This window comes from Glossina fuscipes, unplaced genomic scaffold, assembly GCF_014805625.2.
Source record: "Glossina fuscipes isolate IAEA_lab_2018 unplaced genomic scaffold, Yale_Gfus_2 2, whole genome shotgun sequence".
Lineage (NCBI taxonomy): Eukaryota > Metazoa > Arthropoda > Insecta > Diptera > Glossinidae > Glossina > Glossina fuscipes.
This window is the reverse complement of record NW_023998416.1, coordinates 14,395,311-14,467,399: the sequence shown is the minus strand read 5'-3', so window position 1 is coordinate 14,467,399 and position 72,089 is coordinate 14,395,311. Positions and strand designations below refer to the sequence as shown.

The 72,089-nt window shown below is 32.2% G+C and overlaps 1 protein-coding gene across 4 annotated transcripts; it reads left to right on the top strand.

The window, feature by feature from the left end:
- Nucleotides 1–13,957: 13,957 nt before the first annotated feature.
- On the top strand, nt 13,958–69,626 carry LOC119632796 (dual oxidase maturation factor 1). 4 transcript variants are annotated; one of them, XM_038025904.1, is made up of 8 exons: nt 16,811–17,235; nt 31,599–31,846; nt 40,924–41,132; nt 45,579–45,636; nt 46,444–46,578; nt 67,658–68,089; nt 68,162–68,651; nt 68,715–69,626. In XM_038025904.1, exons 3-8 carry the CDS (start codon nt 40,968–40,970, stop codon nt 68,761–68,763), a joined length of 1,329 nt encoding a protein of 442 aa, XP_037881832.1. In that variant the 5' UTR covers nt 16,811–17,235; nt 31,599–31,846; nt 40,924–40,967; the 3' UTR covers nt 68,764–69,626. The 4 variants fall into 4 exon arrangements, with proteins under 4 accessions (XP_037881834.1, XP_037881832.1, XP_037881831.1 ...); XM_038025906.1 differs by lacking the exons at nt 16,811–17,235; nt 31,599–31,846 and adding an exon at nt 13,958–14,233; XM_038025903.1 differs by lacking the exon at nt 31,599–31,846.
- Nucleotides 69,627–72,089: the final 2,463 nt, after the last annotated feature.

The window sequence follows — 72,089 nt, the reverse complement described above, 5'->3', positions numbered from 1 at the left end:
TTTGTTCTCCTGCTCATGAGAAACGCTTTTTCGCTTCTAATTGTATAGCAACAAGGCAAATTTTACTATAGAAAACAGAATTGGTTTGAACATACTTGCGTATGTTTGGCTGAAAGTAAGATAATCTCAGCAGGAGTGAATTTACGACATGCTTCCAGGTTAACTTGCTATTAAAATTAATACCATTCCAAGAACCTGTTAGAAGCATTTTTATGTGCAATAAAACTCGCGTAGACAAGCAAATATAGTGCGTTGGGTTTACAACAATATAAGAGAAGAAAAGCTGAAGACATTGCACGTATCTCAACGTCATCTATATATAGGATTAAGATTTGGGTTTGGCGTATGTAGCCGATCGAGCCTTTTAATTGACTGTAGTACTTTTATCCATTAAAAGTACGACCAAAGTCGCCCCCTATCCTTAACTATTGCTATTGCTATTAAAAACCCCCGGAGTTTTAAACACAACCGCACAAGCTTGACACATCTTTGTACGGCAAGGGATTTAGGGTAAAAAAAAAACAGTTAAACCCAAAACTAGACCTATTTCTGCTTTTACTAAAAGATTGAGACACAAAAGATGCAAAAAAGTGCAATGAATTAGCTTATAAGAATTACGTATAGATAAGAGATAATGCGACATTAATAGCTATCATCTGATAAGTTAATAGAGATCGTAAAGCTATCGTACTAGTAATAATAAATATGTATAACACGAAACTAATTTAGAAGAACAAAAGTTTGTGTTCTCTCATCAAATGAAGGAGAATTTTTCTTCTTCGATTCCAATAAAAGATAGATCGGACTTATGTTGTTTGTTCCCTTTCTGGTGTTGAACACTATGCGCGAATATGTTGAATAATTGTTTTTAAGTTGAGGAAAATTGCTGAACCAATGAAAATTACATTGTATGGCTAATTGTACGGTTAAGGCAGCTAAACACGTAAACGAGTTTGCTTTTATCATTAACTCGGCTTAAGATCGAACACCAACCAAGAAAGAACCATCGTTCAGACTATAAACAATTTCAAATGCATAGTTGAATGGGAAACGGGAAATTGCCAAAAATGAAAGTGAGTTGGAATGTAAATGCAGATAATTGAATGAAAATGTCAATTGCTTATGTTAATGTATCCTTTCTACATCCGCGGCAATGAAGAAGTAAAGAAAACCCCATCATAGCGAGAAGAATAATTGTCGTCGTCGTTAAATGTTATCATTGAATATGCTTTGCTCTTTCTATTGTTTTCTTTTTTTTTTTTTGTTCATATTGTAATAAACTATACAATGTAAATTAATATTTTTAAGATATTTGTAATTTATGATTTAATATTGAAATGGAGTTCAAGGCACAAGGCCTAATAACATTCATAATCAGTGAAGCGTTAGTTTTAGGCAAACACTCTGGCAGACTTGTTTACTTACTTACTTAACAGGTTAGTCACTTTTGATATATATTCACAATGCAGTTTTTACTTGCATACATACACACACACACACACACACACATATATATATATATATATATATATCCAGAAAAATTACAAGTTGATTGTTTTCCTTTGTGCATTTTTACGCTGTTGTTAATAAGGCGCGAATATATTTAAAAAAAAAAAATGTCTAATATATATATATATATATACCATAATGTGTATGTGTAGGTGAAAATAATCAATATTTTCATGTTAGACTTTAATATTAGTTTGCTGTTTAAACACTGGGCGGTTTGTATGACTTTTTCTTTTATTTCAAGTAAAATAATACGAAAACCAAGGACTTAACGCTTGAGTTATTTTGGTAACTGTTAACCTCGTATACAAGGTATAGAAAAAAGAGTAGCTTAGCATGAAGTTTCATTTACTTTTGTCTAATAATATTTTGAATATGATTTTCTTACGAAAAACGTCAATAAAATAAAATTCAATTAAACTTTAATATTAATGATTAAATAATCCGTTTTTTTTATAAATAAAAAAAGTGTAATTTCGAATATTTAGAAATCTTAAAATCAAATTTCTTCTAAAATATCAAATAATTTTCATATTTAAGCAATTATAGCATTCTATGGCTTAGGAACATTCATAAAAAATTTCGTATAAGACATTTCATTATCCAGCGTGTGCCGACAGTTCATAACTATTGGGATAGATATCTAAAAATGATTAAAGAATTGAAAATAGATTTTAGTTCTTTAACGTGCTTCGTCAAGTAAGTAAACTCAACAAAGCAAGCGCCTAAAAAAGAAACTTGGGGGTAATCAGGTAGCTGGAAGTTAGCGTTCGCAGGAACCTAGATTTTTCATATGTGATTACCCCTTAAGTTCAAAATACAAACTCTCCCAGTTATTGCACATGAAAATGATCTTTATTGTCGGTCCAAAATACATATTCTCAATTTTCAAAGGGTCGCAACTCCTTATCGTCACTTTTCTAAAAGCAAAGCGAAATAGAAACCGTGCTCAGGATGCGATTGTAGGTGCTTAATATGGGTGTCTGATCTTGTTTTCTTAAGGACTTTTTGTGGACAACATATTTAGAAGCTGGGGCAAGAAGACGCGGAAATCCTGTACGATATGAAAAAATGAACGAAAGAGACGAAAGTTGGTACAGTTAGATAATAAGAAAGTGCTTGAGTGCAACGGTGAAGGAGTGCTGACCGCTAAAGCATAATAAAATGAAGTGTTTTGTTATTACGATTGTACGCCCTTCTTTAGGTATTACATTTCTCGTAATCGTTAGTTCATATTAAGAGGGGAACTAGTGTAACAGCTTAAGAAAGCGTATTTGTGATATTTCTTTGTAGGATAGAAGGAACGGCGGAGAGCATACTAAACATATCTCATAAGACAATGCCATTTTAAAGTCATTGTAACATGGAGAGGAAAATTGTTCGAGTTATCCTGCCTCAAACAATTGATCTCTTTCTTTTTCCTCGAAGATTTTATGCTTATTCTGGTTGCATCTGTAAAAAGATACAATCGTACGCTTTGCACTGTACGTGTAGCGAATTAATGGAGAATTCAGCAAGATAATGTACCCAGACGTGTAAATCTGCGGTTTTTTTTTATAACTTTTTTCATTTGGGCAAAAGTTTTGAAAGTTTTCCATCGTTCCCAATTCCGCCGCTAGTTAAGTATCGCCTTCATGTACATATATTTGGCTGGAAATGCGTTTCAAACATTATAATTTATTAGAGAAATTTGGAATGAATAGGTGAGGTAGACAGTTGTAAGTTACCAGCAGCAAATTATGCTTGGAGAAAGCACGTAACTTCAAGGACACACTTTCTTTCTAATGGTAATGATCTTTTTTAGGCAAAGTCCAGAAAGTTCATGGCAATGGTTAGGTCAATAAAAAGAAAAAATGACAGTGACTTCAGTCAAACAGCTTAGCCAAGTATATATCACTTAAAAAAAAAAAAGTAAAAAGAATATTTAATAGAAAATATGAAAATATTAAAAATCTGATTTATGCGATGTTCTTGGCGATCCTGGCACTTTGGCTGTGATATAGAAACGATAAGAAAGAAAGGTACATTCGTCTTATCGCAATCGTTACCTCATATCAATTCAACTTAATTGTAAAGCAATTCGTTATATATGGGCGCGTCAATTGCAGTTGATTTGCACGCCAGCCTTTTACATACCTCTAGCTCAACCTCGAGCTTTAGGTCAACGTCTAAAATAAAGTATCTGGTCACCAGAACATAAATATAGTTAGACTGTCGCTGACGCTGGTCCAGAATATATATACTTTTATGCAGTCTCCAGGCTATGAATCCGAAGATTAATAAACTAGATGGAGCTTAGCAAAATCTGGCAAACGGAGAGTACAAAACAAGTTTAGATTAAAAATAAGAAAAAAATAAAAAAAATAGTAAATTAAAACTTGTTTAGCTACAGTAGCTAACAAGACTACACAAGAAAATTTAAATTTGTTAAGTCATGTGCAAAATTAACAAAAATGTCTAAAGATGAATTAATGTAATTTCATGATTTCAAAAAAAACAAAAAGGAAAAAAAATGCAATTCTAATAATGAAACGGCAAATAAAGTTGCGACTCTTTCGTAAATCACATCTTTTAACGACAAAGTATATTGCATTTAACCTTCACCAATGACCGCAAACGAGCAAATGGCAACATTGACCATTTCAGTTACGACTAACATCTAACATATTGCGCTTCACATGGAATTGCTTGACTTTGCATGCAAGTTCATTTTGGAATGCAAGTTCATAAATGCCTATTTGTGGTGATTTGTTTCGCTAGCGTCCTACGATGATTATAATCAACTAATCAAATAAATTTAATAAGACGTTTTTTATTTAATTTTTCAAGTATTTCTAAACGGAATGAAAGTTTTAAAGTAATTCTTACATTGGTAGCGAAATGGATTAAAATGCGATCAGCTATTTGCGATCAATCAGATAACAGATAACGTATATCAGATGAAAAGTTTTTTGTCTTTGCTATAGTTTTTCCTAATTACAGTTAATTGCTGGCTTAGAATTTACAAAGCTAGCAAATTCTTTTATTTTTATTCAACTTCTCTAACACAGTCAATCAAAAGCTACTGCATTTATTGTCAACGCCAAGTGATATGTTTGCAACACAAACAATTTACAGTAATCTGAACGTTCTTTGTACACAAAATAAACTACAAAGGTTAAAAGTTTTGTTCTCCATCTATATGATTTAGGATTAACAATCGCATGACGACACATACATTCACTTATTTATTTGTAAAATGTTTCTAATGTTTAATAACGTTTTTGTCATTTCAGGAATTTGCTCGCAACCAATCTACATAAATATAATGCATATATACGCCCCTACTTACCTTACTCCGATATAGGTAAACCAGCCCCGTCGAGCAATTTATTTCATTTGATTGTATTTACTTTACTTCATTGTTGATGTTCTTCATATTCACTAAGACTTCTCAGATTCGTTTTCAAAAAAAGCATTGATGATGTCCTGGTCATTTTACCACTGCTGTTACATTGATTCATTGCTGAGTAGTCGAGAAGGTAAGAACCGCGGTTACCAAGTCGGTATTCGCGGGTTCAAATCTCAGTGCGGTAAAGCTTCCTTCGGTTGTGGCTGTAGTGAATGCTCAATCGATTGGTCACATATCCACTAGGCTGCGGCCAATAAGCTTTCCATCTTTTTCGATTCCTTACTTCCTGCTGATTGATAAGTGGGATAGAGAATGGGCGATTTAGGTTTTGAAGAAGGTATTGATTGAATTATTATTTGAATATTGATATCTTCTCTTTGAACATACATATCTTGGCTCTTATGGCAAAATTGTGACTGTGAATGGACGGTGGCTCTTATGGCAAAATTGTGACTGTGAATGGACGGTGGGGATATAGTTTTCCATTTGAAACGTCCCCAGCAGAAATGGTTTTGGATGAAAAGATTTTAAACTCGAATTTATCTCACCTGCTAATTTTACAAAAACCGAGCATTAGTGATGCTGTAAGTCCATACATGTCAGAGTCATTTATTTTCTGACTACGGATGTGCTAGCCTTGGTGTATATGGGAATTTCCTAATGAAGATACGCAAGGTCGGCCGTAAAGTGGTTTGTGAGTAAAGACAGAACTAGTTGAGCACTTCGCTTGACTTTTTTCGAACGGTAGTTTTCACAGCTTGCCTGCTTTTATCACGCTAAGTTAGAGTTATTTAAAGTGCATTCTTTTATTATAGATGAAGACGTTTTTCATATTTCAGAGATATATAGACTAGGTATATATATGTATGCTACATACTATATACTGTTGTATTTAGTATATATTATAGTACTCTTTGCATATTGTTGCATCTGGTCTGTAATGTAAAAAAAAAAAAAAATATGCGGAAATGGCCCTTGGTGCTCTTGTTATTCTATGATGTTCATTATTCTTTTAATGGACCTATTTGTTTTGAGGGTGTATTGAACTGTTAAACACGTTTTAATATCGTCTATGTTAGTGTTAATATACCGTATAAGTGTAGCAATTGTTGTCGGATTACAGTTTAATTCATGAAATTTGCCGACAATTTTCCGATTGCTTATCTATTATGAAAGATTGGGTATTTTTCTCTTTTTTTTATAGTAATTAAACCTATTTGGTTGCAGTTACTACTGTAAATGAAGAGAAACAATTATGATTGCTTTGCAAATTGATTTCATTTGTGGTATGCCTTGTGTATCATTTTAAACGATTTATCTTTTATCGGTACAAAACTAATCCGAGTAATCTTAAATTGCAAGAAAAGAAGTAAAAGCGTTAGCGTTCTCTAGTTATTCGTATAACGAGTTTTCAAAATATATTTTTGTACGGGAAGTGATTGAAAAAGTGATCCGATTCGCAGTATTCGTGCTTGCTATATTAAACACATAAATACAAGATAGAAAAAATTAATAGACTGACAGATGCATGGACGGACAGACAGACAGACAGACAAGATTATATCGATTCATAAACTCGGAAAGATGAACAGGCGGAGAGACGGACGCCCACAGACAGATAAGGTACAGAAACTCATTCGGCATCGATCGTTATAATAATAGCTGGGTTTATCGCAACTCTCTCTCTGCGTGTTGCATATATCCGCGCAAACTTAGTACACTCGTATACCGCGAGTGAAGATAAGGTTTTCTTATTTGAAAAGACATTTAATTTCACCTTGAAAACACAATTGACAAAATAAAATAAATAAATTATTACTGGGCCTTTTTGTTGTGTTCTCAGAATTGTGGTTCAGTCCAAATTGTTGAATTGATATTAAAGAAAATTCCTGTATTATAGAATTTGTTAGATTTTTATAAGAGTCAAGTGGATGGATGACTTATCAAGTTTTTTATGAAATATCAAAAACATAAATAATAAAGTCACACTCTTGCACACACACACACACAAACACACCCAAATTTTATATATAAACTACTAATAATAACTGCATAATAAGGCAACAAAACCATGCATGCCGCTCTTATATGCAACATAGCAATAGTGTTGTTATTGCTAGCAATGTTGATATTGCTATATATTGTGCACGTATAGAGCCGCATATACAAGCTGCATTTCCTGATTGTTAGGTTGACCATGGCCGCACACAGCAAATGAGTGAATGAATGTAATTTTTGGTTGAAATGCGAATTATTCATTTATTTTTATTTATTTATTTTTATTTATTTTTTTTTTTTTTTGATTATACTAGTGTTTATTAGTGTTGTTGCTATTGTGTTATTTTGCTTTTTTCTATCTTTCATTTTGGTTATTGTGTAATACATATATATTTCAGATCATGGGTTAGTGAGTAAATAAGTGAGCTAGAGTGCTCGTATCACAGTCAAGATTACATTATGGTTGACTACAATCTAATAGCAAACACCAAAGGAGAAATATATACCGACTTACTTGCACACACACACACACATAGACAATTTGGTTAGCCAGTATGCATACATGCACAAATTTTATTGTTGTAAAAACTTTTTGATATTTTGAAAAAAAAAAACAATATAAAATAAAATTGCAAAGTATGAAACTTTTGCACAAAAAATTTAAATAACAACCGAAAATTCTTTATGCATCCACTACACATTGACAGTTCGTTTGCACAGAAAAATAAATCAAACTTTTTTTTTTTTTTATTAAATACTTTAACTTTGAATCCGTTGATAAAGTGTTGAATCAATAATTTGTGTGTTAGTTTTGCGCCTGTATATATATATATATATGTGCGTGTGTGTGTGTATGAGTACGAATGCATAGAAGTTCAAATCAATGGAGCTTTTCAAGAGCATACTAACTTTTCGCGTGATTACCTTCTGCTTTTTACTTTTCATATTTTTGTGCATACTTGTGGAAACAAAAAATACAAACAAACAACAACAACAAAAAAATAAACAAGCAAACCTGAAGTAGCCGTCATTGCCATCATACGATTGTAATGGTTAATTGTTTTCTTGTTGCTGCTGCGCTTGCTGAGTAAAACGTTAAATAGCGCTTTGCTAGAAAAAAAAAAATAAAAAAAATACTTTGATGAATTGTCTTCAAATTGGTTAATTTGTTAAACACCAAGTTAGCAGCGCGATAATGGTGCGAGTGATGGCATTTGACTCTCAAGGGAATTATATTACATGTTATTAATATATTATTAGATCAGTTTTATGAAATCTTTCTTGCAATTTTTCTAAAAAGATCTTATCGAAAACATACATGCAAGTCATGCAAACATAATTGCATACATCTACAAGTCTATTGGAACATTGTTTAAATGTGCAATTTTGTTGTTCTCTATTAGAATACAATGCAAGAGATAAGATTTAAACTAACTTTCAATGCTTACTTTACCTTGTAATATGAGAAGTGAAATTTCTGTAATTACTACCTGAAGATTGTAAGGCATTACGTTAATGGTGGCCATGCTATTCAGTCAACTGGAAGTTTCTTTACCCGAAAGTTTTAGATGGCTTTGCGAGTTTCAGTTCCATGCCGCTTACATTCGGGAATTGTTTTTTTTTTATTCGACAGGCAAATCCCTTTTTTTCAAATAGAAATTGTTCGGGATAATTAACTATTATTTCAAGATTTAGGTTAAGATGTACTATAGGCTGTAGGCAATATTTAACACTTTACTCAATAAGTTCGTAGATTTTGCGACAGTTTTTTGCAATTCCGTCATTCGAACGCACTAATATGTCATGTCACATTCACTATTGATCGTTTATCTCCTTTTGAGGTCCATGAATATCTTAATCGCTAGCTATAGATTTTTCTCGCTTATCAGACAATTTATTGATGCCAAAGAAAACTGTTGCTTTCCTGAGTCAAACCGATCATTGAGTCATTTTCGCGTCTTTTCGTAGGAACCGAAGTGCCGCGCTGTGTGTGCTATCGATAGAAAAAAGCCGATAATCGCAAGTGCTCGCGTTTAGTTTAGAGTATGGGTTAGTGTTTCCCCGTTGAGTGCTTCCAACATGAATGGACAGGTATCGTGTAGAAAATGAATGGCTTTTCCTTTTTTTTGGACAGCGAATAGTTCAGATTTGTGAAATTGCTGTTGGTGGCGGGTGGTATTACTAATAATAGATTACAATCTTTTGGTTCCAGCAAAAACAGAATATTGTTGTCATGGTAAAGCAATTCAGTCAGCTTATGAAGCAAAAAAGACTTTCTTTTGAATCGTTCGGGCACAAAACTCGATATTTTTGTTGTAAGAAAACATCTCTTGCGATATATATTGGTATGAGAACGACTGGATGGCAGATGTCCAAACCAAAAGAGAAAGAAACATAACAACAGGTAAGCATATTCTCTACTTGTGGTGTTAGGGCCATCTATTAGCAAATTCCGGTTTCATATTTACATACTTAGTACTGTAAAGAATTTCTGATAAATATTTTAAAAGTTTTAAAAATCTATCTCGCATTCTTTATACAAGAAACCTCTTAACAACAAGAGCGTGACGAAACCTTAAGAACTAAATGTTAAAAGTGAAATCTTTGCTTAAGTTTCAAAACATGATCTTCTCCAAATGCAAGAACTAGTGTTGCTGCAACGAACTCCTGCCATGAAAATCATAATAGATATTGCTATAGAGAGTGCGAGAGAGAGAGAGAGAGAGATGAAACTGCGCATAACAAACTAGAAACTTATATTTTTGTTATTAGCGAAAAAAAAAGTTCACGGTCATTAAACCTCAGAAGTGTTGAAAACCATATAAGACCGCAAGCGATTACAATTGCATAGAGCGTAAAATATGTTTAAGATTTTATTCTTTTATATTACATTACTGCATGACTGCTTGGCTAAAGGTTAATATCGTAATAATTACAGGTTTATTTACATACTTTATCTTTACGATGTTACATCTATCACTTGCGAATTTATCTGCGAATGGATCATACTCTTGTTTTTTCTTGCAAACTAAAAAAAAAAAAAGAAAAAAAAAAAGAATTTTAAACATTGACATTGTTGTTGTGGTCATCTTAGTTAAAAGAAAAAAACAAAACAAAAAAAAAAAAAAAAAAATATTTTCGATAAATATAGACAATAAATAATTATATAAATGTTAACATTGAGATGAGTGTACTAGCATCTTTCTATGTACATGTGTGTATGTATTTTTTTCAGGCGTACATGCATGTACAGGTGGATTTGAATGTCATTTCGAAGATCATCACGTTTTACGTGCAATTGAAAATTTATTTTCATTACATTACAAATACACTGAAATGAAAATTTTTAATAATTTATTTAATTTCAATGCATTTGAAATACAACTAAATTTCTAAATTGAGTAATTTTTTAAAGTGCATCAATACTGCGATTTTCAATGGGTCGTGTTCATGGCTTAATTTGTTTTGCGCATTCATATATAATGCATAGATATATTCATATATAGTATAAACATATGCGTCTGCATCTTTAGTGTTTATCTTCTACTCATCTATTGTGATTTTGCAATAATTTATCGTGTGGCAAATTAAATACAAATAATTTTATTTATTCTGCTACCTGTAAATATTCAAAATCAATGGGGTAATAATTCAAACAGATAAATAAATAAATAAATTAAAAATTGAACACATCGCATACTTCAGCTTTGAAATGGAAAAAATTAAATCGATTTTCGATTATTATGTAAAATTATTTTTATTTCAATTTCAAAAGTCCCCTCACATTCCCTAAAAGTGTACGTAGTACAAGGATACAAAGAGCATACCTTTCGTCCGAAATTATGCTGTACATTTTGTTGCCTTATTTTTTCTCTTTCTTAAGAAGCGATTTTACATAGATACGCCGTCACTTCATTTCCAGTAATGTTTTCAGCATTTAGGCCATCACCATATGCTAAGCACGAGATTAGGGTATGCATTTTGTTGCTTTTCCCCTTTTTGGTAAAGAAGTTTAGCTAGCTTCTGCGGCATCACTTAAGACTCAGCAATGTGTGCAGCATTTAAGCCATCATTATCTACAAAGTCTTTGCCCTTTCCTCTTCCATATGCAATATCCAGAAATGTCTCTCAGAAAATCCTTAAAGGTGGGTGCATCAAATTCAGATTCTAGATTAACTCAATTGTCTCAGTGTACCTGTGCGGATAATTTGGGGTCAGCAAGCTGGACAGAGAACGCTAAATTTACTTATATATATATTTCAAGATAATGCGAACGAATCACACAAAAGGAATAAATGAAAAAATTGGTCAAATGTTTCCGGGACTCAGGGAAAAAGATTTTTTTTTTTGCAAAATGTGTCCTTATCCTTCAATATTTGTCCCTTACAGTCAGCCTTACAATCAGTCCAATACTTCCTTAACATTTCGAATTCGTTTTGTAAAGCGGTTTGCCAAGTCCCTCAAAGTACATATCCGAGTTTCTGTTATTATGTCCCATTCTTTTTCCCTGGATCATTCGTTTGAGATTGACAAACAAACAAAAGTCTTTGGGTGCCAGGGGATCGCTAGGAAAGCCAGGAGTGCTAGAACGTAAGGAGATCAGGCCATGGAATCAACCTTGCAGTGTACGATGAATGGAGGAGTTATTGGGGGAGTTAATCGTTTCCAATGTAACTACGTCTTTCGGATGTAAAATACCTTTTGCATGATTGGTGTCCATACGACCTAATTTGAAATCAGGAAGCGGCAGTTGCAGTAACTTCCAATGATATCTTTTCCTATCAAGAAGTAATGGAATTTTTCTACTTTTCTTCTTTTTTGAAAACAAGAAAAGTAGCATTACGAGAACAACTGTAACGCGTAAACAAAACGATCGAAATTATCTAAAAATTGGACAGGCAACGTTTGAGCTCTGCGCCAATCTTGGGGAAAAAAGCTTACATGTAATCTATGACAGAAATTGATTTAAAGATTGTTACAAATCTTTGTGAAGGCCATCTAAAGAATGAATATAGAAATGGTGTCGATTGGCCAACTATTACGCTCACAATCAACAAAAAAACTTTGTCATCAAAGGTTCACTGCAAGCAAATTGAAAGCACAGATGCAGGGAAAGCACGCGCTGGCTTATCTCAACTGTAAACTGATACTAGAAGGATATTACTTCAAAAACTTTCTTCATCCTTCATAGATCTCGCTTGAAAAGGCACGACATTTACTTGCAACTGGGAGAAGTAAATCTCTGCAAAATAAGAAAGAAGACAAAAAAATGTCGAAAATTCAACATTTTTTAATAGTAAACCGTTTCCATTTTTTGTATTTAAATTTCTTACACTGAAATTTTTTATATTCAATGAAATATAAAGATCATACAAGCAGAATTGACGGTCTGCTCGAGAAATTTGACTCGAAGCTAATATAACCTTTTTGTTTGTTGTCTCACTTTTAAGAAGTGTAGAGAGAATAAGCTTATATGCAAGCACCAAGTGAATGACTACCGTCAAAAATTTTCGAGGACGGTCATTGGACTCTCAAACAGTTTGCTTATGGTAAATAATAAAAAAAAAAAAAGCAAAGAAAAAAATAAATTAAAGCATAAAAACAGAACACGTACATGCCCTCTCTCAATGTAAACAATCCAAACTATAATAAAAACAAGAACAACAATAACAACAATAAAAGTAAATTATACATTAAAGAAAAAAATATATAAAATACATCACCGCTAATAAATTTTATTTTAAGCGTTTCTATATAAGATCTTATATCTTGTGTACCCTGTGCATATGAAATTGAACGTGTATATATGTGAGTGTATATATAAATAAATGTATATATATATATATATATATATGTGTGTGTGTGTTTATGTACATACATATGCACATAATATACATAGAACTTATTACAAAGGTTCGTAAATTTTGATTTGTTTATGTTGTTTGGCCGGAGGCTGTAATTTCCGATACTTTAATCACCGCCACCAGGCTGCGTGTTACCGTTATACGATAAATGTTTACGTATATATGCATATGTTTTGACTAAAATCCCCTCAAATCAAATCAATAAGAGCAACAATTGCATCAATTGCAAGAGCACTAAAGTCAAATGCATTTAGAGTAAACTGCCTTATATATGCAATATGTACTTAACGTTGGCACTTACAAACATCCAAGCATGCATATATATGAATATGTAACGCGACGGTGAACAGTTAGTTGTACATGGTGCACAATTAACATTAATTGCGCTTTTGCATGCATTCATTATAAATATTGTTTATTGATGTTATAAACAAAACGTAACCTGACGAAACGGGAGGGAAATTGAATAATGAAATATAACGGGCGGAAAAAAAAAATGTATTCACTTTTTGAAATATAGAATGCCCGCCCTCACGTTAATAGCCAATTCAACGATCTAACATGCATTTGTAATCGCGTCTGGCGAATTTTCCATTTACATTTAGTTTTCATTCAGGTGTTATTTATACTAAGTCCCCTTTGTTGTGGCTTTCATTTGCCGCCATTATATTAATAAAAAGGTTTCTATGTAGAAGCATAGGCTTTCAATTGGAGCAAAACACATTTATTATTTTCTATTGTGTTTTGTGTTTTATGCTTTAATCGCAGCATTGGATTACAATAAATAGTTACATATATATATAAATAAAATTCCGACATTATATGTATGTATGCATGTATGTAGGTATGTATGTAAGTATTTGTGAAATATCAAATAGCACATAGTATTATTTGATTTTTTTAAAGTTTTTTTATTAGTATGAAGTGAAGTATTTTATTATTATCATTTTTTTTTTTTTTCTTATTTTTCTATACACTTGTGCACGTCGGCGGTTATTTTTAATGGCTTTCTATAAATTCTTTCAATCCTGCTTGGTTTTTTTTTTATTCTTGTGTCTATCTAAATATTTGTCTAAAATAAAGGCTAAAAGAGGTTAAATGCCATTTTTTTTTTTTTTTTCTTTTGTTCATAAAAAAAAGTAAAGAGAAATAATAAATGAAACTAAAAGTTAGCAAACGTTGCTTGCATAAATATGTTTCTATAAATATAGAACTCGTACGCACTAGCAATCAATACAAAAAAAAAAAACAAAAATAGTCTCTTTTTATTATACACAGTTTGTCGCTTAAGTCTTTTGTTTTGACAATGGTTGCTAACACAAATTATTGAATTCTGTAAATTATGAAAAATGTATGCTAAAAAAAAAAAAAAAAAAAAAGAGAGAGAAACAAACGTTAATCCATATAAATTTCAAGAAACGTTTCAACTTATCACGTATTTAAAATAACATTTATAACACTTTGCCACAAGGTAAGTGTTAATTAGCTGAGTACCTTCTATAAATTTTAATGTTTTGTCAGTTTCGTTAAGAAGTTTTTGTTTTTTCGATTATAATCTCTTACATTTAAAATTTATAACAAAGAATAGTAATTGAAATTGACAGAGCAATAATTATTATTATGTCGTTTATGAATATGAAAAAAAAAAAACAAATAAGCGCTCAAGTTAAATTAAGTACTCTTGGCCAGCATAGAGCACTGAATCAATTAATTACTTATCTGTTCGATCAACGAGTTAGGCGTGCAAAATAAGTAAAACAAAATATTTTTGCGTGAAATAATATTTTAGTAGTCAACATAATCTCCGTTTAGCTTAAGATTAACGATTTTCTCATCTTTTTACCAAAGTTAGTATAGCTTAGCAAGAAAGCCTATACATTTGGAAGCTTGTGTCTGTGTTGAAATGTCTTTGATTAAAAAATACAATTTACCGCAAAATTCAAAAAGCCCATAAAATAAGAATTGAAATTAAAAAGTGGTGGGAACGCTCGCATTAAACAACGTAAACCTATAATTATGACCGAAAAAACAAAAAACCGAGTTATTCCTATTATCTGTCAGGTACAATAAGAGTACAATCCATGATAGAGTGTAATGGACAAATTGAGCTATTCCAGTGTCCAGAGAGATAAGGCTACCCCAGTTTATTTTGAGGTGTTTTAAAGGACGCTGAAGAAACCTAATTTTATTACTATTTTCAGGCTTGATTTCCCTTATTGATTTCCCTCTTTGTTATATGTACTCTCTCACTTATAAGGTAAGATAATAATTTAATTATGGATTTTATCCCTCCGTTTATCCTCATTATTTCTTCTTTTACTTCAATAATGCCATTTGTCGAGCAGTTCGAATAGGATATCTGTTTCGAGTTCTTTGTTCGCTGCAAAGGTTTTCCTTAGAAGATGTCTTTGGAAGCTACGGATTGGAATGTAATTGCTGGATGACAAATATGATAAAGGCGGAGGAAATTCCTATCTCAGTGAATATTATTTGACCTCTGCAAAGTTTAATGTATGAGCTGATGTGTTATCGTGATGAGAATAAACTTTTTCTTTTTCAAATCTAATCGCCATCCAACCGATTCAATGTCGCATTAACTCTTGTCAAGATAATCGACAAAGGTTATGCCGTTTGCCTTGCAAAAGAAAACAAGCTGTGACAATGGCTTTTTCCACCCTGGCGCACTTTCCCGTAATGAAATGGCGTTGAACATTCCTAAAGTCTTCATTGACAGGAATACATTTTGGAACGATTGTGAGTGAACGCATCGTGCATCTCACAGTAGCGTCCGTTTATTCATCTGTTCATGCGACCTTCTGCGCAACCGCATAATACCTGTGGTAAATATTCCACAAAAATTAAGATATTGCGGAAGAGTACCCAAACATTCCACAGAACACGCCTACAACGAGTCTAAACGCCTATACAACAAAACTATAAAGTCTTTTACTTTACGTAGTTTTTGCTTGTTAGCGGTGATAGGTATGAAAGATTCGATCACTGTCGAATATAAATGTCTTCCTTGTTTGTTCGACAAGTTTGTGATGCGCAGAAACAAACTTCAAAAACCCCATAAAGTATACAAATTCTTGTCCGACTGTGTACTATCTGTGGTAAATGTTCTTCCGTTAGCGAGAATGAAGATGTCGCTTAAAATATTGCAAAAGTGTTTGAAGGCGAACTAAACTTTTCAAAGGACGCAACGCCCACACTCCTAGACGATAAAAACTTTTTTTTTTGAATATAAAGAAAACCAGCCACGCCTACTCATTATTAGACAGCATGAAAATTTAGTTTTCCTGCTTTTTTTATCTTTTTGGGTCGCGACCGAATATAATTTTCCTGCTTGCTTTTTTTAATTCAAATTTGGACCAGTTATACTAATCGCCGTAGAGTCCCTTGAGCTAAAGGTGTTTCTAGAGTATGGGTGCTATGCTGCCATCTTTTAACATTTTTTAAAAATACATTTTTTTTCTAATTCGCTTAACAATCTCCTCACATATTATTATTCTCCTATTTTTCCTTTTATCCATAGAAAAATTTCCAAAGGAATTCTTTTTTTTTTAAGCTGTTACAGTGATCCATCGCCTTAATACGCAGTCAATATGCTAGACGAGATTTCTAGAGCGCATCACTGCCAACATAAGTTACGAACATCTAAATCAATTCAATGCTTCTGCGAGCGTTGGGGAAGTTAACCCAATCATAAAAGACAAGTTATGCAAAAATTTACGATCTTCTCTCTCTCTCTATCTCTCTTGTTTTCTTCTCTTTTATCAGATTTTTTTTGCTCCCTACAGCATTAAAGATAATTGCAAGCAGTAGGGAGCTTCAGATAACTTTGAAAAAAGCTTTTTTGTGCTCTCTGAATTTAAAAATTTTGTATGTTTTTTGATTTTTGAAAAATAAAAGAAAAAAAAAGAAAAAAGTGGCCACACATACACGCAAACACATTATATAACATAAGTTCAAAATAAACATTTGCGCACGCTCACTGAAGAGTTAAAATGAACGAGTAAAGTTAGTGTTGATCGTAAAAATTTTTAGTTAACTTTCGACTTTAGAAAACGGTGGACGTGTTTCGTAATTTGTAAATAAAATGAAAACAAAAAAAAAACCCGAAAAAAACTAAACCGCATGACAATTGTTTAAGCTAATTAAAAAGTTAAGTAAAAAAAGGTTATAAAATACCGAAACGATATAATGACAGAAAACAAAAAAATAAATTAATTAAATTGCTTATGATAACAAAAAGTGATAAAAATACCATAAGTAAAAAAATAAACTTATATTCATATTGCGGTTAATTTTCGATAACCATCAAGACTAAATAACGGGCGTGCCAGGGAACGTCACACACTTGGCTTTACACGAACTTTATTTCTCGCTTTGCAAGTCCTAGAATATTATTGAAAATGTAAAGAAATTTGTTCGATTGTGTTTTCAACGTTTCTTATAAACGATTTAGTCAAAGTAAGTGTACTAAGTTTTATCTTTCGATCTCAGCATTTGCCACTTTTCGGGTTTGAAATGTGCAATGAGACAAACTAGCGATTTATCGTGATTGATAACATATATATAAATACCTTATGGGATTCGTAGCACTTATTTCAGGGTGCTCAGGAAGTGTCCAGGAAAATCAACATTGATATGAGGTCATTTTTCGCCAGGCATGTGTGATTAAAGTCAGATATTGATTAACAAGCGAAGAAATTTTGTGTTCTGAATAAAAAAAAAAAAAAAAAAAAAAAAATAAAAGCCTAAATGAATAAAAGAAAAAATCTATGAAAAATAATTTTAATATTTATTGCATAGAAAATTTTGAAAAAACAATAAAGAAACAAATATATTGAAGTAGTAACTTGCTTGACCCAGTTAAAGAAATAAAAAAAAAAAAAAAAAAGTAAACAACAGTAACAACAATTGTGTGTGAAAATAAAAGTAAATTTTCATCATCGTCGCTTTACTTTATTCTAAAATGTTAAAAAAAAAAACATCTCAAAACAAAAAAAACCTAATTTCCCGTTTTTCAATTCCTGGAATTGTGCGGATTACTCATAAGCCGGATACGAAAAACAAAAACTAAATTCAATAAAAAAATCATACGTTCGATTAAAAAAAAAAAATATATATATATATGTATATATAGAGAGATATATGTGTGTAGAAAAAAATCACTAAAAATTCCCAAAGAGCAAAACGTGTTTAAAATTTACATTTCTCGCTTGAATTGGATTTTGTTTCGTTTTCTGTTTTTATTTTGATCTTTTTTTTTTTTTTTTTTTTTTTTGTTTAAATATTTTTTTCATTTTCATAGTTCGTGTTGTTGCCATTGGTGCTGCCGTTGTTGTTGCTATTGTTGTTGTTATTGTCATTATTATTATTTCTCTATCTGCGGTGTTTCTTTTTTGCCTCCGTATATATATTTTTTAATATAATTGTTTGTTAACATAAAACAAACAGAGAAAAAATGAATAATAATAAAAAAAAGAAGCATAAACCAAAAAAAAAAAAAAATATCTAAGCAAAATTCAATGCTTTTGCTTGATGCATCATATGACGAAAGTTTTAGTTTTTGCGGTGCATTTTCGATGTTTGTCTCTTCTTTATATATATATATATGTATATATGTGATATTTTTAATCTTGTAACCCACTGTGCTGTTCATAGACTTTCGCACATATAGATGAATATTCATTTATACTTATTCGTATTTCATACATTTTACAAATCGATTTGAAGGATATATGTCGTTAAATGGATTAAGAATTTTCACATTTTAGTTAATTTCAATTTTTCTCAGCTAGATATAGTTTGAAATTTTCATTTTTAAATGTCGCCCATTTCGAAATACATGTTTTTGAAAATATAACAGATTAACAACTGAAAGAATATAACAAGAAGAAAAAAAAAAAAACCAACGAATAAATGTAAGTAAGAAGAAGTTGTTCCTGATCATAGAATTTTTTTAAATGATGAGCGTTTAAGAAATTAAATTGGCTCTTTTAAAAAAATGAATAAAATTCTCTGTGTTTATGATAACTGTTTTTCAGTTCGGATTAAAAATTACTATTGGCCGTAAGTAGTGCTTTTGTGCTGGATTTTTTATATTTTAGAACTTGCAGTAGAAGACTGAAACATTGATTTATAAAAATAAAACGATCCCGTACAAAGTGCCAACAGCTATTGCAAAAGAAAGAGCAGAAAAGAAACAGAGTAAAATTTCCCTTAACAACAAGTGAAAACAATATATTGGGCCACCGTCCACTTTCAAATAGCCTACACCATCACGCCGTCATTCATGTAACGACTATCCATAGTAAGGGGAAGCGGTCGAAAAAGTGGCCCGATCAGAACCATTTTAAATAGCGTTTGCTCTGGAGCCAAAACACATCATTGTAGCGAATTTCATCAAAGTATATCAAAAATTGCCGTATGTAGCTCAAATTGATTCAGAAAATTGTTCTTAATCGGAACAATAAAAGGCGGTATCATCTCAGGTCTTTCTGAGTCTTGCATACATCCGCAAATTTAATGCACCTTTGTATGGCAAGTGATGAAAAGTATAATAACTGTTACGATAAGTCTGCAATGTCGCTTTACCACTACGTTTCTCCTAACCACTAGATTTCTCCTTCCAAATAAGTTTCTTGACAGTTTGCTATTAAATTTGTGCGGACGTCCATAAAACCTAGAAGGGCTTATGAAAGACCCATCTTTGGTTATACTGATCCATTCAGAATTATTTTCTAAGCTTGTCTTCCCTAGTTCAGAAAATAAGTCTGAATCGATCTAAGATTGTCTGTCCGTCTGATGTCGGCCTATATTATTTTTATGTTGAACCTATAGGTCGCACATTCCGATGAAATATTGCACACTGACATCTTTTGATTCAAGGAGAAACGTTATTGAAAATGGCTCTGATCGGTCCACTTTTTCGACCACTCCACTTTACATGGAAAAAAACTACAATTCTCAAAATTTTTTGACAAAATTCCCTGAGTAATAGTACTTCGACAGTTTAAATTGGTATAAAAATTTTGGTTCGATGGGGCCTATTTTACAACAGAAACCCCTCGCATGTAACCTTTTATAATAGTAAATTGACGAACAAGTTCACCTTGCCAAATTTGGATCACGTAGGTCTAGTTTTTGGATATTATCGCGTCAGGAAATGTAAATCCTTATATACTTAAAAGGCCTACTGGCTACTGGGCGAAGTAGTGTGGAGTATCTTACGGTCGGTCTTGCCCGTCTGCAATCTTTTTACTTATTTTTTTAAAATATAAAAATGTAGATCAACGATTCTGTGATATTTGAAGCAAAAATGAAGTAAGAAGGAAACAAAGAATAGTTTTTTGCTTTTTTTTTTGTCAGTCGCATAGATTAAAATATATTTTACAGATTTTTCGGCTTTAAGTGGCATATTTTTTTGTGTGTGCATATGTAATTAAATTTTTTTTTGTCGTTAATAAACATTGGTTTTACTTATCTATACGCTGACTTAAACGATTTAGTATTTGAATTTTCCGTTTTTGTGACAATACAAGACTCGTGCACGGGTGCATGTACGTTTTTGTACTGTGTATTATTAGTCAGCTGACATTATAGGTCAAGATACTTATGTCCAACGACAATTAATCTGTTTGTATGCAAAAAGTAGACTATTAGTCTGAACATTGATAATACATTTACTAAGCATTTCTTTAAACTATAATTGGGAGTGTATTTTACTTTCATTTTGTTTTATGCGAACATATGCGTAAATAACAATTAATAAATAATAAATAAATTTAATATTTATATGTGAAGCATGCAAAGTTTTTAAAATATTTTTTTCTGCTATTTTATCTCTTCTTTTGTTTTGATTACCTAATTTCTTTCATTCGCTTATCGGATTATTCAATGACAGACATTTCTCGCCGGCTTTACGTGTCTTCTGTCATGTCTTTCATTGTTTGTTTACTTGACTTTGGTTTTGTTGTGTTTATGTAAAACGTATTCTGTTTATGTCTACAAGCTGAACGTGAAGCGTAGTGTTCGCAGTTACTGCGTATTGCGGATGACATGCGTTTCTCATAGTGTTACGTAAACATAATACGCACCATGTGGTTTTACGTCAGCGAGTGTGTAGTGACAGCATGCGTCTTTCTCTCTATTCCTTCTTTCGTCTTTAGGCCGTTTCGTAAGAGATCTCTGTTTACGCTTTTGTTTTCTTTTGTTAATGATTACGGTATAAGAAAGATATGGTTTTTTAGGACAGTTTTCTTGTTTTGAAGTCCACAGTTTTTCCGTTTTGTTTTCTTTTCTTATTTACGATTTTTTTTTTTTCACAGATACAGTTTTGCATGTGAATGCAACGCATAATCATGATCGAAAATTAAATGCTGACTAGCTATGGGGCGATGATGATCCTTTTCTATGCGTTGCAAAGCAGACAGACTAGGCTTGTGTAACTTTTTGCGACGAAGAAATGAGCGACAAATTTCATTGCACATTCCGCTCTCTATGCGCTTCTTATTACAAGCAGCGTGTTGCAAGTTTAGAAGACATTCTCTTTGAATGATTAGAAAAAAAGGAAAAAAAAGACTTGTCTTGTTCCGCGTGAAGGGTATGATCGATCGAGCATGTCGCCCTACCTATTTGCCCGTTGAAGACGTGCTTCAATTCTTTATTTAGAAAAAAAACAAAGCTTTTCCTTTCTTGCTTATCAGTATTATTGCATTCAATATCATCTCCAAAACAAACTGGAGTCTGCATGTATTGGCGATGGTGTCTAGGTAGCAGGAAGTCAAGTTCACACATCAAGGTATCCAGACTGATTGAAATATCAAATCTTAATGGATGTGTGTGTGTGTGTGTAATGTGCACATTAATGCAACAAACTATCGTAGGCATATATGTCATATGTCCATAGACAACGACGCATGAAATATAAGAAACATAATTTAATAAAGACATTTCGTGTTTGCGCATAAACAGAATCGATTACACAGCATCGTAAATCACCTGTCGTTGATCTGCCAAAAATTTTTTTTGGAAGAAGAAGAACAGTTAAGCATTAAGATACAAGATGCAATTACTTCTTCCTTTGCTCGATGAGGTTCATGAGTTAAGTTATTTATCTGAGACAAAGGCTAATGTAAATGAAATTCCACCGGTCGTCTTTAGGATCGCATTATGATCAAAAATTGATTTATAATGCAATTTTTCCATATGCGTTTGGCAAATACCACAAACCGGAGTTATGGACGGAAATGAGCGACACGCAAGGTTTATTTATTTATTTATTTTTTTGTTGCTGTTAATATCCGGCTTTCTTTAAAAGTAAACTTAAATAATCACATAACGTAAACAATGAGTATAACACCTTTTATTGGCGACAGGGAATTTCCAAAGCGCAATATTTTTTTCCGGTTCAATAGACTATTTATAAAAACAAGTAAATAACTTGGCTAACCAGCCGACAAACCAATTACTTGAAATTAATAGTTAGCCATGTACAAAAAAAAAAAAAAGCTCAGCGACAACAATGACAATATAAAACCGCATATGTCACTGCAAAAAAGAAAAAAAAAAATGCACATTGATCATTGGACTTGGCATAATAACAACAACTAGTAGCATAAAAATACGGATCGAACATATGGATGTTATGTGTGCATAACTTTACATTGAATATGGAAAAAAAAGAAGCACAAAAAAAATGAAAATAATGTAACAAAAACCGCTTGAGCTGACACAAATTGAATTTGAATTTTATTAAGGAGAAAGAAAGGTGTGCAAGTGCGATCTACGTGTAAATCCATCATCGCAGGTTAAGACAATAACGGATTTGCTTCTCCGTTTGTAATCTATCGCTCAAGGGGAACGCACCTTTATGTGTTTGTTGATTTTCTGATAGAAGTGCAAAACTTATCATATGCAGTGTCACTTGGTGATCACATATCAAATTTGATGGGTATCGTAATTCGCCTGCTAATACGCCCATAGCTATTACTTAAGAAAAATATATTTGCAAAACCTACTTCCTATAGTCTCGATGGCCTCAACTCATATGTCTACGTTGAATAAAATTTTTTCCAATTGCTAGAATAGCGGCTAAAAGTTTTTCATTTGCTTTTTGAGGGCAAAATTTCTTGCTGCAAAAATCGTCGGAATATTTTTTATTTCGAATTAGACACCTGTAATATTATCAAGGATTTCGTTTGCTCTGTTACACTGTTGTTGCATTTCAAATGATAGAAGTTTGCAGAGTTGAATGCCAACATTTTTCGGTCCCAAATGGGCGAACCTTTGATCATCTTAATTATATGCACTGTACTTACATCTTGATTTATACGTTCAAGTATGTTTTCTTGTCACAAAAATACGTAAATGCGATGTTAGTTTTTATAATTGTGAAGGACTTGCAAGGATACACGGAAAGTAATCGATAATTTTGCTTTTGATTGTTTTTGTTGAATTATGGCCTTAAAAAGCTGTAGCTTTAATTTTGAATTTGCCTAAAAAAAAACTTCTATCTTAAATCGCTTAGACCTGCTTAACCATTTATCAAAGGCACACGTATGCACGATATATATAGTAGGTGTACAAATAAATTCTGTATATTTTTCGATAAAATTCAAGTGTAATTAATGATCGAAATATACATCGCCACTCTTTACGGTCGTTTTTTGCTTGTCGATGCGCTCGCGATATAAACTTCGTGAGTTCGATGCGAAATTGTTCTCAATGCATTTTCGCACATCTTCGACTTTGCAGGACCGCCGAACTGTTAAATACCGCTGCATCCAGCTGAACCAGTCAACCAGCAGTCAGAAGGAGAAATGTCTGGAGAATAATCGCCAATCGGGATGGAAACTCTGAGGCCAAGTTGAAGGTTACTTCCCGGGTTGCCTGTAGATGCAGGAACGTATGCAAACTTCACCGTTTTTACGACGAAAATTGTTTGTACCAAATCTCGTAAACCACTTTCTAACTGTTTCATAGTTTACTGCACTTTCACTCCAAGTTAACTTAGTCATTTCCTTAGTGTGAGATATATTTTTTTTTCCAGTTTAATACAATTAAAAACAGGAAAAAACGCAGTGATATAAATGACATCCTTCTCTTTACACTTTTACGTACACTAAACGACAACTTGTAGACATTTGAAATTTATTCGGTACATACATCAACATATCTAAGTTCTGCATATCCAAAGTTTTTAAAGAAATGAACATGTAAGGCGTGTCTTACGAAGTCAACATTCTCAAGTTATAGATTTTATTTGTATACCTCTTAGAATGCGCGGTGCTTACCGAGCAAATAAATCTTCATCCATCTTGCAGTTAAATAACAATATATCAAAAGCTAGTGATCGTTAATAAAAAATTGGGTCCAAAGGGTAATTGCGCTCTACTACCGAGAATGATAAAATTTGATGCAACTTTAACTTACGTTTGAAAAGAAAAGTTATAACGGTTTTTCATCTCATTCGACAAGATTAGGTATTTATATCGTACATCAAGATCAACGTAATACTAAACTTGTTGAGAAAAACAAAGATATCCTCTTTCGCATATCTTGGTGCAACTTCTATGCAAAATGCTTACGTAAATCGAAAATGTGTTTTGGAAGCACAGTGATTGACATCGGTAAGGTAACTTGATCATATTTTGTTGAGATCTGTGTGGAAAAAATCAGAATTGCGCTCACTTTTTTTTCTTGGTTAGGCGAGATTTAAAAACAAATTGATTTACATGTCAAAGCTAGAATTGATTGTTGAGCAGCAAAAATGCTCAATTAGGCAAAGTATTAGAATTACCTGCGACTTATGCTACAAATTCCATTATTGACAGGTTAATATTTACTTGTAAGTAGCTTAGGACGTAAGTCCTGCGCTTTGTTTGCCTTACAATGGAATGGCAAGGCAACAACAAGTTATGGAAACGTATTGATGTTTGTAAAAGCAAAGAGAGGCGAGATATTACAAATTACTGGTTTGGTGATCACGGTTGCATTTGCAACCGATATCAATAGAAGGGGCGGCCAGTTTATACAATAATCTGGCAGTCAACTCATTGATTTCTTGCTTTGTCGCATTTTAAAAAATGAAGCAGTGAAATTTTTTTTTTATTGATGACCTTGTGTTGTTAACGTCGAACAGCTAAAAACTTTTCGTGATCGCCTAGTTTACTGTGCATGATTTATTTCACAATTTTTTCTTTACATAGGTCAACCATCCAAGACTAATCCTCTTGTCTGTCTCATAACGCTATAATACACTATACTATTAAACACCCTACCCACTATAAAAAACCCATTTCGTCTAAGGCAGTTACAGACTTTTCAAAAGAATGCTTTGTCCTTGAGCCAAGACACGTTGGTAGACCAAATCTCATCAAAATATTTGAAATATTGTGACCTGTAGCTTGAGCACAAGGAAACGAAATGAACAAACAAGGTTAAACTGATGCAGAAACTGATTCTGAATCGATCGGTGGGAGTCTATCTCTAGTCCTTCTGGATGTTACATACTTCGCTATAAAATTAATATACCCGTGAAAGGCGCAAAAATAGTCTTAGTTACTAACGCCGATCCTAATTATAGTCCTAAATTTGATTTCTTTTGTCTTACTAAATTATTCGTATTATTACAAGCTATATATATAAATTTAAAGTCTTTGCTACTATTTCGCAATTGTTTGTAAAAAGAAACGCTTACATACTTATTTGTAAATTGCAATTGCAAGCAATAAACGAGCGTGAAGGATGTTGCGTTTGTTCGCTGACATCACACAGTTTATAAACGATATATTTGTTTATGCGATGAAGATGATAAGAAAGAAGTACAAAAAGCCTGAAGCTCGAATTGAAGTAAATAAAGCAATAACGAGAGAATTGCGAGAGAGTAACTCTGGGGGCCAAGGAGAATCGTAGACAACGAAATACGTGGTAATAAAAAATTATTACAAAAAAGAAAAACAAAAACAAGAAAAAAATCAATGTAACATTCTCAACAAGCTTTACAACACCGTGCATGCATATGTGCACATATGTGTAGCATGTTATGAAGTAAAGATATTAATAAACTTGATTTTTGTAAAACTACTTTTCGCACTGAAATCGGACAAGCACGAGATTATTCAACACGTTACTGGTATGACTTGATCATCATCTTACCTACACTTTCGGGATATTGTCTGGCTCGTCTACCAGACGCTGTTCAAGTCAAGACCAAAAGAAAGCGAAAGCAGTTTTTAAGATGTATGTGTGTGTATGTCTGTTTGTGTACGTCGTGCGATTTTGAAAGCAAATAGGAAATAACTGCCGGCCAGTTTTTGTTTTTTTTGTTTTTGTTTTCATTGTATTTACCAACAAAGTATTTATAAAATGTATGTAAGCGAGTAAGCTTATGGACAAGCAACGAGGAAAAAAAAAAGTAAAATAATTGACATAAATGTAAGTTATTTAGTTATGTGTGGTTAGGGTTTTAATTGTTTGTACAAACAGGTAGAAGATAGCAGCATACCCATGCAAAACACGCCTTTATGTTTTCACGTAGAGTGCGGAAATTATCAAGCAAAATGTGGAGGTGTATGCCAGTGCGTAAAGTCACAAATTTTTGACTGATTGTTTAACTGCTTGGCGCTAACTAAGGTGTGTTCCGCGTAGTGTTATAAAAATATGACTTAACCGGCTTCTGAAATTTATTTATTTTTCTCTCTCTTTTATCGTTTATTTCTTTGTTTTTTTTTTTGTATTTTTGTTGCTTTTCATCTGAACTCAGATATATTTGAATTTATAACGGATTACGAAATATTATTTAATTTATTTGAATTTTTTTTATTCATTAATAAATTGCACAGTTTTTTTTGTTTACGTTAAGCCTTAAAATAGTTTAACATTTTTATTAACACTACGAATGATCTGATATTTGATAACACTGAAGAGAAGGGCAAATAAGTTTAAGAGAGTTAATTAAGTAAGTAAGTAAGTAAGATCAGATAATTAAAAATGTACATAAATTAAATAAATATTTTGTGTAAAATTTAAAGTAACGTTAGTAAGCTACGTTTTCTTACATTTTACTTTTCGTTTAAGAAAATTAATTTTTATTAACTTTGTAAGGATACTTTAGTGTTGCAGAGTTTAAAAAGTTTATTTAATTCATAAAAAGAACTCGAATGATTAGGTATATAAGATAATAAATCGTTTCAAAAGCTTTAACCGATCAATGGCTAAGTAAACAAAACAAATTCTAATTCTAAACCTACACCAGCACATTCTCGGCTCGTTCTCTTGTCATTATTTGCGAACAACCAATAAATTTATTAAATTAAATTTCACACAAATTCTTGTACATATGCGATTTACATTTTTTAATTAATTATTTTTTTATATAGTTACAATTTATTACTTGTTGGCTATGTAAATATGAAACCGGAATCTTTGTACAGAGAAAAAAAGTTTTATGATAAAATATGTATTACATGTATATATATATATATTAGGTAGTCCGGAAATTTGGTTTTTTAAAATATTGTGCCTGGCACTCTAAAAATTTGTAAAAACAAAACGCTGGCAAAGCAACTATGGTGCAAAAGAAAATAGTTTTGTTCAATGGACCATATTGTCCATCTCAATTATCTTTGCAAGAAAAAAAAATGATGAAAGAAAACTTGCAATATAGTGTCGCTTATTAATCAATTGTTTGTTGTCCTATTATTTTGTGCTTTTTGTCTTTCCTTTGTTCATTAGCGTCGAAATTTGTGGATCCCATTTATGGCATAAACTCAGCACTTGTTGATGTACGTATAATAGGGGGCATCTTCGTTCGTCTATTAAATTTAAAGCATTCACTATAGCAAGGCATCAACGTCTTGTTGGTTGTATTCGGAAAATTATTGCTTTTATATAATTGTCTCTGCCTTTTTGGATCTATTATGAGTTATTGTTCACAGTTTATCTTAATGTCCCACGTTTACGTTATGCTGTGGATGTGGAAATAGCAATGGCTTACATTCCAGCTTATTTGTCCTTCAAAGCAGATGCGCACACAAGAAAAAATCCCTTGCTAAGCTATTATTTATTTAAAAACAATACCAACAAGGGCCGCAACAAGCAACAAAAGCTACGAATTTTATTTTGGTTTCTACAGCATTTTTATATTGTTTGGCGACTTGAAAGCTTTCGTTTGGCCCCTTGAAATTTAGAGCTGAAATAATTATTTAATAATTTCCATGACAGGTTATATAATTGTCGATTGTTGCAACGTGTCCAAACACGTTCATTAATCATTTAAGTACTCCAAGAAATAAAAAACAAAAAAAATAAACCACAAATAATATGTTGTAGCTCAAGCAATTGAGTGTTCAGTGTAACATCTATCGATTTATTTCCCTTTTTTGTAAGCTTAATTATCTTAATTTAGATTGATCTTCAAAATTAATTCAAGCCGATTCGATCATATGATCTGACAGGCGTGCATTTGGAAGTGAGGAGGAAGGAAAACCCTGCCTGGAATATTTATTTATTTGGCTAATGCGAGGCAAACATTGGCGGCATACAAAGAGCTCTACAGTTACTTATGAAACCCTATACCACTTGTTATGCAAGGGCATATTAAGTTTGCGCGTACATGTGTAATACTCAGAGCTACTTGAAATGAACGCATTTTATAGTATACCGAGCGATTGAGAACCACTTTCCAAGCAAGCCGGTCATTCTGTCCGCCTTCTTTCCTTATGTTGAGATTAAGGCACACAACTTTGAGATATTTTGATGAAATTCGGCATACCGATAAATTTTGGCCCAAAGATAAATGTTATTGAACATGGTTCCGATCGGATCTATTATCCGACCACTTCCCATATAAAACCCTATTTTGAAATATCGTTATATAGAATAATAGTATTCAGCAAAGTGGAGCAGGGTGCCTATAGTGGAGCACGGGCTTTTTTTGTTTTACACGTATTTTGGGTTAATTTTTAATAAAAGAAAGCTTACACTAAATTTATATTTTTATTCATACACATAAATACCTTATTTATTTGTGTGATCGCTTAACGGAAAGTATTATTATTATTATTACTATTATTATAATTAATTTAACCAGAGAAATGGTAAGATTAAAGTCGTAAAGCGCTAGCATCTGAGAACATATCTACCGAGTTTCGAACCACGACCATTGAGCTTTTAGTCCAGATCCTTTGCCTACTCGGCCACTCAGACGGATCATTCAAGGAAAATATGTATTCTGATATGACGAATTATTTCAGATTATGACGAATGAAGGCACAAAGGATAATATATAATAGCAACCATTAGTGTGTTTGTTCAATCAACATTAAAGGAGTTAAATAAATAGTTTGTACTTAAAACGGTAGAACGAAAATTTAATTGGGATAAAATGCCTGAATGCTTGCTGCGGTGTATTAAAATTAACTTCACCAAGTAAAATAAGTGACGAGATTAAATCGTCAACCTATTTAACCACAAAGGTGACTCAAAGTGCCAGTCTTCACGTATAAAAGATTGACTAATGGGGGCAAAATACAACTGGGACTTTATCCTAGTCCTTGGATAAACATATTCTTTAAAGAAACCTTATGGGCTCTCGTTCTTTTAAGTCGCAAAGCTCTAGAGTTGTCCTCAAAACTACAAAGGAAGATTAGAAGTTAATTGCGGTTAGTAAGATTGGAAATATCCACTTAGATTTCAACGGTGATGTGGCGTGCTAAATGAAACGTTTATCTAATCGTATATATGGGCTCAATTAATTGGTTTAATTTCATTTCTCTTCAAGCGCCGCTGCGGATTATTACATATAATAATTTTCTAAAACACAATGTAAGAAAAAAAAAATCGTAAATAATTCGTAAGACTTCAACATATGCATAAAATAAAATCAAATAATAATGTTTTCCTAAAAAAAAAAAAAAAAAAAAAAAGTTTTATTATATAGCAAATCAAGAGAACTTTGAAAATATGTATTCATTGCATTGGAAACGTGTTAACACAAAATTAATAACCAAAGCAACGGTAATGTAAAAATGCATGGAAATAATTTCTTAATCACCACACTAGACTTAATACTTCATTACGGTGGTAACACAAATTTAAATAAAAAATTTTTTCGATTTATTTGTCTGTATCTGTCCATCCACCCATCATTCGTCGAAAATTGTCCTGATCGCTAGACTTAAGATAAAAATCTAAAACGTGACAAATATGTTGTCGAATAAAAAACTGGTTGCTCTTCATCTCCATAAACACTACGTAGGGTAGTCAATTATGACCGCTGCAAGATCACGCTAAAGTCAAGTGCAAAGCTAACATTTTAATAAATAATGAGATACTTTGATATATTTGTACCGTAAACTTAAGATGGTAACTACACATTATTCGCCCCTAGCTGAATATTAATATTAATTTCTTGCTTGTTTTCGAAGCTTACGAAAATGAACGAAAAAAAAAAAAAAATACTAACATTTAAAAAAATAAAGTTTAAAATAATAAATAACAATAATAATTTAATAACAATATTTCTTTGCCCATAAAAGTCACAAATATAAACATATAATAATTTTGCCTTTATATCTACGGAAATAAAGAGTTAAATTTATGCAAATGGAAAAAAAAAAAAAAAATCAAGTGAAATAAAACGTTTCTTTTTGACGTATTAATAAAAAATGAATGCAATAAGGAAGAATTACTTACGTTCGAAACGAATGGCAAATGTTCCCTACCTCGTCTTCGATCTGAATTTACGCTTCCATTTAGAGATGCGTTCGCGGCTTTATAAAGTCAGATATGCTTTGCGATTTATTAAGAAGTGGTCTCGTAGATTTGAAGACCCGTGCATAACAAAATGTTTATCGAACGCGTTGGTTAGCTCAACTCTAGGAAACGCGTTCATAGTGTGTTCCCTAATTGCTTTAATTGGGTCTGTTTAGAAACAATGTCAATGATTTTCAAGTACGCTCTTCCTCCTCTTATCATCGAAATCTTCATAAGCGGAGACTTGTTGTTGTTTGTTGTTATTTTGTGGTTAAACTGATAAATGGGGTAATCTGGTCACCCGGGTTAATGGGAAAAATTAAGCGAGCAGCGAGGCAGTTTATCCTTTCTTTCGCACGAACAATGACCTTTGTAACTACCTTTGCTAATGATTATTATCACTTATTTTCTTCTTTGTCTGACTCGGTTAACGGAATCATAACGTTAATAATGCACTCACCATAATTATGAACTGCACTATTGTTTAGACAGTATGTATATAAATTGTGTTGAATAGGCATCAATGGACAATATATTATGCATAACTGAAAATTTATGACTTTTTCATATCCTTTTTCAAAATCAATGGCTGTCTTTTATTAGCCGAATGAATAAATAAAGAGTTCTTTTAGATGAATGACAAGGCGAAATTCGATCGATCAGGATTAATTTTTTATAAGTCGTTTAGATAGACCTGGAAAACATTTTTAGCAGGTATTCGTTGCAGCAATAGTACGTTCCAACAACAACAGATCCCTGTGTAGATAAGTGAGGAAAAATAATTTTATTTTCTGCATTTAACTAAGTTTAACTAAGGACATTGCATAACTTTTAGATTTTTGTCTACGCTTTTGCTTTCTTTCAAAGTTCGAGCGTACGATCGGACAGACAGACATATTTCTGTGTGTCCGACCAGCAGATTGTAATGACTGGTGAAGTGACATGTTCCAGAACCAAAATAATTAAAATTGATTTCATACGTAATTTTATTTATCTACGTAAAGCATATATATATATATATATATATATATACACAATTGTATTAATTTTAACTTTATGAAAAAAAAAAGAATTAAACAAATGCTCTCAATTAAAGCAATACAAAAAAAATACATTGGTTTTTGTTACTATTGTGTGACAAATTGACAACATTTTCGTTTCGTCGCCAAGCTGTTGCAAAAAGGCATATATGCCAGCACGTTTTTTACGTGAATATTGGATTAAATATAATTCTTTTAATGTGCTACGCTTGCTGCTTTTACTCTCACATGAGTGAATAATAATTTTACTCTCTTCACTATTTATGTTAACTAGATTGGTAAGTGCGTTTGTTTTTATTATATTTTAAAACGAAGAAAAAGAAAAAATGCATAGATTTGATAAGACAATCAGTCAAGTTTAGTAATAAGTGTAATAGAAATGTATGCTGACGGTTAGATATTTGTCTCTTCCGGACCTTAAAGTCAGTGATATACATGGTTATTCATTTTGCGGCTCCGAAATTAGATGTAAATTAAATATACTTCTGAATGAGATTTTGATTAAATTCTTCCTTCAGTCCATTGTTTCGACATTGCCAATATATGTGGAACACAACATAATGTCTTCCATAGGATAGATATTCGTTTTCAAAGTGTCAAAATTCTGAGGATTGTTCGCGTAAACTCGATCCTTTGCGCCGCTCCACACAAAAAAGTCTAGTACTGAGAAATCGCACGATTATAGCCGTCAATGCAAACGGGTTGTGCTGTACGGTCACGGAAACCACATATCTGCCATGTGTTTAATTTCAACATCTAAAAAAAGATGGCAATCATGCTGCTAGAGCAATTAGAATTGCCGGTTCGCGCTACGTCCTCCCCACCTTCATACACAATACCACATCTCACAATGCCTTTGTAGAAATGCAATGGTTTTTCATCAGTTATTTGTGGATTTTCATCGCCCCAGATGTCTCAGATATATACATATATATGTATATATGTAAGCACTTTGTTCTGCAAGAGTTTTATTTTTATTGTATTTCGGTTGTTTCAATGTTATCATATTACATATATATATTTAATAATAATTTCGCTTGGTTTCAATTATCTATACGTTGCCACAATTTCACTTTGTAATTTGAATTTCAGGAGTTTGATCGTTCACGACGACGAATTTTTTATCGATTTTAGACAATGTTACCCTTTTTGTCTGCTTATCTGTTCAATCGAAAAACAGTTCACTCACATCTCCATAAAAACTAACATAAAACTGCATCCCAAAAACAAAACCTTGTAAATATTATCTGTCAGATTTGTTTTGCAGTTATACTTCCGCTCGCAGCCGATGAAATTAAGAAACTACTCATCGGGAATCGGGATATATTTGGGCAAACAAAGTTAAAGTATTTTGATTGAATGAGCAAACTAATCGTGCGGGGAAATTGGTTGCTTCCATACATCTAATTATGGATGATGCCAAGGACAAGTTGAACCTTCAAGGATGCATTGAACGGAAAGTTAAAAAGAATTTTTTAGAAGTGGGTCTACAATGCACTTATCATCATTAATCCTCTATTAATGCTCACCTAGTTCTTCCATTATATCCGAATAACATTGAGAACATCAAGATCAAAACATTTACGAGAATTCGCTTTGGATATTTTAGAAATGTTCTTCGTCAGTCTGCAATCGAAGACAACTTGCTAAAATAAAGCACTTTCTTGCGTCTGCTCAAATTGTTCCTTTTTTGGAAAAATCGCCTTCGGAATAACTAACCCTATTGACATCCTGAAATTAGTTACAGAACTCAATATCAATTTAATATATTACATTATTAAAACCATTAGGCTCAATATCGAACTTATAGCGCCTAAAGTAGAGCCAATAGCCTATGGTGCTAGTGCTCAATTTTTTTTCTTTTTAAATCTAAGAATTTATGTCATTGGTCTAAAAAAAGCGAAAACATTATAGTGAAAAGCAGACCACCAGTGAATACCCTACACCACTTCTGCTAATATAGTTGTTTTTATAACCACTTTTCACAATAAGCTTTTGTGTAGCGAGTGATCGAAAAAATGCTCCGATCCGAACCATTTTCATCAGTCTTCTGTATTGGGCTAAAATATATCGGTGTACTAAATTTCATTAAAATATTTGAGATGGACGGACAAACAGGCGGACAGACAAGCATAGATCAGTATAACAAAAGTTCGTTGCATATATCCGCACAAACTTCAGCAAGCTTCATATTGAACTAGTTTCTGAGTTACTCAAAAGTTTCGAGTTGAAATATTCATGAATACCTTAAATTTTCGCTAAACTTAATTTTTCTCGCGATTATAATGCTTACGTATAATAATTCTTGTATTTGTACGCCGATATGCTTGATATACTTGTATTTGCATAATTTCTTGCATTTATATGCGGGCGTGATTTAATTTTATTTTATTTCATTTCTTTTTTTTCACACTACTCCGTTCGTTTATTTACTGCATGTGAATTATTTATTGACAAAGATAAAATTAATCTTGAATTCGACTTTATTTCTACTTTATTCCCACGGTTGTATGGGTGCATATACAAATAAAAATTATTATTAATGACAATATTTGTAGAATATATTAACTTTAATTCTACGGAAATATTTGTCACAAATGTAGTTTTTATCCGCTACACCACTTGGGGTACAAGGATATATTAAGTTTGAGCGGATGCATGCAACATCCAGAAGAACTCGAGAGAGATCCAACTTTTATTATATCGATCGACGCAAAATCAGTTTCTGAAACGATCTAAGCTTGCGCGTTCATCCGTCCCTCCGTCCTATTTTCTTCCATTCAATCTTCAGGCCGCAATTTTTGAGATATTTTGATGAAATTTGATAAACTGATATGTTTTAGCTCTGGGGTGAACGCTATTGAAAACGATTGGGATCGGACCACTTTTTCGACTATTTCCGATGTGATGCCTTATTGTGAAAAATGCTTATATGAATAACTGGTGCGTGGCGTAGGGTATTTAATGGTATGCCGTAACGTATTGTAGTGTTTTTACTTGTTAAAAAACAGAACCGATCCTGGTACTTGTCCTAGTTTATCCCTCGTTATTTACTTCCTTAGTCAAAAATGAATTGTAATATTAATATTAATAATCACAATAACAACAATCGAAATAGTAGACTTTTCCCCTAAAAAGGGTTAGTAAAATTCATCTGGTCGCAAGTTTGGTCGAGAAATTCTTGTGTGCAAAATAAATGAAATATCTTATACTTACAATAAATGTAATAAATATTCTTACGGTACCGGTTTATCGAGTAAAACTAGTGTTTATAAAAAGCGTGTGTCATAATTATAGTTATAACGAAAAACATAAATAAACATCAATTTTGGCAAATTGTATTATTTCTGTTACGCAAACGCCTTTAGAAAGTATAGCAAGCAAGAAAATTGTAATCGGCTATGACCGAATCGTTTATATGCGCCCGTCAACTTTAGCCTAAAAAAAATAAACACACATTCACATTTTATAATAGTCACAACGCCTGGTCGGGGATTTTTCTACAGAATAAGTACGGTAATATTTATCGTGTGTTTATGTTGTAGTTCAGCAAAACCCCAGAAAGCAAAACCGTTGTCATTCTACGTTGCTTAGTGGGTATGCTCTTCGATCGATTTACTCCATTTTCAGTACTAACCTATGTGCAGAAATTTCCATTCTTTCTACCAAATTTGAAGCCGATTTAACATCGACGGACGGAGGGACAAACTTAAATCGATTCAGTATTTGATATTAATCAAAAATGTATGTACTTAATGGAATCTCTAAGGCATTCTTCTGCATGCTGCAAGCAAAATTACCGCTTCCTCCGTTAACGGGTATAAAAAATGAATAAACGTAAAATGATCTATAAACGCAAAGTTTAACCGTTTGGTCATTTAACTTTGTTTCAGTAGGATGTTCGGCACCATTCTCGGGACGAATATGCAAATGATTCTAACGAATACTCTGGTAAAAGTGTTCGGAAATATCGTCATGCAAATCAAGGCTATAGCCTAAATATGAAAAAAATGTCGGTGTTTTCTTGCATGTGTGTGCGTGTGAAATTGTTTCAGTCTCTACTTTACCGCGTAGGGATCAGAATCACTTTTTAACCTTGGATTCTTAGCCACTCAAGGAATGTCCACATTATCTGCTTGTTATTTTCAATTTTACGACTACGGCAACTCCACGAGGCAGATGGATTATGCTGACACATTTTGCAAAATGTCAACGACTTTTTTCAAAACTTTTGCTATCTTTATATTTAATATCGAATATTTGATATTCGCTTCAAGGTAAATGAAGCTTTTCTATCTACTTTATTATCTTTCTTAGTTCAATTTTGTAGTAAAAAATTTTTTAAGATAAATTCTTTATTTTTTTTTTTTTTTTTTGTAGATTTTTTCTTCTTTTTCGTATACCTGATTGAACGCGAAGTTGTTGTTGTTCTTTTCATTTTTTTCTTCTTTTATTTTGCTTTGCATAATCACGTACTTTGATTAATTAAAAAACTTCTCGAAAACCTCATTCATTCACAATTATGAGAATTCTACTAAAGAAGTGAAGGAGAAGAAAATTCGAAACAGCAGAAGCACAACAAAAAATAATAAAAAAAAAAATCTTATAATCATTAACCCATTTTTTTTCGCTATTTAGACTTTCACAAAAAATTTTGTAAAATTCTATAGAGTCGCGATTATGATGCAGGAGGAAAGTAAGAGCAAAAAAACAAAAAAAAACGCAAACTACAAAAGCATCAATAATTTATAACTAGTTTTTCCCACAAACTAAGAGCGGCAGAAAAAACACCAAAAAAAAAAAAAGAAGAAAATTCAAAGTCCGTTCAACATCCGCTTATTAAATTTAACCAATCGAACGTAGTATAAAAGAGAATCTAACGTTAATGAAAAAGAAATAATGTAAACACTATACAATAATAATAAAAAATAATGATATAAAAAATGAATATAAAAAATATTTATATTTACAGAAAAAAACATTAATGCAGTAATGCCGCACTATAATAAGAAGAACAATAAGAATTTTTGCACAGAAAACAATATTGAAAAATATTTTATACAAAGCAATTAAATAAATAAAATAAAAACTTGAACCGAAACTGTTACGTAAAGACCGACCTGACAATTTGTTACCCTTTGTTGTATTCTAAGCAGATATAGATGAAGAGCAATACAATCGATAGAGATTTTCGATAGGAAAATAATTGGACGCGTTTAGATTGGTAGATGGTGAACACATTAACGGACATAAGTGCTCTAATGCATTCGTTTTCATTGTGATGCAAAATGACGTAAATGTTATAATGTTTCAATCTTGAAGGCAATTAATTAGTTTCTATTTACATTTATCTAACGTTAATATATATTAAATATTTATTTATTCATTGGCTATATATTTTGTAAATAAATTTACAAAATATGCATATAAAGACTCCCGGATAACGTAGATCATATGATCGCTTCTATCGAAAACTCTATCGCACACTTGGGATTTGAACTCGCGACTTATGAGTTCTTAGTCGTGATTCCTCGCCGTACTCGTCTACTCATGCGGATATATATGGAATATATTATTTGAAAAATTTGATATATACCCTCGTGGATCTTATCGCACTCATTCCATGTATGCAATCATATTATGAATACTTTGGCGAAATGTTTTGTCATCAGATTTCGGATAATACACAATTAATTTTAAAATAAATTGACTATCATTAAAATTTCTGGTGTCCGTCAGTGTGTTAGGTGGTCATATGGGGATTGTGGTATTAAAAAAAAAAAAAAAAATAATAATAATAATAATCAAAGTGGATCAATATCATGGCATTATTTTATTACCTCATATATTTATTGCATGTTCATCACATTCTTTACGTTGTATGTTTGCACTAGCAGGTGGTGTATTCCATTTTGTCTTTTATAATTATTCTCCATATTTTTTAGAATATATATATTTTTTTCTTTTCTTTTTGATAAGGGAGCAAAAGCTATTACCAGCATGGCATGCTTTTTTTTTTTGCATTAAGTTGAAAGAAAAAAAAAAACATGCCAACAAAACATAGACCGCGAGAGAGGTTTTCATTTTTTTTTTTTTTTTATACATGCACTTCATTATGTTGAAAAAAAAAAAAAAAAACAAAAACACTATTTGATATTTCGTTGTATTCGTCCGTTTTGTTGTTTTTTGGCCTTTGTAGAAATCACCACCAGCAGCACGCAAACATAACAAAAACTGAAAAACAAAAGAACAATTACAACAAAATCCGGTTGAAGTGCTATTTTGTTTTACTTTAAATAATGATAACAAATAACCGTAGATGCTTACTCATGTGCGTTAAAAAGACGAAAAAAAAAAAATAAATAAAAATAACAGCTCCACCACTTTTTTATACTTACCATCGGAGTGTGTATTAACTTTGTCATAATACATATGCGGAGAAAAACTGAAAAATCTTATAATATCTTCGTTCTATATAAATGATTGTATTTTGTTAGCTCAGTAGTGGACACGAAAGTTTAACGGGGACTATTATCTCATTATTGCACTATTTTAAGTCTCAAAAATCGAATGGATTCGTGAATACGCGCTTGCATTCAAATCTCTCAGATAACTTTAAAAAGTAAAAACGCACGCCTTGAAACCATTCAATGTTAAATACCTCAATAGCTGAAGTTTATTCGCACAGATTTTTGCCAGAATTTTCTGTATTCCGAAAATCCGACGATGATAGAAGATTATGAGCTGCTTCATAATTTCCAATAAACGATCAGATATATCGCTTTGGAATACACTCATGTACACTTTGTGGATTGAAAACGAAATAAAGGGAATAAAAAATTATGTGAATTGCAAAATGACAGAACTGTTTTATATCCAGAAAGAAAGTAAGGAAATAATATTCGCTTTGCGCCAACTCTTTATACCACAATATATAATATCATATATATAAAACAGAACAAACTATAGAACATAACTTGTAACATAATTTTCGCTACTTGCTGAATATTTGCAAACACATCCAACATTCAGGGAAAGGTTAAATGCATGAAAGATGTATTGACTTTCAATCTCGCGTGATTTATAAGACATAACTCAGTAAATCTCCTACATGACCTACATACAATGAACAAGTCCATCCGTCAAACGACATACGTTCAAATTTCGTGATATTCCGACAGTTAGTTTACAGTTGCTTTAGTGAGATTGTGGCTTTTTTTGTGGCTTTGGACGGCTTCCGCCGGTTGCTGTTCACCCGGCTGGCCGGCAATTTAACTCTGGAATGTAGAAATGAAGCCTTGTTTCCTCCATTGTCTCATATCGCTGCTTCCTCTTCTGAGATAAGTCACTTATCGAGCTATTTTCGTAATGAAGCGCTGGTCAGAAAGTGCGCGTCCTGTCGATCAAGGTAAGCGACAAGAACGACAACCTGTGTTTGGTCAGTAAAGCGCATAGTCTAACACTTCATAGTTGAGTGTAAAGTAGGAAATTACCTTATGTTGCTGTTTTTGATCTTCGGGTTGTTTTTTTTTTTTTTTTGAAGAGCGACCAGTTGAAATCGATCAAATTTTATTGGTAGCAACTTTAACAACGAATGACAAATGAAGTTCTTCTCATCAAGCAGGGGATACCGTCTTCCTGCCAGAGCAATTTAGTCTTGTGAATGGTACGCATGGATCTACTCATCTGTGAATTATTACGCTTGCGATTCCCAAAATAGATAAGCTTTTCATTCTCAGTTAGGATATGATGCAAAAGGAACTTTCTTTTGTTTTGCTCTAGAGCTAATGCTCTTTATTCGGTGTAAGATTCGATGTTTCCGTTGTTGGGGAAAATATTTTTGCGTTGCGATATGGGTTTCCAGTTCGACTGCTTATTATTGCCAGATGTTCAAGCTGTAAAAAAACACAACCTCAACGATCGTGCCCTTTAAAGCTGCTGTTAGAGCTATCTACGGCAAACTCCGGCTTTGTACCTAACATCCCTAATATGTAAAGTATTCTTTCCAGTAAATATTAAATTTCCTCAATAAAATGATCTATGATTTGTATTAATAAGGATAAAGTAAACCTACCACAAGCAACAATATGAATGGTCGAAGATTTCTTTTGTGTAGACACTCTTTCTTATTTCTTTGCCATAGCGGCGTAGCGAACGAAGCAATAAATTTAAATAATTTGGGAATCATATTATGTGATCCCTTGCTGTGGACATCATCCACGTAATCAACACATCATTGTGGACAGTTGTTCACGCTGGGCATGAGAATAAGCTTCGGCACCTAATGCTTGAATATTTGAAGCAGATTGTTACCAGCTGCGATTGGTTGAGTTACACGACTGCAATTAGCAGAGAACTTTTGCTTTTTCTAAGGCATCGAGGTAAAGTTGATCCCGAGGGGAAAACAATTTTCTGATTTGTTTTTAATTTGTACGAGATTATCGTAATGGTTACAGTTGCCCTCATGCAATAAAATGACATGAAATTTTTTTAATATGCGTTAAGTTAGACTAAGCGGTTAGTAATGCCTTTTATCTTAGACTGACGTCTACTATAAATACTGCTGAGCGAACATTTTCTATTGACGCACAACACATGTCATGGCTAAGCCTATGACAATTACATTCCTCAAGAAGTAAATGGATCTGAAACCGATGCCTGCTTATGCTTAATAATGTCCTGTGTACTCTAAGGATTTGCATGCTTTTCATTTAGTTTCTTTACATCTTAATCGATAGTTATAAAATTTACAATAATTTATATATTTGGTTAAATGAAACAACTTTTTAAATGCGACGATATTTTGTTTTTTCTTTTCACACAACCTTTTAAACTGTAGTGGTTTGGCTTGTTATGGGGGCACGCTTTTTAATTTAAAAATAATCTCCCACCTTCGCGTTCTTAATTGTTGATAATAAACATATATATGTATGTGGACTTTTTTTCCATCGTTTATTTTTTTTTCTTTTTCAAGCATAATGCTTGCACGGCTGGCTATATTTACTGTCATGAATATTTAACAAATCTATTAATATAATAATGCACAATGGAAAAAGTGTATAATATTTTGCAGTTAATGGTATACGAAAAAAAAATTTTAAAAAATTTCATACGATATTTATCAATTAATTGAATTTTTCTGCCGACGTTTCACTATATATAATTTTTATAAAAAAAAAAAAAAAAAAAAAAAAAAAAAAAAAAAAAACAAATATGCTAATTAAATTTGATTATGAAAATTTTTTAAATGAATTTAAATTTTTAAGTATTTATGCGTTTCGTAATTTATGCAATATTCATAATTTCTTCATTAAATTTTTTTTTTTTTTTTTTTTTGATTTTATTTTATTTAAAGCACATTATAGAGGGCTTAACGATTCCTACTTATCACCTTAAAGCATGAAGGGTTGGTTCGATGCGTTTCGAGACGATGGCGGACCTACGCTATATTCGTTTTCGAATCGTACTCCCGTTACAGGGGACGTATCTATCGTAGCAGTTTCGGTTATGTTTGCAACATTTTATGTTGCATTCTTAGTTATTTTTCCAGGTGTAAGAAAACAGGTAAGCAATCGATAACTTTTTTACATACAAATTTACTTACATTAAATCAAAAGCATATCAATCGCAATTCTATGGTTTGCTGTAATACATGGGACTACAAATGTGTGCGAGTAAAATTAATTAGTAGCAAGCAAGAGATATAAACAAAGAGAAATTGAAGAAACTAATGGCAAACCAGTGACTCAATTTGACCGTAGATATACATGCACATACGCCCATCGTTGCTTCATAAAAGGGCATTTATCAAATCAAAGAGTGTCTCTGAACTCTAAGAGGAATTCATAAGGAGAATTTGACTGGCTTCTAGAAAATTTTACAAAAAACAACATCCTCATCCTTATACCTTCAATATGTAATAGACAGTACGAGAACACATACATGCTTTTATATACTTGAGAATGTAAAAAGTTTAGTGATCGCCTTGCGTTTTAATAGATCTTGTGGAAGACTTAACTCATGTCATTTTATTTATTTACTACTCCACAGAAAATTTCTCTTAACACCATGTAATATGAAACAATCCGTCGCAGGTTTCTATAAACAGCTACCACAAGACCCATATTTGGTTCATCTAGAATTTAGTCTGAGAAAAATGACCAAGTAAAAGCATTATAGCGGGCCAAGACCGCCGTTAAATCCCCAACATCATTTGACTCAATACAGTTACTCCTTATTTTGAAAAGTCATTGTACGGTTTGTAATCGATTCAAATGATTTTTAATAGCGTTTGTGTTTGGATCAGAACACGTCGGTATATAAAGATTCAACAAAATATCTCAAAAGTTGCGCCCTATTGGTTGAGCACAACAATATAAGATTGACATACGGACAACAGACAGAACGACTGATAGGTTCAAATAGATTCAGAAAATAGTTGTGAATCGATCGGTGCAATGAAAAGTGGGTCTATCTCAAATTCCTCTAGGTAAGGTGTACATATGTACAAACTTGTCATATAGTGTAGGGTATAAAGCAAAGAATTTAAATTCAAATTTAAAATTTCAATAAAGTATTGGGTCGGTACAAGTGATTTTTTTTAAATTTGACAGATCGATCGACAAGCAAACTAAGGATTAATTGAATTTTCTCTATCTGTTAATGTGTATCTGGACGTTTTCTCTTAAAACTGTCAGAGTCATTTCTACGCAAACGTAGCAAACCTAATGCCGCCCTCTAGTGGGTACAAGAGACAAGTGCGTGGTGCAGTTGTCATAACCTAAATAAAGTCATTTTTTTTAGGCTTTTAGTTTCATTTTAGTGAAGTAACTTAATTTTATAAAATAATTTCGATGCATGTATGTTGAAGCATGTACGTTATAAGGCATATGGGAGGCATATTTATGCGTATATATATATATATATATATATATATATATATATGTTATTTGTATCTGTGAGAAGTTATTTTATTTGTAATGCCTATCTAATATAAAGCTATTGCTTGTCGTTGTAGTTTTCCAAAAAACCATGTACTTAATTATCTGAAAATATATGTAAGTATAGTATATGGTCTTTTGTATCGTTGTTGTTTTTTTTTTTTTTTGGTATTGTTGCTGTTGTTGTTGTTATTATTATTATTATTATTATTATTATTATTATTATTATTATTTTTGTACAACATTAGATATACAATATTTTCCATTTGAAAATGCACAAATTCCGATTTTCAATTACCATTATTTTGTCAAAACATATTCGAATTCACTATAATAGAAATGCTTTACTTGCTTCACTCGTTTTACCCGTCCGGCCATTCTGTTCACAACATTTTATGCTCTATCTGTTCTATTCAATTAATGTAAATTTTCTAATCATTTTTGCATATTTGGTACAACAATCATTATTATTAGTACATTTATAAAGTTATATACATTTGTACGTATGTCAATATATAAATATATGTATATATATTAAATGCGTATATATACACATATGTGTGTGTGTGTAGGTGTGTGTGTGTGTGTGCGCGTATGTGTGCTTGTATGTTCTCATGTATTGAAATGTTGACTTTTTTTTTTTATATATTTATTTTTTTTTATTTAAATCGTGTGCACATTTACTGTAATTTGTTATACATATTTCTATGTTATGTTGAAAATGTCTGATGTGATTTGCTTTGCTTTGATTATACCTGTATGTCAGTGTATGATGGAAAAATTATAGTGTGTGGTTGTGCTGCATGTATATACATAAACATGTGCATATATATATGCAAATATATATATATATATATATATATAGATATATGTATATCTATGTGTGCAAATATTTATATTTATATGCACATGTGTCTACTGACTGGTGTACGCACACCAAATGACAGTTGCTCTAACATTAAATGCCAAAATTATATATTCTTAAACATATAATTTTGTTTATGAGAATTTTTGTTATTAAAATTAGTAACAATTTAATTTAATATGATTTTCAATTTATATTCAATATATTACGGCATCCAGAAATTGTGTCATTTATAATCCATTAAAATTGGATAATTGTTAATTAAGTTATTTCAAATTTTATTAATTTCATTAATTTCACAAAACTGCTACGGGTGCTATGGATGCGGCATTCATGATAAGATTTCTACGAATATTGTTTCCATTAACATTATATCAAATTAAATCTAAAGCAAAGGTCAAGCAAACAATCATACACTGATATGATAATCAAATTAAATTGTGAATTAAACTAAAATGATAGATAGGTCTTTTAGTTTAAAATCTTTTGATACTTAAAACTGAAATTCTATATAACTAAAAATATTGAGGTATTATAAATTCAATGATTATACGAAAAGGATAATACGGCATCAAAATAATTGTGCTATGTATTGTATCTTATAATTTTAAAATAGCCAGGTGGCACGCTGAACTAAATAAACCTAATAAAATAGAAAAAATGTTTACTGTTTACTTCGGACTCAGTGCATCTAAACGTAGACGTAACTCATCATTATCATCACATCTTATCGGCGATGACAGCACTCCGCCTTTTCACGTAAATGAAAAGTCAACGTTATGCAATTATGTAAAATTATATATAGAGAGAAAACAGAATCGAAACGTCTTACATACCCTGATGCCAGATTCAAGCTTTCAAAAAATACCAATTTCATCTCCTGAACAGCTTGGAAACAATCTATTGCCGTTATTGTGTAGTTAACGTTTATGTTAAATGATGTTTGCAATAATAGCTTTGAAGATAACACAACATGACCACGTCATTAACGAAAAGAACTTTACTACGTACGTGTACTAAACAAAAGCGCGCTGTTTGCTTACAAGCAGTTCAAGTACACCTTTCGAGATTTCAGCAAAAATGTCAGAAACAACAGGAATGATCACCGTCAACAATTATAATAGTGACAACACGCGCTACAAAAACTATAATTAAAAGCACAACAACTCCTAACTACAACAACGATAAAGCAAAAAGTAGCAAGACCGAAAATAACATTATCTAGACCACAAGAGCCGTTTTTTCTAGCAATCGGTTCTCTGCGTTTCTCTTCCTGGTGTTTAGTTGTATTTATTCACTTAAACTCCTTCAAAAAGCATTGATGCTTATTATCTTTTCGATATTACGTTCCGTTGTCCTTTAAATGGTCCGTTAATACACGAAAGCTATAGTAGCGTGGACAAAGGTTTGTCCGCTGGGTCCGCTTCTTTGCGAACTTTGCAATCTTTGCTTGCCTACCTTGCAAGACTTCAGAGAAGAAGTTTCAGTTCTTCTGATTTCTTTATTTTTGGATCATATATTTATTCGTTTCACATTACTCTGTTCCGCTTATCATTAAATGTTCATTTCTTCTTAGTCAGTACATTTCACTGGTTTTACTGGTAATAACTTCGTCTTGTGTGACAGTAGGAAAAATGTCGGAATATCTTCCGAATACTGAATGTGTTCGAAGTTGCAATTAGAAATTTCAAGACAAGTCCTAGTTTTAGTTTAATTATTATTTATGACCAATCGTTTCTTTCCGGTTGTGCATAAATGACAAAAGTGTACTTTGAGAATACTTGCTTTGATAATTTGCGATTAAACTTCCAACATAGTATTAAAATTTGTTCTTTAATAAAAAAAATCTTTCAAGATCAAGTTGAAAATGGTATGATTAACGCTATTCTTAAACATTTATATGGGAAAGATCTTCTGAATCATTGGGAATATTTGAAATGTACTTCAGGCTGTTCGGCCTTGGCAATGTTAGAGTACTCGCAGATGGTTGAACGTAAGGGCAATATAATTTCGTTTCAGATTTGTTATAGAATTAAATGATAATTTTTTTGTTTCATTTTTCTTAATGCAAATTAAGTTTTATATAAATATGTTTTTCAAACAACATTCTATATGCAAATACTTTTAATGAAAAGTAATTTGTTAAATATGTTGTAATTTTTTTATATATTTATTTATTTTTTTTTCATTTTACATTTATTGCAGAAATTCACAACATTCTCGACCGTCACACTAAGTCTTTTTGTGGGACTAGTCATATTAAGTGAGTATGAGTAATAATTTTCGTTATATGCATTTTACTATTCCGCATTTGCTTTTCAATGTGTAACATTGTATGTGTGTGTGTGTGTGTATGCGAAAACAAAAGCAGAAATGAAAATTTCTGTGCTTATGAATTGCAAAGTAACATGAGTAGCACATGAAATACATGCATTGTACGAATATATTGTGTATGCAGCAGCTATTGAAAGGTACAAAAGGAAATATTTATGGATATAAGATTGACTGCATGTAAATGTGTCCGTAAATATTGGTTTCAAACTTAAAATTAGGATAGTTACTAAAAATATACAAAATGCATAAAGTCGGATTATGCATTAATATTTTCACTTAGTTCGTACATGCTTGTGCATATATTTTTATGATCGCTATAAGTGTTTGCAAGCAGGTTACTTTTTACAATTCACTTGGCTATTATATGCTAGAAGGATCTCTCTTTTTATGTGTTTTTTTTTTCTAGAAAAAGTTTCAAAGTTAACCGATAAGCAATCTTTGGTCCACCTGTCGCCTTGTCTGTTGGATTGAAAACTTATACTTACACTTTGGTGCATAGATTTCGAAAAATTATTTAAATAACTTCATATGATTTAAATATTTTTTTGGGTGTACCTTATGTGAACTATAGCGAAGTATATCTCCACACTTTCAAATATATACGCAATTATCTTATGTTCAAAGCGAGCCTTTGTGGAGGGGTATCCAAAATTCGCTTTAAAACGAGCTCAGCTATTTTTTTCTTACCAAATATTTTTTTCTCTCTTTGAATTTTTTTCCATTACTTTTATTTCAGTCACAAGACTTGGTTCAGCATGGCATGTTGCAAATACAACAATTATAGCACCATACAAAGCATTCTCGCGTGAGAAATTACCCGCTCGCATAGGTACTCATATTGGCTTAATGCATGTCAATGTAACATTGACTGGTAAGTTATATATTCAACTAAAATTTATATATACCGCAAGACCGCATACGTTAACGTAGGTATGATTCGGTGTCTCTGCATGTTTGTATTTCCATAAATTACTATTATTTGCTTTTGCTTGATAAAAACATATTTTTTTTTTTATTTATTTTTCATTTACTTTATTTTCTGTTGATTTTAATGAAATAATAATAAAGAATGAGTTTTTGCTTTTTTTTTTGCCTTTTTTAAATCAATATCCGTTTAACCTATTGTTGTTATTATTATCATTGCTATTAAATCACTTAATAATAATTATTTTGTTATCTGTCACGCAGGAAAATTTGTGTTATATCAAAATTATCGGGCTTCCGTTCATATAATTTTAATTATAAAGTTTAAAATTTCTATTCATATTTATACATATGTAGACATCTGCACATCTCACATGCATAACAATCTTAATTCTATTGATGATTATCTTTACTGGAATTTTTTTTTTTTTTATTGTTCACTATACGTTCTATGGTCTTTTGGTTGTCAGTGTTATCGTTAGCTTGAAAAACAAAAAAAAAGAAAAATGTTTTTTCTTTTATGCATATCATTTATTTAAGATCTTTCAATTACCGAAATGTTTACTTGCCACCAAGCAATCATAAATGCAAACAACAGCAAAAACGACGGAACAACACGAACAACGGCAGTCATAATAACAGCTACGCTGCCAGGCTTTCAATTTGTCTTTACTTACCTACTACTACAACTGCCAAAGAGTGGTATGATCATTTCATCATATCATTGGTGACTGGTTCTACTCGACATTGCCGATATTCTTTTGCAACATTTTCCAATAGCCTGTCAAATGTTTTGCTTTCAGGTATTTGAGTTCTTGCCATTCGATCAAGTTAACAAACTTTCAAATTCAAAGCGAGAACTTCTTACATGTAATACAACATGAGTAGCATAAGTAGCCGAGTAGATTAGAATCACGTCAACGAGATCTCTTAGTCTCAGTGTACGCGGGGTTAATTGTCAATGCGGCAGAGAATACTCGGCCGTATGCTACAATAATTACTCGGTTGATTGGACTTGCACCCACCCAGAATTTGATATCGATAGAATCGTCAAGGACTAAAAAATTTTATAAATTATAATGCTTGCAAACATGCAATGCACATCCATCATTGATGCGCCAACACGAGCTGTGAGCTGTACCACCATAACAGCTGTCACGTAGCTGCACAGATAAGAATCGCAACTAGTAAGTCTACGTTTGACGATTTAAAGCTCATTGCGGATTCGGATCACTCTTGGCCGTAACTGTAGTTACTGCTCATAGGCTAGAGACTTACTTATCGGGCTGCGACTACGCTCTTTATCTCTATCTCTTTCCCTATTTCGTTTTGGTCCTCACTGTGTTAAACGTATAAGCGAACCCTACTTGATTGGTCATATTCCGAAAAAGAAAGACAAAAGAAACTTACAATTAATTACCTAAGTATGCAAACAAACAAACTTACTTTTCAAATAATTAAAGTTTTTAAATATTTTCGTTGCAAAACACATCGTGCGCCTCATCACAATATACATCAGCGAATTACAACATGCACTACATAGTAACCTGAAAATAGATCTTTTGAAGAGCGTTATAAACTAAAATGCTCGACGCTATTATATTTACATCCTAAACGGCGAGTATCCAAAATTCGCTCTAAAGCGCAAAAAAAGTTTTTGCCTTATTTGCTATACGAGCTCTTTGTGTCATAACTATATATTTTTTGGGTTGTTAAGGAAAAAAGAAAAAAAGAAAAAAAAAAACAGTCAATCACAATATAAGCGCGTGCAAGAGTGTGTAAGTTTTGTTAAAACTAGCATTTTGTCGTATGTCAAACGTCATTCCATGGTTGGTTTTTATAAATTATAACAAAATCGATATTAATACCCGTTCAACATTAACATTGTCAACGGAAAACAAAAAGCTTCCAATTCTTCTTTTTTGCTTAAGATAAAGTCATTATTATTTGTGTGCACTTACATTGTGTGCACTTATATGTGTATATATCTGTATAGGTTTATTTATAAAACAATGGCTTGAAATGTGTGTAGATTTTTGTATTTTTAGATTTTGCTAATGGATTTTCCTCAAAAAGAGGTATCGCAATACATGACTTGAGATAAATATCTATTACGGTGTTTAGACGTTGCAAAATCAGTATGAATTACAATCACTAGTCAACACATCATCACTGAAGAAGTTATAATAAAGCATAATATAGCTTTTGTGTTTATTTATTTATTTATTTTTTTTTTTTGCTTATAATGCAGATCTTAAGTTAAAAGTTTCGTTAACACTGTGACGACACTTTAGAAGTTGTTTGAAATTTTTAAATGAAATGAAAGGGTTTTCTAAATAGTTATAAAAAAATTACCGTTACTTTGGAGATGGCATATAGTAGCATAAAAGGAATGCAATGCTCTTCGTAAGTGTACAGATTCCATAAGAATTTTAATGTTACAAAATTATGAAATCAAGATAAATAATTTATCTTATTCGCAAGTTGGATTGGCTTGCATTTCAGGCAGAATTCCAATCTTTTTCTGTTCTAATTATCGTAGGTAAGGCCGAAATATTCAGGAGCAATCCACCCCCAAAATGAGCAAAAAAGGAGTAAGAAAGAGTAAAAGTGGATCACGGATCGCTGTTTAATACCCCACACGAGCAAATAGTTATTCATACCTCTTTTTCTTAATTTCCTTCTGAAAGTTACTGTTTGGAACGAATAGGATGCATCCTCTGAGTAATTGATCATATTGCAAAAAAAAAATTTAAAAAAATATAGCTTTCAAAATAAGACGTTATATGGGAAGTTTTTCGAAAAGTTATCTAATTAGAATAATTTTCTATAGCGTTTGCCGTTGGGCCAGAATGCGTCAGTGTACCAAGTTTCATTAAAATCTCTCCAAAATTGTATCCTTTAGCTTAACCATAAGACGGGCAGACGAACTGAGAAGCTTAGATCAATTAAGAAATTGGTATAATAAATGTTGGGTCCATCTCAAGTTCATCTGCACAAACTTAATAAACCATTTCTACCACTTGTGTGTATAGGGAATAAGATCGATTGATTTAAGTTTTTTTAAAGCTTTAAAGCTGATTATTTGAATTTAAACACTATAAATATAATGAAAAAAAAAATAGATTATATTTTTTGTTTTCTTTTACTTTTTGATAATCGATTAGCATACAAACAAACAACAAAAATCTCTAAAATTAGACGGCGACATATATTATAAATGTATAAAAACAATATGTTGTAGTAGCGCATAAGTTCATTTATTTTGTTATCGAAACAAAAAAGAAAGAACAAAATAAACAATAGAAAATGGGGCAAAGAAGAAGCATACTAATCCGATTAGTTTGTAGAGGTTTCGTGAAAAGTTTATTGAGATTAATTTTAATGAAAATTATTTTTATTTCCAACTGAATCAATTTTTAGATCAAGTAATATTTAATTCGTACAATTCTAAGCGTGGCCTAAGCTCTCCCAAGTTGTTGTTGTAGGGTATATGCAAAGTTTTTCTGCGCTATGTGTTTTTTAATTTTTTTTAATTCTCATAGTTTTTGTGGAATTTGCGAATTGTGTAAATTTTCCATTCTGTTCCTACTTTTTTTTTTTCTCCAATAACAATATATTATCGATCATTCATTTGACTACATATTATGCAGTATTTCAATGAACACCAAATAATATTGAAATTCTTAATATGTTTGTTTATTCGTTCGTTTGTTTGTTTGTTTTGTTTTTTTGTTCCTTATTACTGACATGATAATATATATGTAGTCAAGGTTTATCTTAAGATTTGTATGGCTACAATAATACTACGATACTCAGAAGCCTTGTGTGTCAAAGTGAATTGAGTTTTATTTGAAAGAGGGTTTTAGTTATTTTACTATGAAATTTTAACACCCACCACTATCAAACACTTTAGTACTAGAACATATTATTGGGTACGTAACATTCTGAGGACAATGGAATGGAATATTCCGAGGTAAAGAATAGAACACATTACTCGGTAAGCTCTTAGAATGACACGCAGATGTAGGACAGCTGTTGACGAACTCTTATCGTTTTTAGATGGTAGCACTCTTCAAGCCAAATGTGTCAAAATTTCACGAGCTTTCGAACCTCTACAACTTAAGGGGTTGCTATGGCGCCGCTACACACGAAGTTCAAATTTTTTTCTCTGTTTTTTAGAAGAAGGTGGTGACATCTACATGTTATCCTACAAACTTATTAAGGAATGTATTACAAACCCTATAACGGAAGACACCAAGTTCCTTTTATTTTTAGGTAAACTTTTTATTTCTTATGGACAAAGTGCTAATGCGATTTAGGCAAACTGCGAAATGAGAAAAAACAAACAGTCTAGAGGTTAACTATCTAAGAAGGTTAATTTTTTTTTTCTTTAACCCCCCCCATTCTGTTTTAATAGGCGAAGAAATTGATCAGTGGACAAATTGATAGTCATTTATCTTGCAAGGTGTTTAATGGATCTGTGTATTTTAAAATCGTGCAATAAAATAAGTAAAAACACTGTAGTGTATATACCCTAAGCTACCCTACCGAATTGTTCATACAACGACTTTTCAAATTAAGGACAGGCAAGACAAAAATGGGTCTATCTCAAGTCTTTCTGTCTGTTGCACACGTCCGCACAAACTTAATACACCCTTCTAACCCAAATGGTGTAGGGTATAATATAACATATTCTTCTCCATATTGATGGGTGAGAAAAATCGAGAAGAAAATTTCTAATCCATTATCTATATTAAATTGATGTGACTTGGTGTTGTTGTTGTTGTTGTTCTATATTGTTTTTCTTCTTTTTTTAAATGATGCACAGGATACAATAGTAATGAAATTGTTTTTAGGCGGGTTTCTTTTTCACTCTGTCGCATCATCACCTTCTGTAAATTGAATGGAACTTAGTGGAGAAACTATGCAATATTGAGAAAATTGAAAGGTCATGGTAAAGCTATGAGAAGTTATCTCATCGTTAGCATTCCGGAAACTATGCGTTGTTTTGTCTTATGCGTTTTTCTTTTACGAAAACATCAACTAAAACATATATATGAAATATTCACATATGTATGTATATGGTTCATGATTACATCTACCTGGTATAGTGGTATTATATTATGAAAGCAAGAGTAACAGTTATTTGATGTCATTTAAGCTTAACTTACTCGCAATGTAGCTTAACGTAAACATACAAAAATAATACAGTATCAGTGTGTAGGTGGATGGATTGGTGTCTTGTAGGTGTGTCAATCAGCTGAGGAAATCTTCTTGGCATGGCATGACTCTAGTAAACCATTACATATATATATTATACATATTTATATATATGCGAATATGTGTGTTTGCCTGGTATTTCATTTTATTTCCCGTCAACCGTCAAGAGCTCTTTCTTACACTTGTTCGAGCTGTAGATATTTATGCGCAAGATTTTTTGTTTTCATGACGTAGAAGAAAAAAAAGCAAACCTTTCAAGTTAAATGGTTTAGTCATGATAATGATGATGACGATAGCGCGACAGTAAGGTAAGAAACGCTCACGTTGATGACAATGACGATGACGAGTAGAATTGCTGCTGCTGTTGTTGTTGTTGTTGTTGTTGTTGTTGTTGTTGTTGTTGTTATCTATCAACGACAGCCAAACTATGTGTACTTCGTTTTGATACTCTAACGATGCTTATATAAAGAAAAAATGTCACCCACACTTGACTTCAATTCAAGTCGTCTTTAAGTAAATACGTACGTTTTTCTTTTCAAAGACAAACTTCATATAAGATTATTTAACGTCATCTTTATCCTGTAAGTAAATGAACGCAATGCAATTTAAGCGCAGGTGGATTAAAGCGGTCTCATCCAATTGCCGATAGAGACATTTCTGCTCATACTAAGCGTAAAGTCAACGGCAACTGTGAAAATTGTCACAGTGGGATTACCTTAAGATTATTATACAGCCATAATTTTTCTTTTATTAAATAAATCAATTGAAGTTTTTTTTTTCTTTTTTTTTTTTTTAAAGTTATTTATGTACGTTTTTTAAAAGGAGTGTTTAAAAATGTTTTCTCAGCCAGACTTTAACTTATAGTCCTATACGGGCTTAGGTTTAAACAATATTTTCAATGCATTTTTCAAGCTGGTTTCTAGGACAAAAAAAAAAAAATAAAACAAAAATTTCGTTGTCTACAATAGTTTTCGGTTATCCATGAATTGAAAAGATTAATGATTTTAAGTTATGAAAATGATTTCCATTCATTTCAAACAAACATGCAAAAAATTTATTATTTTGAAATCTTTTTTTTCTTTTTCTTCTTTTAAATAAATAATGCTAACTGACGCAATTAATTTTCATGATATTTTGCATTCCCCCTTGAGAAAATACAAAGAACAATTGGTTGAGAGATAAGGTCGCGTTGTAAAGTTTTCAAAAATTCAGTTTTGCTTCTTTTTTTTTGTTTGGCCAAAATGATCCATTAAGTAGTCAAGAGTAACACAATATAATAATTATAGGCGTGGCAAATTCTTGAAAGGTTAAAAAATGTGGATTTTCGAAATAGAATGGTATGGCAGCATACGTGCACTTGATACTTTAAATGCGTTTTTTTTTCTCGAAACACAATTTTTCAAAACTTTTCGATTTTTTTTTGCAATATCTTTCAAACAACATTGTTTATAGAAAGACGTACGATTTTTTTTAAAAGCAAAATTTTAAAATGGTTTCTATTAATAAAAGATTGCTTTTCCTTGGTCGAAAACTGAGCTTTCTTACTCAAACCCATGCCAGTTACACAAAAGTCAACATTTCTAAAAAGTCCTACGTACTTCGATGTATACAGGAATGTAGACTAAATAGTTTTTTTTGCTTTTTGTTTTTTTAAATCAAATTTAGATGTTTTATGCCGTTTGCCATAGCGTTTGAGTTGGAGATTGATGGCATTTTTTACTATTTTTTCAAATTAATTTTCTTTTTCTGTACCTAAGAGTGTGCTTAATGACTTTCCCGGAAATTATTGGTCTGCTACTTTTCCTTTTACCCCATGAAAACTGTTAGAAAAGTCCCTTCGCAAGATCACGGTGAGCAGGTTTATCTGCATTAAGCCGCATGGGCCGACATCCCACATATGAATGTTTCCAATGTCAAGAAAACTAGTTTTGCCCTATGGATAAGTGGACGAATGTCCACTAAAAAGTTAGCTTTTATTGCTTTTATTAATACCTTGCTCGTTTTTTGAAGTCAGAACAACAGTTAAAATCGATTAAGTGTTGTTCATAGCGCTTAGTATTAAGCGTTTTACCAGGTTATAAGCAACTAAGCATTGTCTTGTCCCACCAAAGGCAAAACATAATTTTCCCGCCAAAGCGATTTCGTCTTACAGTCGATGAGAATGGTACGCGTGGAATTATCAAAGTTGATCCAAGCAAAAAAACTTTCTTCTGTTTCGTTCGGGCAAAGAAAAAATTCGGACAAATGCTCTTTATTTGGCACAAAGTTCGACGCTTTCGTGGTTAGATGAAGTGTTTCTCTCTTACGATATAAGTCAATATTACGACTGTCTGTTGTTGTTTGGATGTCCCGTTTATAAAAAAATCATAGCTTCAGACATGTATGTGTTTTGCACGTGGAATTAGGTCAATCAATACACAAATTTCGCCTTGAAACTTAATACAACTGCATAAAAATAAACCAAAAGAACACCTGTGGCACATGAGTGCTTTTCTAAGAAAAAAGTCGCTCAAGTGGAGGCAAAGGTTTCCTTACAATTATTAGACTAATTTGAAAACTTTATTGAATGGATAGATGCAAGTCAGTGCAATAAGCTCTTAAGTAGAACTTTGTCTTTCAATTCGCCAATCACATTCGAAATTTATTTTAGTCTTTGCAAATTCATAGTCAGTCTAAGATATATGTTTATCTTTTTGATTGGTCTTAAAGTCAATGTGTATGCTTTTGTGTGATACTTTTAGCTTAATCATCACTTCAATTAGATTTTGGACCGTAAGAGATGAAGCACTTAGAATACAGACGAACACAATTCATATATAATTGAATTGTAAGCCTTTGAAGTAAAGGAAAATATGAAAAAGGAAAAATATCAATATCATAAAGATTCACTTAAGTAATTGATGATTGGCAAAAAAAAAAAAAAAAGAAAAAAAAAAACGAACAAAAAACAGATAAAAGAACTAACAAAATCGTAAACGTAACTCAATTACTTACATAAAGTGTTCACAGTAAAAGAAAAAAAAAAAAGCAAAAGGAATGCTTTTAAGTGAGCATTTTTATTAACGTTTAATTATATGACATTCGGAAGCTGCAAAGTAGATACTTTGAAGCAATACATTATAAATGCAATTTATTATGTTATTTATAAGTTTACTTGGTAAAAATATTTTGCTAACGCAATATAAGAAGAAGACACAAGTAAGAAAACCATATACGGCTGCGAACGAATATATTGTACCCATCACTGTGAGTATTTTAAAAAAAGATTGAGAAACAGAAAATCAACTAAATTACTACACTCTCATAAGTTTGCGTGGGCGTGGCTGAATGTAAAATAAACCTGGAAATTTATATCGTGTGTGAGAGTGCAGTGGCCATGAGTACGCCTATCACAGATATTAACGGACAAATGGACAGACGGACTGACAAACATGAAGAGTTCGAATTTTTTACTAATCGATAATATTTTATACGATCTCTGAATACGATCGTTGAAAAGTTTTTGGCAAAGAATGAAATTTTTTTATTCTATAATATCGGCCGCTGTTTCCCATTTGCTGTAGGACTACCTAAAGAATATAAATGCAACTTTTCATCGTTGAAGCTGTTATTGTTTGCAAGTAAGAAGCAAAAAACCAAATTGCTTGTTATTTTTGAAAACAGACATGACTCAGGCAGTGGCCGTGTCCTATGGCTAATTTAGTTTAACTTCAATGTCAACCTAAGTGCAAGAACTTCGAATGTTTCTCTCAAATTTGAAGAGGAGATTGTTTAACACAGACATCGCACTGATAGACGTATGGACGGGCAGACATGCTTCTACCGGCTTAAAATTTAATGCTGATCAAGAATACATATACGTTATGGAATATCTGAAGTTTTCTCCGGCTGTTCCAAACCTTTCGACACAATTAACATACCCCTCATCGTTCGGTGAGGGATATAAAAAAAAAAAAATGCATTAAAAATTTCAATTATTTCTAGTTAAAAATTGTTTTCAAAAAAATTCCATATATCTACAAAGCAATTCAACAAGTTTGTCTTGTGTGTGTTAACAACTTTTTATTTAATCAAAAACGAGAAAATATCATTTACACAATCGATTGCTAGATGTTATTGTGAAAATCGTTCTAATAACCTTTTAACATAAATTTCATTTCTCAGAAGGATTTTTACCCGCAGGTCTGGCTGGCTTGATTTTTTAAAGTTTTTTAATTAATTTTCTCTTTGATTATAAAAAAAATATTTATCGATTTCTACGCATAAGGTAATGACAGCTACCACTTGATGAAAAGTGTTATGTAACGGTATTGAAATGTTTTCATAGTTCAATGACTCTTTTTATCTCTGTTTCTGTGTTTTCTTGTTTTTATAAAAAAAAAGAAAAAATCTTTTTTTCAAGTGTTGTTAGATGTCAGGAAGTAAAATTTTGAAAACACTTATTAAATGCTTGACCAAAATTGAAAAACAATGAAAAAAAAAAATAAGAAAAAAGAGTTACCTATATATATGTATATATATATATATATATATATGTGTGTAGTAAACGCGGTTGCCTATATATACATAGATATATTTTCGTTTTTCAATTTTTTTTTTTTTTTTTTTGCTTTTAAACCACTTAACCACTTGTATACGCATGCATAAAGACACAACAACAGCAATAATAACAACAAGTCACCGTAACTGTCGCTTTGTGTATAACCTTGCCTTTTATTGAAGGCCGTTTGTTGTCAGACCGTCATTTATATACGGATATGCATGGGCAGGCACTTGTGAGTTTTTTTTATTCACTTTTTTCTTCTTATTGGAATATGTATAAAGACTTTAAATAGAGCATTTTATAATAATGAATAAATTGAGTTTTTTTTTTTTTCGGCTTTTTGTTTACGTCTACTGTACTGTAAGTAAGAGGAAAAGAAAAAGAAGGTTAATCTACGTGTGAGACTATATAGAACACTGCATATACATGTATTTTATAAAATAAATAAAAATAACCAACAATTTCAATTGGCAAATATGTCAATGGCATTATTTAGTCACCGAGCCGAATAAATTAGAACAGAAATAAGCTAATAAGCGCACGTTTGAAAAGTTTAAGTGAGTAAAACAAAGGACAAGACAAAGGTCGTTTAACTTTGTTTTGAACACAATGCAGGGGAGATATGTCAGGCCGATATCAAATAGAATAGTCATAATTGAAATAATTGACGACAAGCATGACTGCATACTTTATATAATTTTGTTGTGTTTATTTTTGTTATTGGTAGAGGTTAGTTTATAGTTTAACTTTTATGCTTAAACTACAGAAAAGTTATGTAGGGACTTAAGCGTGCTTCTTGGCATAGGAATAATATAAGTCGTGGTAAAATTTTGTGCGCGTGTTGCTTGGAAATGAGCAACGTAGCAACTGGACTCGAGGCTTTGGCACCAGTCATATAAAATTATATATCAGAAAAAAAATTGAAAAGAAAATTGATGAAACAAATCGACAATGGCCGCAATCTGGTTTTACCTACGTATTCAATCTATTCGAGAAAAATCAGGATCAAAGAAGAATTACAAGAATTCGTCTCATACCACACTAATGCTCATACGATATGCTGCTGTAATATTGCTAAGCACCAATCGATTCTTAAGAAATCTACGCTTTACAGTTGTGCGCAAAATGTTATGTTTGTTCATTCAGTTTGTGGGCACCTAAGCCTATGGATGACTTGAAAGTGCGCGAAGAACGTAATGTTAATGATAAAACATTTGACTTAATGACACTGTATTAACATATTTTCGTTTGGATAACAAAGAGTAAACACTTTCGAAAGGTATTCGCGGAGCATTAAAGAAGTTACAACTCAAACATTAAACTTAAAGGGTATTTTCCGGAAAAAGGCATGAAATTTTAAAGAAAACTTTTAATAGGCAGTGAATTATCTTCCACGCATTCTGGACGAACCAAAAGCGAATAGAAAATTTGCTTTTTTCAAAAAACGTGCAGCGATGTTATTCTGTAACTAAGAGCGAACTATAGACTATTGTTTCCTTCGGAATCCGGGAGTGGAGCCTATTTCCTTTCGTTCCAAGTTTTAAGTATGAGGAATGTTGTTTGCTTACGAAAGAAAGAAGCAAGAAAAACAAAAAAAAAAAAAAAAAATATCTCAGTTAGTGTTCTTTTCCAAAGAATCTGATAGAATTTATCAACTTGCCCTAGCCTTGCCATATTTTCCCCCTGCCAGTAAATTAATATTCGGTCTACCATGGTCTTGAGTTGTTTTTCCTTAGCAATAGCAATAGAATAAACACAAAAGATTTTGAACAGTATCGACTTTCTATTAGAAAGTTTTCTTAATACGTATTTCTGGGAGAGTTTTCAAAAAGAAGCGAGAGATTTTTAGAGATTGTCGAGTCGTCAATAACGATTGCTTTGTTAATTGCTTCGTGTATATGTTTGTAATTGGGCTAAGATTGTAGAAATAGTTATAATTTGATGAATTTGCATGCCGTATGTGTAACTGTGTGTAAACGAAATGTTTACAATTTTTGACAACATCAACGATTTGCACAAAGAGAACTGTCAAAACAATTTATCAAACCTTGATATTATAAGTGCTTTTTTTTTTTTTTTTTTTTTTTTTTTTTAATTCAAGTTTTTTTCAAGTGCCATTTTTTAATTTAATTGTCAAACAAGGCAATGCGGAATTTTATGTTTTTTTTTTTCTTCTTACTTCGCATAAAAATGCAAACTAAGAAACAAATATACACACGCACACACACCTATATGTATATATATATATATATATATATATATATGTATATCCGCATATGTATATAAAGATATATAGATATAATGTCAATTTGCAGTGTAATGAATGCAAATCAACTGAATGTGCTGCTCATGAACTTGTTAGATGTACAATCAATCGACAACATTATTCAAGTGCGAATATATCAGTACATGTAATATGCATGTGTTTCGCCTGTATATGTGTATGTGTATGCGTTTGACTATATGTACACGTTTGTGAGCTTGCATAAAAACGTCAAGTGCTTTCAAGTAGGCACACACTGCAAAGAGAAAAAAAAAAATAAAAATAATAATAATATACACAGCACGAGTTAGTTGTATACTCTCGTTTAATAAATGGAGGCCGGTATAGTAACGCCTTTTACTGCCACTGTCACAGTCAATTGCAATGGAAGTCTACTTATATATATATATATGAAATTCTCTATTGCATACTCCTTCCTCACCTTTAAATATATATTGCGTAGATACTTATAGATTTTGGCTGCACTTACATGAACGTTGATATGTATGCGATGCTGAGCGATTATGTTTTCAAATGTTTGCCGTTGACTGCGATTGTTGCTGATTAATCGAGCATGCGTAATGTAATGTAATGTAAAATATTGTTGATCTGCGATTAAGTTTGTGCATATGTGTTCACCGCAAACTGCGGTCGCTATACTTGTTTGTCTGTGTAAGTCTGTCCCTATGTCTGCCTAGCTGTCCGCCAATGCTTTTTCTACGCAAAAAGGTAATAAACAAAAATATCGTGAATATTGTTGCTCTTGTGCGTTTCCACCAGTCGAGCAAACATATCAAGTTAAAAGCAAAAATCACATAAGAAAAAAATTCATATAAATTTTAATTTTTGGTTTTTTTTTTTCAAGCGCCATTGATTGAGTACTTGTGCGTATTTTTGTTGTTGTTGTTGTTGTTGATGTTATTGTAATTGCTATGCGTTATAATGTATTTAAAGCACTGTTAGCAACGTTGAATATGATTCATTTTATAGTAAACTTATTAGAAAAAAATTTTACAATTTATTCAAAGATGAAGTATCGATTCAGTGCTGATATATATGTTTTTGTCCTCGTACTATGCTCACAAAAAAAAAAAAAAAAAAAAAAAAAAAAAAAGACGGAAAAAGTTGCTTCTGACTAATATTGAATACAAAAACTTGTCTGTGCACTCAATTAATAAAAGATTTCTTAACAGCAGTTGTGCGTACGTAAGCAATTATTGGGTTTTTTGTGTACAGGTGCGTGTGTTCGCTTTAAATCACTATTACCGCATGTGTTGATTTCCGAGTTTTGTTGTCGTTTTTGACATTTGATTTTTTTATATACTTAAGGTTAAAACATTGACAATGAGCAATGTTTTCCGTAGGCATGTGCGTTGGTGCCGTTCGCTCACTTCATGTTTGTTACCATTTCCTGTAAGCACAATTGTATTGAAACTAAAATGTACTTCTTTTTATATATTGTCACCGAGAAATGCGGATCTATTAGCTTTGTCAACTTGTTCGTAACGTTCTTTGAATCTTATCGTAAACACCGCGTAAACGTTATAATTTTTTTGCTCTTATGCTTGTTCTAATTCCTTTTATGGGGTCCGTCATTTATGATAGCTTTTCTAACCGTCAGTTTCTCGTTCGTCTTCACCGGTTCGTCAGCACATTACGCTGTTCCCGCTATGGTCCCTTTTTATGTTTAAGAGAATTTTTCCTATATTATCCCAACAAATTTATTACAAAGCAAAAGTAAATAATGACTTAACTTGTTATTAAAGATGATGCCATTATTCCATTAACTATGAAGAGCCAATGTGTTAATGCTTCGTTTCATCTCCATTTGTCTGCTGAAATTCCAACGCAGGGAAAGAAAAAGCCCTTTGTCAGCCGGAACAGATGCACAAAACTGGGGACGGATACAAGTGGAAAGTTAGATATCAAGACTTCAAAAGCCTTTCTATTTCTATATCGACTGCGTGACGACATTGTAGTTTTCTTCCCCTTCCTATGTCGGGGTAGACTTGACATTGCATTACTTAAAGTTAGTGATCGTTTTTTTTTTCTTTCAAATACTGAATACTTTGTCGTGTCCCGAATATTTAACTTGTTATTGATTAACTATACTCTTTATGCCACTTTTGCAAATGACTGAAGAGTATTTAAACTCGCGGCTTATATTATTATATATTTAACTTATATGAAAAAAAAACTAACGTTTAAGTCGGGGAGCGCCGGCTATTAGATACCCCTACACCACTTTGCCTTATATAGTGATTCATCCGTTTTAGAAATAATGTACCAAAAGTTACTCAATGTTTTTCATGAATTATCGAGTATTAGAGAAATCCTTATATGAAGTGGTGTCCAAAAATTAGACCTCCTTAGTCTAAGTTCGGTGAGGTTGATTTCTCTGTGAGTTTATTATTATGAATTAATTTTTACCATGAAATGTTCAAAATTATATCATTTAATATATGTAAGTTCAGTTTTGCGTAGGAACGCTTATATATGAGAGGGTTCAAAAAATTGCCCCAGCCGAGTCAAATTTTCCATAGTAATTTAGAATATCTAAATATTATTTATAGGCACTTGTATGTGTACCTTACGTCCGCACAAACTTAATATACCCTGTACGACAAGTGGTGTAGGGTATATTAAGAAACGTAAAATAGTTTTTACAGCTAAAAAAAAAAAAATAAAGGCAGGTGATCGCTTTTTACTCTTTTTTAGGGTTCAATCCTCGATAGTAGAAAAAACCCACAACTCATTCATAATAGGGGTAAGAGTTACATGTTCCAGATTAAAATAGCAAACGTTAACTGAGCTTGATAAAGGGGGTAGGATTTCTTGATGCCGAAAACTCACGATGTCATGACTTTTTGTCATTTCACGTCTAATTTTTGGTGAATCCTTAGCGATGGTTTCATTTGAAACACGCTCAGTTGAGCTACACAGGTTGCCATGGACATTCAGCTTTACCGTCCATGATATTGGTTCACATAATCTGTGTTCATAACCATAATGACAGTTAGCTTTTATATCGACAAATAACTAAAGCTAAATTCCACAAAATCATCGCAGCTAAGGAAGCCAGATATTTTTGCACAGCCTAAAATTTACATTGATTCGATATTTCCACCACATTATAGTATGAACGTATTTGTCATAAATCTTTAAGCGTAAGTATGTGCCTCATGGTTTTTGTCCCTGGAAACTCATACTACGTGATTTGGTGGTCACCCGTAGTCTTAAGAAAGATAAGTTGTTTGTTTCTCAGTTATTGTGATGTATTTCTTTAATGGCTAAACTTGTTATGGTTTGCCTTGTCTTTACTTATCTTACTTTCCTCATACTTTTTGTTTCTTATTTACTTACTCATTTACTGTTTATACCCAACACTGAAGGATGAGAGTATATTTCGTATGTCGTAGCGCTTGAAACAACCAAACGAGAGCTACAGAGACCCTATCAGATACATGTATTCTTGACAAGCGCGAAATTCTGAACTGATTTAGCCACATCTCTCCGTTTGTCTGTCAAACATCAATTATAAAAAAATTGAAAGTTGTTTTACGCAGATTGGTATTGAAAATGGGCCGAATTGGTTAAAGTACACGTCCGCAGTAAAATTTCGCCTGAACGTAACTCTGTTTTTCTAACTAAAAATTCATGAATTGTTTTCCATTACTCACAAATTATGAAAATTATATTTACTTTATGGAGGACCTCTATTGTTCATGTGTGAGAGATCGCCCGGGCTCACAGAAACTTATTGGTGATCAATTTTCGCTTTTTATTTGATTTTCTCGAGTTGAACATTCTTTATTTGTTGCTCATAAGATGAGACACAGTGTTGAAAATTGTTCCGTACATTCTTCACATGAAGATGTATTGATGTATTTAGGAACGTTTTAATTCTGAAATAAATATTGTAGGTCCCAAAATGCGAAGGAATTTTGTTTTCTTACCGGTATTATCAATTGTATATCCAACAAATGGGTTCGAACACGCTAAGTGTGTTTGTTCTGAATTAAATATAGTGGACGGAATAGTTAATTAGATGTAAAAAGGTTTATTTATGTAAATAATAATTAGGATAAAAGAATTTGATTAAACTCAATAAAACCTGTTAGTAATTCACCTAAAATTTCCTTACTAATAATCTACTGAGAATAACTTGCAAAACTAGTTCTTTCTTATCGTATCGTGTACCGTATACAAAATTCGGCCCCAATCAGATATTAACTTCTTACTGATTCATTTTGTTTATTTGTTTCTCATGTTTACTTACACTTAAAATGCACACTTATTGCATGCGATTACGTAACAAAGCCATAGCAAAACATGTCTTGTATTGACGCGATGGTACATATCCGCATGGTAATATAAGCATCAGCGTTACAGTGTTGTACTCAACAAGCACGCGACAAATGATCGATTATGAAGACTATAAACTTCTAACGGTAATTAATGAATTTAAGTCCAATTTACTTTTCATTCTATTAGGCAACGGATATGCGAAGCTTACTCGAAATGATAGTTAGGTGCCACGTAATTCTACTTACCGTCAAAAACTCTTCTTATTTTGTTCGATCCACGTGTTTTTGTGACGAATCATGCCACGATGCGAGGATTAGGCACTTATAACAATCATGGTAATAATTAAAGTGCTATTGTTTTTGTTTATAGCATAAATTATTGAAGCAATCTATACGCGCAGTTTTGCATTTCGAAAGATTCCAATTCCAAGGTACGCATAAATATCTAGTCACAAAATATTCCCTAAATTCACTTATGCCTTCCTTTTTTAGGCTCAGATTTGTAACAAAGCCAATAAAAGCTTATAGTTCGATTAGTTCTACTTTTTCCCATTAATTAACAGCCACTCTCTGCCTTTTCAGCTTGGCGGATTTGGCAGCAGTGTTGATAATTTCATTATCGATGAATAATAAAAAGGCGTACCCCTCCACTCAGTGTGCTTACTTGGTGGCAACTTTACTTTGTAAATACCTCCTCTAATGTGATAGGCCAATTGTTGCTGAGCACACGATTTGGTTTTCCGAATTTTGCCGTCTTTTTCAGGATAAATTTTAGGGGTCGCATTCTCTTCTTTATCGTATTCATCACTGCTACTCAACGAAAGTTCATCATCAACACCGGAATTGTTTTCTGATGCTCTTATTCCAGTTTCTCAACAAATTCATTGTCTTGCAAGCCAGCCTCATTATCAACAGTGCCACTGATTTAATCTATGGAAGGAATACTTTCTTAACCAAGAAAATGTTTGTTTGCTTAGCCAGATATAGATGTAACTTACTTAACACAACGGAGATTAACTATATTGAGTAAATTTGTCTTTTGACAATGCCTATATAAAGCAATATAACCGCACTTTTTGCGGCATATATGCTAAGCAAAACGAGTTAGGTTGTAAAGTACTGGGAAATAATAGTAGTCAAGACCATGGAATAGGCTATGCCAATTGCTTTCTTCTGACGTATACATCTTGATAAGGAACGGTTTGGATTCGTTTATCCGGGATCGTCTGGAAGTTCCAAAGGCAAAAATGACTACGGTTCCGTAAAATGATCCTAAAGGGTTTATAGTCGAAATTAAAGGATAATGGCGGTCAAGATGCTCGCCCACCTAAAAAGTCACATATGTGTAATGGTGTACATTTTCAAATGTGACTCAAAAACACTTCGTTGTCCTATTAGGAGTAACCTAACCTAGTGGACAAGAAAGTTTCTTTTAGTACTTTTAATATAAAAAAACTAGGGCTTGTAGCGATCAATATCTCGCTGATATCTTAAGTAAATATTTATGAAAGTCGAGTTAAAAATTTTTTCAACAATTTTTCCAATCACAATTACGATTTTCGTATGTTTTTATGTTAATTGATATACATTCAAGGATTGTTCTCTTAATTGTTTTTAACGAAATTCCAATTTGTTTATATTAAAATTAATAAGAAGTGATTTTTAAATCGCTACTTAAAGATATGACAAAAAGCAGCAGAAAACTATTGTATGCGTAAGTTTTGAAGAGATCTTTAAATGCTTGTACGAATTACTGCAGGCAATGTATTTACAATAAACGACTTGCTTGTGCGTACGGGTGGTTATTAATGTGTACACTGCACATATATATTAATATATATACATATATACTACACACATATGCGTGCGTGCGTGCGTGCGTGCGTGCGTAATTTAAATGCAAAATTATTACCATTTTGACTTGAAGCGCTGCATTAATTCCTCATACACCAAAATTACTTGGCCAAAGTGTTTGAAATTGCACATTTAGCTGAAAGCGCTTAAACATACATCTATAAATGCCGTGAAAGTCATTGAAAATCGTTATTTAGAGTTAAGTCATCCCTATCAGTGTTACTTAATCATATCGATTGCGAAGAATGCAAAATATAATAAAAAACTTATCTCAATAATTATGTGTAGATATATGTCTATGATCGTTGTTAAGGAATTTCACGGTACGTTCCCATATGCATTTAATGTATGAGTATTGTATGCATAAGAAGATTGCGTGTTAGGCATCAGCCTAACGCCAACATATATATAATATCGTGGATGGCAAATACCAACTATGTTGTCAACAAAAATTTTACCGTAACAAAGGCGGCAATTTGTACACACACGCGCACACAAACACACATAATATATATATATATATATATATACGTAAAATATATGTATATATAGGTCCGTGTGAATGTACATATTTTCAATATTGTAACTTAACTACAATGTTTGTTGGTTTGCCAAAGATGTTGACAAGATTGTTTCCCTCCAACTATGGCAAGAACAACAACAACAATAGCAGTCTTTTGCAGTACACTGCATTATGCTTTCCTATGCCAAGTGATGTTGTCGCTATTGTAATGACATTTTATATACATATATATATGTATATATATATATATATACATATATATATATATATATATATATATATATATAAAGGTGTGCGTCTGCTTATGTGTGTGTGTGTGTGTTTGTGTGTGTATGTTTGTGTAGACTTGAAGGTTCAAAACTACCGTTTGCTGTTGTTTCCAATATTCAGTCATTCATGCAAGTGCATGGTTAACATTGTTAAAGTCCATATTTTTCAAAGCTTAGAGGAAACTGTTAAGTGATGTTTCGTTTTAAGCATAATATATATACTTATATATACGCGCACACATTCATTCTTATTTACTTACTTACTTATATGTTTGTTATAATCACGTAAGTATTATGTGTATGTTTATGTTCAAAATAAAGGCGCACATACGCATAAGGTGCTCACATTTTGCATATATATGTGGATATCGGTGTTGTTTTCGAGTTGTTGTTTTTTATGCGGTTGCATTATTCACATTCTAAACACTCTCACATATGCAGAGTTTAGGTATATAATGCAACCGTAAAGAAATGTAAACTTGTGTGTCATGAGGTTAATTGAAATCTATCCGTTTCGGTAATCGATCAATGAAGGTGTTACGGACAAGAATAAGCACCCTACATTCATAAGTAATTGATTAATAATTTTTAATAAATTTCTTTTATAATTAAGTGTAAAGACAAACAATGCCTTAAAGCGGCTGCCTGTGCTGTTGTCACACCCTTAGTAGATAGTACAATGACTATGAACAATGAACAAAAAATAATAGTAAAATATTTTAATAAGATTTAATAATAATAATAGTGATAACTTTCCTCGAGACAAACATACCAACACTTCTCAAATGGCAGATATTTCCCTTTTTTTATATGAAAATACGAAATATTTTTTTCTCATTCTTGCACGAAAAAAGAATAACGATCCTACTCGGGCATTTATGCCTTTATGTATACTTATTCATATTTGTTGACAATAACCATTGAAAACGATTTACTTGACTCAGGTCGAATCTTAGTTTCTATCCATCAAAGTGTGATAGCTTGTTGCTCATAACGTTTGGAATAGGTATTCGATTGAAATGTTTATATAAAAATTTCAGTCCCCTTCATGATTTGGTGCACTTCTTTCTTTTCCATTTTGCTCTTGAAGGAATCCGAACAATAACGTGAAGATAGGTGACCGGATGGATGTCTGTATGAATAGCAAGAATAATAACGCCATTGTAACGAAATTCATGTTTCAATATCGGAATTCATAATCAATACCAAAAATCGTGTCCCAAAGTTTTAATTTTTGGGAGGTTTCGGATCGCCGCGTCAGCCTCATATCTATTCAACGGTCACCTTCATAAAATTATAACAACTAATATATTTATTTGAAATAATGTTTAAACGGACATAAGTAGATCCTAAACAATGTCATCCTGATGGAGTTACTTATTATGTTATGCTTTTAAATGAACATGAATAGTCATCCACTTATATATTTTCATTTAACTATGCTTATAAAGGAACATCTGGTAAGCCACTGGGCTTCATTTAACATAGTCTAAACAGTCTCTTCTCAGGATTCCGGGAAAAGGCTCGAAAAGCTTTTCTCAGGTAATGAATTTTTGTTCATTTACCCTAGAAGATCCAAAGCTCCAGTCATTAAAGAACATATTTTTCTTTTTGGAAAGTACATAGTGACTTTACGCCTTTAAAGCAGAACCTTAATCCCCAATATTTGCAACACTATGTGTTACAAGCTAAGGACGGGGAATTAACAAAATCTTTTCGTTTTCTTGATTGATTTCTAAATAATTTACCTAACAATTTATTTTATGTTACCTACAATATGATTAATTAAATTTGAGGTGAAAACGCGTAGTAATATGCACTCGTATCTTTCTTTGCTTCTTCTTTGTTTACAACATGAATAAAATAGCAATTTTTGGCAACAAGCAAATGTACCATTTAAAGTACTAACGTGATCCACCCTTTGCTTAACGAAAACACGCACCTACACACACGCACACACACACATACACACACATTTTTACATATATTCAGTAATTTTAATCTCTTCCTTTGCTTTGCTATCTTTATCATTGTAATTTTGTAGCTGTACCTGTCGGCAATTGGATACAACCTGATATTGATTATAATGAACGTTTCACTTGGGAAGGTGCTACCGATATGAGTACAAATTATCGTAATGCTCTGAAGCGCGGTTTACCGTTCCCCATATTAACGGTGGCTGAATATTTCAGTTTGGGACGCGAAGGATTTTCATGGGGTGGCCAATATCGTGCGGCTGGTTATTTTGCGAGCATTATGTTATGGGCATCGTTAGCTTCATGGCTGTTAATGAATTTATTACTTATCGCTGTGCCACGCTATGGTGCCTATATGAAGGCTTTAACCGGCGTTTTGCTGATAGGCACCAATGTGGGTTATTATTGTTTATTGCCAAAAAGACCGTTAACGATTTATCTCGAGGGTGGCCGTTTGGAATTTCATTTGGGCTGGTGTTATTGGCTGTTAATGGTTGCCGGTAACTATTGTCGTTATGCTGTCGATAAGGAGGACACTTTTAAAATATGCTTAACTGTTATGTCTTTTCAAGGAATTTTATGTTTTATTGCTGGAATACTGATATCCATAATCGATTTGGTATGGCCTCATACCTTTTCAACAGTGCTTGAGGTTTACTACGGTACACCTTATGATCGTCACGTGATATTGGAGGAATCCAGCGATGTTAGGTATCGCAAGCGTAACAGTCGCAATTTGGAAGATCCTACAGGTTTAGGATCACGTATTTTAAGACGTTTATCGTCGAAGACAAAGGATACAACGGCATCGTCACAGCGAGCTAGCACCAGTCACGCGGCTAACGCAAGCGTCTCTGCAACGACGCCGGGCGTTGAAAACAAAGCTTTTCAAAATGATGTACCGAAAAGTCCGTGGCGTTATCCATTCCGAAGAGTTCAGCAATTGCAATCGCATCCTAGGCATATGCAACGCACTTTAAGTCAAGAGTCGGGCTCCTCGATAGCTTCAGCGTCTATACAAATTTCGCCATTACATAAGCATGCCTTGGCCAGAATGCTACCGTAAGTTAAGCAATCGCAACATTTTATTGCAATATTTTAAGCATTTTTCTTTTACGCCTGCAGACATCCACCCGTCGAGTATAATACTAGAGGAGCTACGGATCGTTGGTGATCTCTCGCGTGCACTTTATTGAAATAGTTTTTTATTTTCATTTTTCATTTTTTATTTTTTATAAATATAACAAAACGAACGTAACTTGTATTTGTGATTGATATGTATTAGTTTAATTGTTTTTGTTTTTTTGTTTAATTTTTTTTTTCGATAAATTTTATGTATTGATTTAAATTGTACAACAAAACAAGAGCCATTTACTTAATTAAGATTTTTCGCTTTAAATTATTTAAAATAGGGTTTTTTTTTTGCTTCGTTTTTTTTGTTTACATAATTTTTTTTTTTCTATTATAGCAAAAATTTGTAATTGTTTTCAATTTTCCACATTTAGTGATAAGTGATGATATATTATTGTGATAATCCTTCAAATATGAAAATATAATTATTAAGCAATTGTTTCTAATGCTCGCTTGTTTCCCTAGGGATTTTATTCATAAATAATGCTTTCAATTGAAAATTTTTAATTGTTAATTTTTTAATTCTCGTTTTCGAATGTAAATAATAAGACCGGGATTATTGTTAGAAATTATGATTTACTGTGTGTGCGTGTGTGTACATTTCTTTTTTTTTTGCTCAAATAATATTTGAGTGTCTTTTCTCTAAGTTATTTATTATTCATTTTTTATTTTTATTTTTTTTCATTTAATTTATATAAGTATTTTTTCCATATTTCGGTAAAGAGTAAATTAATTGCCTTATGAATGCTGAGGATAGATACGCCTGTGTTCTTGTAAAAATTTTCAATTATATTCTAATTTATAAATTTTAATAGCGGACGAGATTTACTTTTCGCTACGTTTCAAATTATTGACGGTTTGAAAACGTATTGAAGTCTAATAAAATTTACTTATGTTTTATAGAAACTGTGAAGTTTGTTTTTCTCATATAATGTAAAATATAGGTCCTTTAAAAAGAACGCTTTAATTGTAATTCATACTAGTTCAATGCCGACGTTGGATAATGCCAAAAATTCTAAGCCCGTTGTCTTCTGTATTGTTGACCAATTGCAGGTGACTTCACATCATTAAAGGGAAGCATTCAAGTAAAAGATTATTCTGTAGCATCTCTCTCGACGAATTGCCTTTCAATGCTTGGTTTAAATGTTTGTTACTTTTCATATAGATCGACTCATCAGACCGCCTCGGTAACTCACGATATATTCCGCCTAGCTTGTCCCACCAAATACACTTTTGTTCTGTGAGTATTCGGTTTGCACGCGAAAGTATGGTAGGACTCGCTATGCTTGGGATTGTTGCAATGAAATCTGTTTTCAGCGTAAAAGTACCTTACGGCTTTACCTTTCAAGTAGCTGTTCACAAGGAAGCCAATGCCGTTCAATATATCTTGGTTCCATAATATTTCCCTTTGCTTGTTTCTGAATCATTTTTATGACTTTCAGTCGGTTTAAAATTTCTGGTTGAATCATTCCCAATGTTTCTGCCAATTCTTGTTGCGTTTGTGATAAGTACTCAAGAAGTACCGCTTACCATTCTGCATCTTTGAAAATCGTCTCTCTACCATTGCCATACCATAGTTCTCACGGTACGTTCTTTCACTGATAGCTGCCTCGCCATAAGTATATTATTTGAGAGCGCTTGATGAACTTCAACTGCAAATTGTTCATATTGAAGCAAGTAGAAATTTAAACCTTCCGCAAATGAAGAGAATTTGGCTTGTAAACTGATGTTTACTTTGAGAAGCGGACATAAACCTAACAATGTGTCGATTGGGTTACGTAAGGGTTACGTTACAAGACTGACGTCTACATCTCTTTGTTTCCACTAAGGTTATCGAAAGCCGTTGAAAACTACATCTATTACATATAAATATATATATATATATATAGTAGTTTGCAGAATAAAGCCTTCGTATAAATCACTTTTTCTTTATTCCTTGTGTTCTCCCCTTCTCCACTGCACTATTACTCGATTTTATCAAAACAAAAGCGCTAGAATATCGAGTAAATCGCTGTCAGTAGAAACATATCGATGTTCAAAATTGTAGCATAGGTCGATTTTTTAAATATATTTAAAAAGTAAAGCATACTTTCAGCATAAAAATTAATGTAATTGAAATTTCAAAGAAGTTAAATAATTGTTCCGTTTATTTTTCATACCCATCACCAAAGGATGAGAAATATATTCACTTTGTCAAAACGTTTGCGACGTCTAAAAAGAATCTTTACACACGTTGCAGACCAAGTAGTGAACTGATTCAAGAGTGTTCCTCTGTGCATTGGCTGTTGCAAACATTCTCCTACCCGCAAAAACGAAGCTGTCGACTTTAAATTTGGCAGAAACATTAGAAGTTCCTATATGCAAACTGGTAATGAAAATGGGTCAAATTGGTCGAAGGACATGCTTTTAGTACGACGTAAACTGAGAGCATCTCTGTTTGTCAGGGAATAAAAAATTGGTTTTTTGCATCCACATCTAACGTATATAGAACTAAGCCTACTTAATTTTTTGCAAATTATTGCAGAACTTTAACTGTAAACATGCCACGTCAAAGAGCCCAACGTCACTCTCAGTTAGTCTAATCCAGCTATAACTTATCGCACTGCTCTCTGACCAAACTCCTTTACGGACTTGCTTGTACTGAACTAATCTTACTGATGCAAGATGTTACACATATGGTGATTGGATTCAGAGAGAAGGGAAAGTGCCATCTGCTTTAACTTTATATCTTTGTTCGAACCTAATTGATGCTCTTAATTGTATATGGAAATAAATTAAGAAGATCAGTTATATGAATGAGATGTTGAATAATGGAACGTAAATATGGGACCGAAACGAGCTTGAGACTATGAATCGACCTCTACTTCCTATGTTTTGTGCAATCATATCATATATGCCCAAAATAATAATGTCTATTTCCTGTGCCTTAAATGCTGCTTATTGTATCTATTGTATTTTAAACTCCAATGTTTATATCCCAAGAGAGATTGGCGTATAACACCAAGTGGTCAAATGGTTAATTGCTCAGTTGTGGTTACAAATAGAGTCTGCCTTTAGAATTAATTTGAAAGAAGAAAGAAGAACGAGAAGTTTTCTTCTCATAGTCGCTAAAGGCTTCTTTTTTTCTATGCTCGCTGCAATAAGAAAAACACTGATTGTATTATTACCCAGAGTAAACATTATGCATATATTGAACACAAATCATCTCTCAGTTTGAGTTTTTTCTTGAATAATAATAAATAAAAAGCAAAACATTGAATAAATATGTAAATAACACAGCAGGAAACTACGATAAGAAACTTATACGAGTCCTTATGTTGTATCTATGAGTATGTAAGTGTCTGTGCATAAGAAATTCGCAAAGATAGC

Excerpts from the sequence above, each read along its gene's own strand:
- LOC119632796 (XM_038025906.1), top strand. The coding sequence starts at position 40,968 with ATGAAGGGTTGGTTCGATGCGTTTCGAGACGATGGCGGACCTACGCTA. Across the intron at positions 45,637-46,443 it reads TGTGGGACTAGTCATATTAA|TCACAAGACTTGGTTCAGCA; the intron begins GTGAGTATGAGT and ends CTTTTATTTCAG. Across the intron at positions 68,090-68,161 it reads TTGGCTGTTAATGGTTGCCG|GAATTTTATGTTTTATTGCT; the intron begins GTAACTATTGTC and ends TGTCTTTTCAAG.